Source organism: Buteo buteo, chromosome 19, assembly GCF_964188355.1.
Source record: "Buteo buteo chromosome 19, bButBut1.hap1.1, whole genome shotgun sequence".
NCBI lineage: Eukaryota > Metazoa > Chordata > Aves > Accipitriformes > Accipitridae > Buteo > Buteo buteo.
In genome coordinates this window covers 3,744,978-3,817,066 of record NC_134189.1, presented here as the reverse complement: position 1 = coordinate 3,817,066, position 72,089 = coordinate 3,744,978, and the positions used below count along the sequence as shown (strand labels likewise).

General features: G+C 43.9%; 1 protein-coding gene across 1 annotated transcript; it reads left to right on the top strand.

The window, feature by feature from the left end:
• Window positions 1-43,967: 43,967 nt before the first annotated feature.
• ISX (intestine specific homeobox) lies at window positions 43,968-69,398 on the top strand. Its single transcript, XM_075051857.1, has 5 exons — window positions 43,968-44,139; window positions 51,304-51,546; window positions 64,056-64,207; window positions 68,364-68,480; window positions 69,165-69,398. Exons 1-5 carry the CDS (start codon window positions 43,968-43,970, stop codon window positions 69,396-69,398), a joined length of 918 nt encoding a protein of 305 aa, XP_074907958.1.
• Window positions 69,399-72,089: the final 2,691 nt, after the last annotated feature.

The window sequence follows — 72,089 nt, the reverse complement described above, 5'->3', positions numbered from 1 at the left end:
GAACCGAATCATAGAATCATAGAATGCTTTGGGTTGAAAGGGACCTTTAAAGATCATCTAGTCCAAGCCCCCTGCCATGGGCAGGGACACCTTCCCCTAGACCAGGTTGCTCAAAGCCCCATCCAACCTGGCCTTGAACACTGCCAGGGATGGGGCAGCCACAGCTTTGCTGAGATGGCATGGTATGAAATTCAGTTTTAGGTGCAGAAGCCCAAGTCTACTTACTGGGAATAGAGCCTCCTTTGGCCAATAGCCTGCACATAATTGTCGGGAGAGGGGAAAACAAAGGCAGCTGCTGGTTATAATGAAGATTATTTGAAAGAATCATACTAGATATTTCCCTTTATATTGGAGGACTAATAAGAGGAACTAACAGGCCATTTCAGGAGTCAGGATGGGCTAGGGTGGAGATCTGATTCCCACCCCAGCACTAGCCCAGAGCTCTAACTCAGGCAAGATGCTCTTGAGTAGCCAAGTCTCCTCAAGCACCATGAAGGAGCGTGCCATCACAGCGCTGAGTACCTTGTTTAAGGAATCAGCTCCACAGCATCTGTAGGAACACAGTGGGACTGGAAACCTTTGTTCCTTGTGCTGTGACAGAAAAAGGATCTTACAAAAATTCAGAGTGCAGCTGATTTGTGACTTTTTGAGACCATGAAATGGCTTCCTTACATAGGAACAGTGAGATGGGAGGCTTTCAGCAGTGCTGGGGAGACTGCTGTTGCATGAGTGGGAGGGAAAAATTAGTTTAGTCAGGCAGATCCTGTGGTTTTAGGACGTAGGGGAAAATATTTCCCCCAAGCTCTGCTCTTTGACCAAGGAGAAGATTCTGCAGTGTCTGCTTGAAATATTCTCCAGCCTGGGGTGCACTCTCTCCTGGGTGAGAGAGAAGATGGGGTCTCTGTCAGACACTGCTACCAGCCTGTCCCAGGAAAGGGAACACAGGGAAGACTGTGAAGAAGCTAATATCTCATTTATTTAAAAGGAAAACAAAACAAAAAAAACCCCAAAAGTAAGGATATTGTAAATTTACAGGCAAAGTGCCCCCTTGTGAGTCTTCCAAAGACCAAAGCTGGCATATGAGGTCTGCTCACATTGCTCACCTGTCCTTGGGCTCAGGATCCAACCGGGCTTGTTCAAATATCCATTCCTCTCCTTCTCCTTTTAAATCATTATATTGTCAGTTTGGCATGTAGAGGCTTTCTTTCTTGTATCAAGAAGCACCACAACATTTTTTTTTTTTTAAATCTTTGGCATTTTCCAGCACAGACAAGATGGGGTCTCAGTTTCTTGAGACATGATGTGCTCCTGCTGCTTATTCCCTACTTAATCCTCCAAGTGTGACATCAGTCATCTCCATGCAACTTACTGAGACTTCTCAGGCACAGGATTATCAGTGATACGGACTCCAATGGGGAATGCACAGCAGGAGCAGATGCATGGTAGAGAAAGAGAGAGAGGAGCCTGTTTTCATGCAAACATGACTCATAATAAAGTGTTTTTTTGAAAGATACAAAGTGGAAGCAGCAAATACGCAAAATATAGAAAATGTACCTGATTTCCTAAAAAAGGAATTGTCAGTGATCCTAGCAATTACAGTTCCATTAATTTAAATTCTATCCTTGGGGTGAAAATGAAGCAAATATGAGAGACAGGAGGAGGAAAGAGAATCACTAAACAGCTGGAGATAAAATTTTAGTAATAAACATGACAATGGGTCCTCAGCCCAGTTGGATCCTTCAGGCGCTACTAAAGTACAAATAATAAAAGAATAAATCTTCACAAACAGATATAAAAGGTTTTAAAGGAATTAAAGTAGTAGTGCCTACTGGAAATTCAGTTGCTGTACTGCATTTTGGTTTTCCATAAAGTATTTGATATTGCATCTCCCATGAATATACTTGAATAATTAAGTGAGATCGGCTTCAGTAGGAGTACTGCCACAGGGTCTACAAATTGGCAGAAAGAACATTAGCAAATGGTAATGATAAATGGCAGTGTTTTAATTTGGGGGAGGTAGCTACTGGGGTGCCACAGGGATTGGTGTTATGTCCTATCTCATTTATCACCCTCATTAATTGGTCTGGAAGAAAAATAAACAGCGCATTAATGAAATTCACATTCAATGCTGAATGGGGGTGGGGTGGGGTGTCAAATCCTAGTAGGAATGAATAAAAAGGAAAAACAAAAACATTCAGAGAAAAGTGAGGTGTAAGGGCAGATAATTATTTTTTTTTAAAGGAGTAATGAAACTACTAGATCTTGCTTGGAATATTTTGGGGGAAAATATTGAGAAGCAATAACTGTTCTGGATCTTAAGGCCAGAAGATGCCATATTGTCCATTTAATTTCATTCTTTTTGCAATACAGGCCAAAAAAAAAAAAAAATTCCTCCAAGAAGGCAGGTATTCTAAGTTGTGTGAGAACGTATCTCTCAGAAATGCATCCAGTCTTAATTACAGATCTCAGGTGATGAATGCTGTTTGTAACAGTTTGAATGAAAACCTGAAAAAAGCAAATTGACCCAGCAGAATTGGTTTATTGACTATAACTACAGCAGTATGTAATCAGTCATTAGGCAAAGTATTATATTACCCAAGTGGTGGCAACTGTCTGCTTCTGGTGGTTTCAGCACTGTGAAGACAGAGAACTCTGAACCCAGTTTGAAACATTGCCTGTGCTGCTTCTGAGACAGCGGAATACCTCTGTGCCTCAGGTTTCATACATTTTCTTCTATCTATCTCCTCCTTTATGCATGTTCAAACCTTAGCAACCTGAAGGCTCTTTTCATATTTTTCCTTTGGTCACTCTCACTTTTTTTTTTCTTCTTTTTGTCTTTTGCCCATGACTTCTGTTTGTGATTCCCTTTTTCTGATGTGATCTGCAATTAGTGACAGAGAATTCACTTCTTGGGCAGACCAATTACTTGATAGATTGCAATGCTTGCAGAAGCCAAAGGCATCTGTTGTTCTCTCAGCCCTAATATAAAACTGCTTGCTAAATAGTGGTAGAAGTATAATAATGCATTTTTGTATGTTCTCTTCGGTAGCTCTTTCTATAATACCAAACACATTTTGATGCTAAACTGGGCACGTGCTTGGGTTTTCAGGAATTTGTCTTCATAATTGAATGCTTTGGCTTAAGTATGAATCACAAACTTATTTCATACTAGATTAAGTAGTAAATAAGTAAATCAGAAAAGATTTCATAATGTGGCATACAGCTTTAAAAAAAAGTCAAAACAATTTTTGTTTTCAGCACAGAGACTTCGCAACCTTGCCTGTTCAGGGCTCTGATGGTGCTGCCACAGAAAGTTTGACCAAAGCAGAGAAGCAACAACTAATCCATATTCAGAATGATGTTGTCAGTACCCTCCCAGAAGGGTGTGCTCCTTGAAGGGTATAGTACCAGTTCTTAGGGGGAATCATGGTATAACATGTCCAGAGGAAATTTCCACCGGTTTGACAGCTCTCCAGCGCTGCATTCTGCTTTCCCTTGGCTCTTGGAAGTGTTGCAATGAAAGGCGGTAGGACAGGTGGGCAATCCAGTTTAAGATGCTCTGCAGCAGAGCAGATGAACGAAGCACCTTCTCTACACAGCTGTAAATGCAGCTGGCATCTCCTGCGCTGTGCTGAGCATCATGTCACTGGGAAGATATTGAAAAGTTGGAGGGAGTTCAGAGAGGAGGCACAATTATTATTAGGTAGCAGGAAGGCTTGATTGATATGGAAAGATTAAAAGAGCAAGCTATGTACATCTTGGCAAAGCAACAACTGAGAGGAGATATGATAATCACCTCCAAATAAATTCAAGGAAAATCCCAAGAGGGAGAGACTTTGTGCAGGCTTAGTACAATGGGGCATTGCATAATAGGATGAACTTTAGAGAAGGAAAACTTGTGAAGTTTGACTGTTAAGAAAAACTTCTCCCTTTCTAGTAAGATGTGGAAGAAGATCCCTGGGGAAGCATTGCTGCAGGACTGCTTAAACTATACTGGTCCCATTACAAGAAAACAGTTAAGGAACCATTCCACATTGATCAAAAGAGGGAACAGACTGCTGAGGTCAGGTGGCCTCTCGCTAAAGCCAGAGACCATGGGCTGCTCTGTATTTGCTGAATTCTCCCTAAATAGCTTGTTTTTGTGAGAGAGGCATCATCTTGTCTTTAAAGCTGTTGTGGTGTGTGTCATTCAGTGAGATTATCACCGGTGCTGTATGCACCAGCCTGCTAATTGTTTCAGGGGGAGGCTGTATTCTAAGAGAAATGCTGTCTGCAGCATGTATTCAGAAAGGTTTTCTTTATTAAAGAGTTGAGATACACGGACATGTAATAAGGAATGAAGGAAATGGAGGTGGCATTGCCTAGCGTGTTACAGTAAAACTATTGAATTAGTTGCCGAAGGGGGACCTTGAGTGAAATATTGCAGCAAGGAATTTTGAAAAGCATCTGCTGGTGTCACAGCCATTATCAGTGCTGAATTAGTTGCCATGCAGAGTATACTGCTGCTTACCAAAGGTGCTGATTTGCCAGCAGGGGCCAGGAGGGACGTTTTTTTCATTTATGCAGAACGCTTCAGACTTGACTGCATACAGAATTGTAAGGTATCACCCATCATGTCAGGTGCTGAGCTCTACAGAAGGAGAAGAACTTGAAGAGCAGGAAATAGCTTTTCAATAAAAGAATCTAAGCTACATTAAATAAGACATTACTCACTTGGTCATACGTCCATTTCCTTAGATGTAATAGCAGTAACAGGGAACACTCTAAGCTGCTCTGCAGCAACTCTCTTAATTATACTTTTACCTAGTGATGCATGTGAGGTAATTTACTTAGAGGTGGCCCTTACATGGGAATGGAGGTGTCTGTAGCCAACTCTGCTAGATCCTGGCACAGCTGAACTCAGCAGCCTGGGCAGCCCGATCTCCCTCTGTGCCTGAGCTCTCTCAGATTACCTCACATTTATTCAGGGATGACTGCGGAGGTAACTGGTTACCTCTCTGTCACTTATTCAGGTGTCTGTAACCCAACTAAACACCATATGTTACTGGAGGAGCCAGACATTTCCATTATCTTTTTATTCATTTCTTTATCTGAATATTGACTCCCTGATTGTATTCCTTCACCTTCCCTGGGCTTGTAGAATAGCTGTAGTGTTGGCAATTATTTATGGGAGAGCTGCTGATGCATGTGACAAGAAATAGTGCTAATAGCGATGTCTGTTAGCCTGTAAAATAGCTCCCCCAAGTAAACTGGTGGAAGTCTCATCACTTGGATGTTTTAAAACCAGCCTGGACAAAGTACTGTAAAATATACTGCAGGGAACAATCTTGGAGTGGCAGCAAGATTAAGTCATGGACTGCTTTCTTGTTCAGCCTAGCAAAAAGCCATGTGAGATTATTCAGGGTACTCCAGGGATGTGCTGGCTTGGCTTGTCCTTTCGGGGGTCTCTGCTGGCAGTGCTCCTACGCAAACACAAGGATAGATTTGTCTTTGGGAAGATAGAGAGGGACAGGGAAGGGGGAAAGAGTGAGTGTGAGAGCATGGCATGTTGCATATATGGCCCTGACCACTCTGTCTTTAGGACAATCCCCTTCACTGCTCCTGTGCTAGCTATCGTTCTCATGTTGCAAACCTTTCTACTTATTAAAACCTTTCTTGGCTCCGATCAGCATCACATCCACCCAACAGTTCTGAGAATCCTGTGTTTTTTCTTTTTTTAGCTTCATTTCCCTATATATTGCTGCTGGAGTCACTGGTAAACCAATGGTTGGCTACTGAGCAAAGACTGGCATGCTCAACCCCAGTTAATAACCATGGGGGTTTTGTACAGATTTGGCAAAAAATACATACCATGAAGAGATTAACAGTTTATAGGCCTACACCACAGTGCAAAGAGCTTACTTTAAACTAAGGAGCAGGGAACATGAGTGTCATGGTGATTAGTCTCTGCTAACCTGACAGGGAATGAGAGACTTGATAAGTGACACTATTTTTCCAGTCTCTGTTATATTACACAACTTTAAATCAGGTTAAGGTTAGCTGGACTGGAGCAATCATCATAAACCATGTTTGGTTAGGCAGTGCCCTGCACTAAAATAGCATTCTGAGACAAAAGGGGGGTTTAATTTCATTTCTACACCTACTTCTGAATAGCTGGTACTTGAGCTTGAAGTAGTTTTCCCCTCCAATTTTGCCTGAATGCTTTCTTTTGAAAACATCTAGAGCAATGCAGCGTCTGCTGCTGCCTTTGCAACTCTATTCTGCATATTATAATGCTACATTCTGTATAAGGACTCCTCTCCTGGGCACCTTCTTAGAAATCAGACCCTTTTTCTTTTTCCTGGCACCCTGTTCACCCACCCAAGCCCTTGTTAAGGGACACTCCAGCCCCCTTCTGTACATTCAACAGCCCTTCCTCAGTAGGTCCAGGGAAGTGGTTATTCCCCTCTACTCAACTCTCTTGAGGCTGCATCTGGAGTACTATGTCCAGCCTGGGGCCAGAAAGATACAGACAAACTGGAGAGAGCACTGGAGGACCACCTAGATGGCCGGGGCTTGCACAAGGAGAGGCTGAAGGAGCTGGATTTTTCAGCCCAGAGAAGGTAAGGCTGAGAGGATCTAACTCCTCTCTATTACTACTACTAAGGTGGGTATATAGCAAAAGGACAAGAGGCAAAGGTCACGATTTGCAACAACAGAAATTTCAATTTAATATAAGGAAAAATTTTCACCATAAGTGTGGTGAAACACTGCAAGAGTGGCCCAGAGGGGCTGTGCAACCTGGGAGATTTTCAAAGCTCAGGTAGATAAGGTCCTGAGCAACCTCATCTAATTTGGTAGTTGGCCCCACTTGGAGCAGGGAGTTGGACAAGGCGACCCAGAAGTGTCCCTTCTGATCTAAATTAATCTATGATTTTATGATTTTGCATTTTAAGGTGTGGCTGGCTCTTTTGGTGGTCAGGTAAAAGCTCACAAACTCTTCTGAAAATGTGGGTCAGGCTCAGCAGCCAGTGTCACTTGGGAAATTCTGGCTTGCAGTCCCTTCTGTGTCTCAGTTCTTCACTTGTTGCACCATACACAAAGCTCAGTGCTGTAGTGCTCCCTAAATACTTGGAAGGGAGGAATTAAATACAAATGCTTCCCGTAGAAGTGAAATTCTAGGTAGGAATCCCACACAAATACAGTCTTTAGAAAAGTTAAAACAGAATTTATTATTTTATTGTTTGGCTTGCTGACTTTCTGCCTGTCAAAATGGCTCTTGTTGATTCCGCTGCCTCCCTGAAGACAGAAAACAAAGTTGACAAACGCCTGCCAGGCGGACAGCTCTAGAGCTGTAATTTGCATTTTCTCGGTGGAAAATTGGAATTTGTTGTCAAACTCGAAATTTCTCATGGCAAAATTTCAGTTATGCAAAAACTGGTTTTAGGCAGGACATTGCTTAGCTAGCTCCTAATAAGAATGCATCCCTCTTCCTTTTTTCCGTCTCATCCACTTAGCCCTAAAATGTCATAAACTTACCAGACAACATAACAGAATAGATCTGCTGTCACAGCCAGGGCATCTAGCTTTTCCCTTAATAGTATATTTAATAATAATGGTTAAAGTGTGCAGTTAAAGGTGAGTGAAAGCTACTGCTTATTTCAGCTGTGGCCAGAGTTTGTTCCGTGACTTAAGGAAAGCTATTTAAAATTATCATTTGCAAAATGAGAATACCCTTTTCTACCCAGAAGGGGCAGTGACATCAGCCTGGAAGGTCTGAGTTGGGCGCAGTTTGCAGCCCTGGCTGCTTCTGCCCTCCTCCTGCCCTCATCTGATGGGAAGGCATCACTCAGCTAGGAAAGATAATGCAGATCGGAAGGTAAGGTCAGCTGATGAAAATTTGTTTTGCTGATATTGCTGCTGCCACCCACCAGCTTGTTGCCTGAGGGTCCTTCCCTTTGCTCTGCGGGGTCACTTGAATCCTGCTGAAAAAAATGCTTCTTTTCTCTTAGACTCCGTGAAACCCAGCTTGTTTCCCAACATCCCGGTCTCTGCTGCTTCTTGCTTGATGTTGGTATAGCTGACAATCACTTTCCTGCCTGTTGGGAAATTGCTGAGGCAATGGTCTCCCTCCTGCCACCACGCTCCGGCAGAAGCAGTATTAATGACAATCTTCCCCCTGCTATGAGGTAGCTTGTGCTGGCCAAATCTGACTCAGTTTCCAGGAATCCACCTCGGTGACGACCTCCTTTAGAGCCCAAGAAAGCTGATGATGCTCAGCCATGGGCTTTGGAGGGGACCCTGAAAACTCAACCTTGCTTCTCATCTACTAGAATAAAGCATGGAAATGCTCCCCATGTTAGAGGGAGGTGGTTGGGGAGGTAGGGGTGGGTGTGCTCCCCTTCCAAAGCCATTCTGCAGAAACCTTGCAGCATTTGTACTTCCCTCCCCAAATCTGCTTCCTATAGGAGCAATGAATTTGCCGCAGGACGGGAGTGGGTCCTGGCACAGCCTGCTTAGACCCACAGACAGAGCAAAAGGCTTTGCCTGGAAGATGAGCATAGCTAGTGGAATCACAGAGTTGCCTGATATTTCAGAGACAAACCTGAGACTCTAATTGAAATGCGTTTGATGGCTGGAGTTCAGCCCCTATTAGGCAAGAATCCACATTGTAAAGTGAACCAGCTTTGCACCTGTTTCGTCCCAGCTGGCATCTCCTGCCTGAGAAAGGTCCACCGCTGTGGTAAAAGGTATTAGAATAATAATAATAAATCTTATCCATAGAAGGCTTTGATCAAAGAGCTTTCTCATTTCCTTTCTTTACCTTGTTTTCTTCTTTCTCTTTCTTTCCCTGTCCCCTTTATTGTCTGATTATTCTAGACAACTGTGTTTGACAGCCTAGGGGAGTTGATTGTGGTCATAAAAGCGTTCATGAGGCTGGTGGGTAAGAGCATACGAGTCTTTCATACCCTGGTGTTGGCTCGCAGCAAAGGGAGCATCTAAACTGATTAAGTACAGCATAGCTGTGGTCTGTGTGTCCTCAGTCCCTTCCGACTGCTGACTTTGTTTTGTCTCCTGGGGTCACTTCAAGACCTTCACCTGCTCCTGACAGTCCTCTCTCCCCAGTCCCACCACCCCACTCCCACCCCTCCAGCAGCCCCTGCGTGGGACTTGGAAGACCCACGTTCAAGACCCTGCTTGACCATAAATATTTCGTATGCCGTTGTTTGGGGTTTTTTGGCCACGGCCATCTGTGTGTCAGCTCGCCATCTGTACAGTGGGGGAGTAATTCTGCTCCTCCGTCTTCCTGCAGGCGCCTCTTAGCACAAGGTCCTACCTCCAGCCCTCACCTGCCTTCCCCTGGCTCGCACCCTGCACCTTGCAGCAGGCTCCCATCTCCCTGTGCCCCCTCTGTGGAGACGTGCCCTGAGTGACTGGTCGTCACATCATTAACACAAACAAGCCCAGCTCCTGACAGGCTTTATGGCACATACAGAATAAGTGGGGTACAGCACAGGATGGCTTTATATTTATTTTTTTTTCCCCTTAGTGCAGAAGTGTCTCCCCTGCCCTGTCTCAAAACTGTTCATCTCGTCGTCCTTCAGAAGCCTGCTCTGTGATCAAGGGAGCTTTGTGTCACATTTCACTGATGCCCAGTTGAGACACCCAGACTGGGATCACTGAAGAGAAAAACCTCCATTTGTTCTAAAGGCATCCCTCCAAATCTCGTCACAAGCAATCAGACAAGCTTGGCAGAAAGAGCCCTTCCTTTTGTGTTATAAACAGAAAGAAATAATATACCATCTAAGCTCCTAACCATGCTTAAATCTGTTTATTCTGATGTTTCCCTCAGTGCATGTCATCAACAAAAGATCTGTTAGTCAGAATGTTTTTCTCTCCCTGACTATCTTCCTGTCTGTCTATTTTTAATTATATCAGAATTAGGTGATTGCTGCTGTAGATTAGGTTTACCTGCAGAACATCCACTGTGATGACTGTATTTTCATACCTTAGCATAAGCCTTTTGGCTTAGTGCAACATTAAAGTATTGAAATCCAGTACTCCAAAGGCAAGATATTCTGAAAAATAATGATGTGTCTGCAACAGCAACTCATCTGCACCTAGGCACCCTCTATATTTGAAGGTAATGTATTAACAAAAGCTGTAAGATGGTCTTATGTATAACAAATGAATCTGGAATAGAAAACACTTAATGTGTTCAAACTACTCTGGTGAATACTGTGGAGTGAACTTATTTTTTTGTCTGATGCTTTAGCAGTTCCGTATCACAACCTGAAGACTAGATTATTGACACACACACAAAAAAAAGAAATAGCCCTGGTTTTTCTGTGAAGCTGTGGTGGGTTGACCCTGGCTGGACGCCAGGTGCCCACCAAAGCTACTCTATCACTCCTCTCCTCAGCTGGGCAGGGGAGAGAAAATACAACAAAGGGCTCTTGGGTCGAGATACAGACATGGAGAGATCACTCGGCAGTTACCATCAAAGGCAAACCAGATGCAGCTCGGGAAAATTTATTTAATTTATTACCAATCAAAATCAGAGTAGGGTAATGAGAAATAACACCAAACCTTAGAACAACTTCCCTCCACCCCTCCCTCCTTCCCGGGCTCAACTCCATTCCAAATTTTCTCCATCTCCTTCCTGCCAGTGGCACAGGGGGACGGGGAATGGGGATTGGGGTTAGTTCATCACATGTTGTCAAAGCCGCTCCCTCCTTCTCACACTCTTCCCCTGCTCCAGTGTGGGGTCCCTCCCACAGGAGACAGTCCTCCATGAACTTCTCCAACGTGGGTCCTTCCCACAGGCTGCAGTTCTTCATGAACTGCTCCAGCATGGGTCCCTTCCATGGGCTGCAGTCCTTCATGCACAGCCTGCTCCAGCGTGGGTCCCCTGTGGGGTCACAAGTCCTGCCAAGAAAACCTGCTCCAGTGCAGGCTCCCCACAGGGTCACAGCCTCCTTCGGGCATCCCCCTGCTCCAGCATGGAGTCCTCTCCGGGCTGCAGGTAGATATGTGCTCCACCGTGGACCTCCCTGGGCTGCAGGGGGACAGCCTGCCTCACCATGGTTTTCCCCATGGGCTGCAGGGGAATCTCTGCTCCGGTGCCTGGAGCATCTCCTCCCCCTCCTCCTTCACTGCCCTGGGGGTCTGCAGGGTTGCTCCTCTCACATGTTCTCACTCCTATCTCCGGCTGCAGTTTCTGTGTTGCAGCAACTTTTCCCCCTTCTTAAATCTGTTCTCCCAGAGGCACTACCACCGTCACTGATGGGCTCAGCCTTGGCCGGCAACGGGTCCGTCTTGGAACCAGCTGGCATTGGCTCTGTTGGACACAGGGGAAGGTTCTAGCAGCTTCTCACAGAAGCCAACCTTGTAGCCCCCCTGCTACCAAAACCTTGCCATGCAAAAGCCAATACAGAAGCTTATAAAGTCTGTGTCAGACATAGAACAAACCCTGAAAAGTCGTAATATTCATAAAGACCAAGAGCTGAACATGAGCTGTTTGGGGCCAGCAGAGCTAAAGCAGCTTTGGTATCTAACTGTGAAGGAACAGTGAACCATGCATGGAAAAGACTTCATCTCCTGTGCATGGGTAGTAAGCTAGGAGGCTTGAAGCAGAAGTATGTTTTGAATGTGGAAGCCCCTGCCTCTCCGTGGGGAGAAACACAGAGCTCAGACCCTCTCCAGGGGAGGCGGGCAGCCCCACGCTCCTCGCCGAGTCCTTGAGGCACCGAGGAGCAGAGTGCCCTACGCTGCGGCAAATCCTTGCCTGCTGGTGTGGCAGCAGCTTTCAAGTCAGCAATGCCCTACGCCAACAAGAGCTCAGAAGAAACCAGAGCCCAGCCTGGAGCAGCTAAAAGGTGATATCTGAGTATCTGCAGGAGTTCAGGGTCCAGAGGGTTGTTTGGTGTCTTGTTTTGGGGATTTTATTGGTTTGGGGTTTTTTTTTTTCAATATGATAGCATTCTGTTTACTATACAAATACTAACACTAAATGTTCTGGCATGGTTGATGACCCACTATGAGCATCGCTGACAGAAGAACACTGAATCATGTTCTACCACTTGTTGGTTAGAAAGGTACCACAAAACTGGACAGGTTGGAGAGAAGAGTCACAAAATGTAATTCAAAGACTGGGCGTGGAGAAAAAACAGAAGAGCCTACTGCCTTTCAGGGAAAGACTTAAGGAGCTCAATCTGGTTTAGTTAATCAAAAATAAGATTGAGAAGCGGTGTGGCTACAGGGTATAATTACCCACATGGGGAGAAAATACTGGCTACAAAAGGGATCTTTAATCTAGCAGAGAGAGACATAAAAAGAACTAATTACCAGAAGGTGAAGCCCAGCAAATCCAACATAGTAATGGGGCACAACTTCTCAGGAGCACAGATGATTAATCACTGGAACAAAATACCCAGGGAAACAGTGGGTTCTCCGTCTTTATAGTCATGTTGAATGCCTCTCTGTAAGACCTGCTTTCAGCATGAGATGCCAGATTCTGTAAGGACACTCCCAGTGAAAACCCATGGCCTGTGTAGCACCTGACCAGTTTTGGACTCTTCTTTCATCTCATATGCACTTTCTCTCAGCATCTCTTCTGTACAAAGACCCTCAACCCCACACCAATAATGCCACTTTCTCACCTTAACTTTGCCACTTTTTCTGCTGCTTCTTCCATGGCCGGTGCTGGGAAAAATGCTTGGATGCCCAGCCTTTTGCTGCTCCTGATCTCCATCCTTTTCTTGGCCTGGACATCTGCCCTTATTTTCCTCACAACTTACTGGGACATCTCTCCACTTTGCTCCTTACAGCCTGCTCTGTTACATGCATCCCTACAAAAGCTGTCTGATCTACCAAACAGCAAAAAGAACCAGGGCAAGGAGCTCCAGGATGAAATCTGTCACTCTTTGCTCCCATTCACAGTCTACCTATGCTTCCCCCAGGAGACTGTCCTTCCTGCAGTGGCAGCTACCCTCTGAGGGACACGCAAATCCAAAAAGAGCTTCCCAGACAGGATTCCCCTTGTACTACCACACACCTTACAGCATTTGGCCCTGGGGAATTGGCTGCTCTGCCTCTGCTCTGTCTCTCCCTTCCCACCCCAGTCTGACCCAAGGCACGGGACTCATTCTCGCCACCATTCCCACTCTCTATTTACCAAAGTAGTTCTTCCCATTTTTATATCCAACCCCTACACACTGCTTCTCTGGTAATATATTCACTGCCACAGTCAGAGCATTTGTAACCTGCACGGTCCGTGCCACTCTGGAGACAGAAGGTTTCACTGAATTGATACAGCTGGGTAATAAAATGACCAGCCTGCTGGCATTTCAGGGCAAACGTGCAGTGAGGGTGGTTCTGTTGGCGAAGCCCATTTGTCAAGGCTGGTGCAAAGCTCCAGAGTCCCACAAGAATCCTCACTAAGCCTGGGCACTGAACTCATGTTAATTTCTAAAAATGCTTTTTTTCATCTTCAGCTTGCAAGGCAACTTTTGCTCTTCCTCCCAGGAGTGGGACATGGCTGACACAATCTATGCATTTATCAGCATCGGCATGGATTATTAGAAGCACCCACATCTGGACCTCAGTTTAAGGTTGCCACTCAATTCCCGCTGGTACAATATGTTGCCTTCCTTATGGTTGAAGCCACAGCAGGCACGCAGAGCTTCTGTTGTAGTCCCTTCCCTAGCTTGTAGATAGCCTCTGACATCAATTCAAAGTCTCATTTTTTTCAAAGAAGCTGAAGGATTGAATCCCTGCTCCATGAAGGACCACATTTCAGTCTGTGACCCCTGTTGACAGCTGGGCTCCTCTGAGCCAATGCCTCTGAGAGCTGACAATAAAATAGCTCTGATTAAAGGGAAGTCTCTGTGGAAATTATTCAAGGGGGGAGCAAGTGCAGTCCCAAACCTGGGGGTCTCTAAGGGATGTCACTAGGCTTCCCTTGGAGACAACTTTACTGCTATCACTGACACTAACAATACAAAAAAACCTTTATTCTCCCCACCTCGTGCCCTCATTCCCTCGTTCCCTCCGAAGAGAACAGCCATCCATGCAGAGCACTGACCCCAAAAAAGGAAACTGCTTGAGGCCCCATGAACTCCATATGGGATTTAGTGACTTTTTTTACATGAAAAAGTGCTTGGAGGCTGCGGTAATGGATGCAATATAAAACTCTACAAAGAAGCAGGAGAACTTGACCCTGAGTTTCTAGGTCAGCTGTCAAAGAAATAACCCTAATTTCTTGCACTCTGGAAATGAGTGCTGAATAAAGGAATTGCACAGAGGAGGAGTGCAGCTTGTATATGCAGATGAAGTCTAACCCACCCAACTCCAATTTAATCCTAACATCAAATACAGTTCCAGAGCTCACTCCAAAAACACTGTCACTATACCTGCATCATTTCCATTGCCCAAGAAGAACTATGTAAGATGTTGCAACTGAAGAGTTTAAGTGCAAGCCTGGGATTCTCCTGTGGCTTTCCTAACATCAAGATGCCTGAGCTTACACCTTTTTTTTCCCCCCCTGCTGCTGGAAGGGGAAGGGGGAGCCATGAAGGAGCAATAATGCAGTACATTAAATATACATGCATGTACATATATATTTATAAAGAGAGGGCAAAAAAAGAGAGTTAAAAAACTGGAAAATCCATAAGCCAATTACAACTGACTTTTTTCCCCTTCCATCTTTTTCCATTTATAGTGTAAATTGGGCCTTAAGCTCCAATTCCAAAATATTCATTGCAGTAATTCCCTCTAGCAGAGAATTATTATTTACTGCTTGCATTCTCACTTCAAATAGGAAATATCAAGCTGCAGACATAGTAGGACTGCGGTTAAAGAAAGTTACTCCCATTTTGCTCAGAATGGCATTCCTAGAAGCATTTATTACCATGTAAAAGCTGTGAATCGTATTTGAAATTTTCACTGAATTTTCAGTGAAAAAAATATATTATTTCTGGAGTCTTCGTAGGTGGAATTTATCTCTTGACCCCAGTTATACGGCATGGAGTAAGGCCACAAAACCAAACACTCTATCACAAAATCAGTGAGTGTTGATGGGGAGCAAGGGGAAGCTGCGGTGATGAAAACCTGAGAGATACCAAAAAAGAACCATCTGGGTAACAGGTGTGACCTCACTTGTGATGTCATCAGCCAAATATTGGTGATAATCTACTGAAAGTTACTAGAAATCAAGCATCAAAAGGTATAAAATTACATTAGGATCACGCTTGCAGCTGCATTTAGGATAACACACTGATGTTTTTGCCACTCTAACAACGTTAGTCAATTAACAAACCTTCCAGGCCAGACTAGCAACTGAAAAAAGAGATGCTAATCCAGTCTCTGAAGTGTTGCAGTGTATGAAGCGTGGGCTCACTCCATATGTTCTCTCCCTCCTTGCAGAGTAAACCTCAGTGTTGCTTTTGCATGTTTAATGACAGTTTTCTACAACCCACTGAGCCTAGGAAATATTAGAGGAGCTATGAGTGATTAAATTCAACTGGAGTGAGGCCAATTCATCTTGCCATTCTTCAAAGTTGGTGGAAAACGTACACCAGTAAGAGGTGCAGGTAGTAAGCTCCCCAGCACTAAATAAAACTGCCACCCTGCTTAAAGTTTGCCCCAAAGAGGCAGACCCACACGTGTTCATGCCTGAGCCCCTGCCAGTCCACCATCTCAAGCCTTAAGGCTCGTTGGCAGCCCCTGCACTACACCCAACCTCACCCTGATCTCTCTACATGGGATTAAGTAATTTATAGAGCACATAAATAACAGGAGGCTATGAATCATGAGGCTATTATTCCTTCAAGGGTTCCTGTTCCAATTCAGAGCAGAAACCTTCTAATGATGCCATCAGCTGCAAGAAAGGAAGCTTGAGTCATCAGAGCTCCTGGATAAAATGACATGTGTGCAGTATACAATTGCCTCTTTGTTTAGATAAGCTGGCTTTGTTACCCGTGAGCCCTCTGACTGCCTGTAATAAGGAGGAATCGGTTTGATACTTGCCCCCACTGCAAGCTGAGAGCCAACATATTGTAATGCACCCGCTCCTTTCCTTCCACTTAAGTGCTGAGAGATGGATCACAAATGGCCGTTTGCAAATCATGAAAAATGGGCCTTATTTGTGCCCAGCACAGTCCTATCATGCACCCACTCCACGTCCACAGACCCCAGCCCATCTCCCTCCCTCCCTAGGAGCTGTTAGGGGAGTCAGGAGTGGGTTAGCTCACACAGGGCTCTCCAGGCTCAGCTCTGCCAGGTAGCTCTGCTGACCCTGCAGGCCAGAACCGGGAGAGGTCAGAGCAGCTGTAGCACCAAACTTTTGGGCTGGCATCCCCAGACTGGCATCCAAAACCTGTGCTAAGGGCCCATGAACCCTGTGGCTTGTGGGAAGAGGCAGTCGGGATGTCAGAGCAGTCTGGATACGGATGGCACTGAGCAATGTCCTGAGCATGTGGCTGAGCAGGGCTTAGCACTTGGGGTTTCTTGTCTTTTGGGAGAGTAGGAGTGTTCTCCCCAGTACTACAGGGAGGTGTTCCCATTCCCTCTTTCCAAGGATGGAGAGTAGAAGGTTTGCCTGTATCCAGTGGTGGGTTTGGGGCATTCTCTTCCTAGTGGAAAACCCAAGTTTTCTTCCCTGCCTAGTAAAGACAGAATTATATTTATCTTTCTCAACATTCACTTGAGTTGCATAAAAACCTACCCATCTTTTAGGCTTTCCCAACCCTTATCCAACATGGGCCATGAGACAGATGGGAATGGTCAATCATCAGGTCAGACAGCAAGAAAGTACAAGGGACTGTTGCTCTCTGCTCCACTGATCAGAGCATTTGCCTGGGCGGGGAGAATATCTGGGTTTGGCATTTTACCCTAAACAGTTGTTGAACCGTTAGGTAACAGTTTCCCGAGGCAGAGCTTATTAGCTTGGCCACGTTAATATGACTTGAATGCCTTCAAACTGGAGCTTGCATCTCAATACGCTGCTGCATTGTGGAGATACCCAGATGGCAAACAGCTGGCTCCGATGCCTCTAGGCAAGTCCATCGCTGTTACGGAAAGTGCCGTACAACAGCAGAGGACAGAGCAGTATGGAAACCATACATGCTTTTCCTTTGCTCAGATTCCCTGAGTGAGTGGGAGTGCTCTGGTAGACCCTCTGATATGCGCTTCTAGAGCTCTTCTAAAAAAACCCTGTACTAATGTAAATTATAAGCTCTTCAACTGTGCTCCGTTAAGCAAATCCTTGCTTACTACCTACCTTTCAATGTCTGTTGTTAACATATTGTCTCTTGCCTCCACCTCCTTTTGCAGATGCCTGCAAGAGTTGCTCAGAGACTGGAAGGCAATGCCCAGTAGAAAGAGTTTCCCAGCACGTTTCCTGCAACAGGGAGCTTCCCTATCACTTTTAATAGCTGTGGGATTGGACCCCTTTTTGTTAGTGTTTTAACCAGCCTTGCCAAAAGCTCGCTGTTCCAGCTTCAGCATAGAAATTGCAAATGTTCATCTTTTGATCAACTGCCAAGTGCTTCTTCAGGAACAAGGAGAGGGATGGCTGCTTAGTGAAGCAAGCCTGCATCCTGAACTACAGCTTTCCAGCTCCCGCATTTTAGATTGCACCCTTGTTCAGAGAGTAGCAAACAGAGGCCATAAATTACAGAAAGCTATAAAGTCCAATCACAAAAAAAGATCAGAATAAAATTCAGGAGTATTTTTCTTCCCTGCCCTGTGTATGTTTCCTATAGATCACAGCAGTAGGAGAAAAGTATGTACACCCTAAGCTGGGAGTCTGAGTCCTTCAAACTTGTTTTAAGTTGTTAAACCATTTGAAATGTAGCCAGGTCATTAAGCATTGAGATTGGTTACAGGGTATGTCAGTAATAAAAAAAATAACTTTTAGAAAGACCTGCTCCCCACACAGGCTGTATGCATTGTGGTCATTCTGTTGGAGCCAAAAGAACTGCTCAGAGCATACAAAGTTAAGCATTTGTGTAAGATCAGGGTTGTAAGGCAAATTTAGGAAAAAAAAAAAAAAAAGAAGAAAAAGCCTTTACAGTGCGTGGTATGGGATTTTCAAACGTTCATATCTCAGTTAACTAAAAATCAATTTCCTTCACAATAAGGCTGGGCATTGCGACTTAGGCATAGCTATTTCCATGGCAAATCACAGTTTTCAACTGTCAGCCATTTTGCCCATAAGAGTTATTGAAAAAGGTCACAAGATACAATTGGAGAAATATATTCTTCTTCTCATTCTCACTTGAAAGTAGTCTGAGTACTTTATATGTAAACTTTTCAAAACTATTCACCAAGCATGGCAAATTTTAGCCTAGAAGGCAGGTATTTCACAAGCTACAACTATTGGAAAATACACCTTTATAATAAAAAAACATTTTGCCATCTTAAATATAGAGCTAGTTGTCACTTACTTTAATACCTGGTAATATAGTTTTATAAATATACAAATAACATATCTGTTTGCATCTAGTACTTTGATTCTAGGCTTTCAAGACTTCTAGGGAGAAAAAAGTAACCAAATATGAAGAAATACAATAAAAATTCAGGGCTTTTTTCCATTCACTTTTGAAGGACAAGAAGCTTTGTATGTCAAGAGAGAAATGCTTCCGCCTTTGTTGAGATGTGTAACTCCACCTGAAGTGCCAGAGATTCTCACTGTTGATTTTTGATTCCCTGTTCTCTCAGCATAAATGCATTTTGGAATGTCAAAGAAGGATGTACTTCTTGGCCATTAGCATAGCATATGCACTGGCCTGAACTGGAATTTCATACAGAAAATACAGTGACATACAAGAGCTGACGCAGTAGAGCTGCAGTCTGCCTAGTCCGCTGTCCTACCCCCGACAGCCATGGATGCTCAGTTCCATCTAAAGAGGCAGCCCCAGTCCCAGCCTCACCTCAGAACCGTTGCACCTTTCTTCTTCCAACACTGCCTCAAAGCTTTTTTGGGCATGGGTGAGAGCTGTACCCCTCACTTATGTTACACAAATCTTGGCCTCCCGCAATCACTGCCGGGTGACAGGATGGCAGGGAAAATACCTCTTCAGAACGGAGGTTCACAACTTAAAGAAAAAATGTCACACTGTACCACCTTAGGCAGAATCCGCGGTAGCAGCTGTAAGAGTACAGCTGTCAGTAGCATTTTCTTCCTCCCTGCTAGACCTTGTACTGCTTTGGAGGGGCTAAGGTGATACTGACGGTGCCTCTGTTGCCATTTGGGAGTACGAGGACTTTAGGATGCGGCAGACTTTGCAAGGATGCAAAGCAACATTCAAGTCAGATCTAGCCCTAGGGTAGAGAAGCAGAAAGTCAATTCAGGCAAATATTATTGAGTGATTTTAATACATTTGTTGTTCTTAGTCTTTTTTTTTTTTTTTTTACTTTCTTGTTGGTATAATAATTGATCCTTTGGAAATTAAAAAAGAAAGATTCAGCAAATTCATTTTAGGTTATAATGAATAACAGCTTTTGGGACAATTGCAAAATGCCTGAATTAGGACAAAATATAAATTTGTAGATGCACACAGAGAAAAAGGATAAGGAGAAATGGAAATTATAAAGTAGTATTTATGATTTATGAAAAATTCTTCATTTTACTGCTAATCATAATGGACTCCTGCTGCTTATAACCTTATTGTAATCAAAGGGGTATATTCATTTCTTGCATAGTTATGTGCACATAACTCCTATTGAAGCTAATAAGTGTTATGTGCTTGCTGTGAGGGGCAAAGAGGTGCCACACAATTAAATAATTTACTATAGCTGCATTGTAAATGATAAAAACAGCCTAGAATGTTATAATTATAGATAACATTGCCCATTTTTAATTTTAAAAAGGATGTAGAGCATTGGCCTTTTAGCCTTGTGCTTGGGGGAAGACAGAAAAGGTCACAGACAGTGGGAGGATACGTTTTTTTTGTGCATGGTCAGGCTCTCTACAGGCCTCCAGAAAGTCTTGCTACATGCTGTAAGGAGACTGCTTAACCACTTTCCGATAAAGCTTCCCCTGGGTGCCTGCAGGGCTGGGTAGATGTTACCCACTTCATCATGCCTGAAGCTGTGGAAGAACTGGATCTTGGTGGGACCAGACACCATGCTGAAAATATCATAGATAGCAACTTTGAAGAAAAAGCAGAGATATCTGCATTGACCAGCAGGAAATTAATATCCCCTTTTCAAGGGTATTAAAGAACCTGCAAGCAATTGTCTTGTGTATCTGGTTCGGCAGATTTTAGATGTGATCCATTGGTCAGGGTCTGACATCAGAGTTCAAACCAGTGCAGGATGTTCAGCCGGTACAGTTATTTTATGTGTTCCCTTCTGGGAAAAGTGTGTCCAGATCCACCTTGGACAGTGTAACCACAGCTGCAGGTAAACTGGCAGAGGATAATCTTTATATACAAGTAGTGCCATTTTGGCCATATCATTTCAATTTTGTATGGCAGGCTGAGATGAACTTTCAATATTAAAAGCCAAAATGGTGTAGCTTAGCTATTAGACTAAAGCTGAAATTTCTTTTGATAATGCTTAAGGAAAACATTTCCATCGTGCTGACTGGGATAATTTCACACGAGGTGATGTAGATTAAATTGATACATCCTAAAAAAAAATTTGATTTTGGTAAATTATTAACTTCTAAAAGTCAACTGAAGTAACATTCTCCAGTCCTAAGCAGTATCTTCCAAACTTTTGCATTTCCCTAACAGAAATAATATAAAAAGAAATAGTTCACAAGCCTGGATAAGGGACTATGCACTTTGGTATCATAGATAGTGAACAATTCATCATAGTACAGTTCAATATGTACAGAAGTGTTTGAAGGACCACTATCTTAGGCTGTTGGTTTCACATGGTCCCAGGATGCCCTGACATGAGTATTCTTGAATGCAGCCATCACAGGGCACCTTAGGAAAGCAAAGGTAATGCAGAAACCAGAAAAAAAGCAGGTTCCAAAGCTGAGCTCTTGTGAAATTTTGTGTCATTTTGAGTTTAGACAGCCTGATTTGGAACAAAAGACACCTTGTGGATTGATGGAAGTTGCAGCAGAACTACCCTTCCCCCTATTTCACCTTAGAAATCAGCATCAGCATCTTCTCATGTGATACACAGCATGTCTTGGAGGAGCTGCTACCAGTAATTAAAGCAGCCAGATCTTCAATGCTTACACACCACACACAAGCCTGTGAATGTTACAATCTAGAAATAAGGACAAATATCCAAATCCCCATTTAGTTAACGAAATAAGTAGCACTTATTGTCAGATGTGCCAGACCACCCAAGGCTCCAGTTTAATTGCTTTCAGAGGCTGTGGACAAACACCCTTCTTCAGACCCAGCTGTGCTGCTGGATGTTACCCCCACAGCTGCTCATCTGTTGTGTCCCCCGTCCTCCTCTTCCCTCCCCTGGTGTTAAACACCCTTTTGAACCTGCCCACACAGCAGTTTGTGTCAGCACTCCTTCATTTGTGCCAAGTAAATTCATCCAGGTTAGTGTAATCGGTTTAAATAGGAGGTGGCAGCAGTAACTGTAGCCCTGAGAGGCAGCAGTCTTTGGGCAGCAAGGCAGGGATGAATGGCCAGCCGGCAGCAGCCTGGGAGCCGATGAAGAGAACTAAGAAGCTCAGGTGGAGAACAAAGGTAAAGTACCAGTTCAGACCTAATTAATACTTTTGTGGTGCTGGGAAAAAGAAAAGCAGGACTATCTGCACTGGTCGCTCCCATAGGTCGGACCTGCTGATCTCATGCCATCCTGTATATCTGGTTTTCCAGTTTCTCCCACGTTCTGAGATGTCCTACCTGCCATGAATGGAAATACACTGTTCAAGTACAGCTGCCATCCATCCACAGTCCCTGGAGCACATCCTTTATTCCTCTGCCTGTAAATGCCGTGACCTTTGAGATCCTTGTTTATTTGTTATTTTTCAGGGATTCAGCCAAACGTTGCTAGTCAAGTATCATTGCTTAGCACAATCGGTGCAGAAAGAAGTGATGTCCAGAAGCTGTGATGGAACCAGGGAGTGTCTAGCTCCTCCTGTGCGGTGTGTTCCTGTCCAGGAAATCCCAGTCAGAAACATGGCAGCATTACCTGGATGGCAGACATAACCCAGAAAGCTTGACTGGTCCCAGAAGCACTGGTTTTACTATATTTGGGGATGCAGCCTTTGCACCTGCAACGTGTTCTCGTTTGGTCAGTGGCTCTGAACAGCAAATCTTGTAGCCCTTCTCATTTAGGAAATGATGCAGGCCATCTCCTCTCTCCTTTTTGCCCAGCCCCAGCTGTTTGAAGATGCTGCCATGCAGTATTTGCTAATAATACTAACGTGTCAAAATGACAAAATAGTAGCACTCATATGAGAGACAGCCTGATGTCCTCATCCCCATCTTTGGGGAGCTGTGCCCCCAGAGTGATGCAAGAAGCATACCAGCAACTTTCTCATCAAGTGAAGCTCAGCTGCAGAGAAGTTGGGAATCCCCATCCAAATCAGCAGACCAGGCTGGAGAGCTGGGCATGTGGGAGGGAGTGCAGTCCGTGACAAACCGAATCAAGAAAGTATTAATTAAAGTCACCTTGCTCTCAGTGAGGACAGGTCATAATCCTCCCTGAGTCCCAGGGGGAACATAAGAGCTTAAATAATGAATCTCAAAGTTTCCTTTGTGAGGTACAGTAATGTGACCCCTCTTTCTCCTCCACAGGTTGTCCTCTGCAGCTGTTTGATTCCCAAGGAATTGCAGTGAATTTACAGATTCTTCCCTAGTACACAGAGGAGGAGGGAGCATCCACCAAGGAGCTATTCTTACATTTTTCAGTCACCTCCTGTCCTGCCCCAGCCAATTATGCAGTTGTGACAGAGATTGTTAAAAACTGACTGTGTTCTGCCCCAGAGCTAGCTGTATTCATGGAGGTGAGCAGAATCTGGGCTTCTCTCAATTTCACTGTCCTCTGGATTAAAAATTAAAGAGGAGATATTTGTGTTAACTTTTCTCATAACCTGGGGAAGGATTTAAATAATTTGAAACCTCAGACATCTTCAGAGAGAGATTTAGCAATTTTGCTACCAGGCACAGTTATTGCTCGTAACCCTGAGGAAGACAGGGCAAAGGCTTATAGTAACAAGTAGCACTTTCATACATAGAGACGCCAATTCTTACTTCCACTAACCTTACAATGGCATGGGACCTTAAGGTGAAAGTAAATATTATTTCTGCACAATTTTTCCTTGCTGTTACATCAGGGATAGACTTATAGGGAGAAGGGTTGATGGGGCTATAGCTCTGTTTACAGCATGTACTGGATTCCATGTATACTCTTAACTGCAAGTTGGGGAGCAGCTGCTCCTCTTTCCCCACTTTCTTAGATTGTGGTCACATCCCACTCAACTCTCCATTACCAGAATTTGTAAAAAGACCTTTCTGTAAATGAGAACAAAAGGCCATATAAACTTTTTTAGATCAGTTCCTCTTTTGTTTTGTTTTGCAACTGGTAGTGAAAAAAATTATTTCTATAGTCACAGTTGTGTTAGAGCTCATCTTGGAAACTTTCTAGAGAGGGATTAGAGAGTAGAAATTATCTTCTTGTGGTTGATAGAACCTGTACATTCCAGGGTGCCTTGAAGGCTTCTGTCCCCATCACACGAATTAATGAGTAGTTCTTTAAGAAGCTCCAGTAAATTACATGCTCAAATGAAGATCTGCTGTCTGTGTACAATGTTACTAATTTCCTTTGTACAAGAAGCAAAAACATTAAGCAGAAGTATGAAGGACACCTACGGTATCCGTCTTTCATGACTCACGTCTGCCCATCTTCACAAGCTTTTTTTCTGGACTCACTGTTTGAAGTCTTTTTTGCTCTTCCCTTTCCAGAAAATATTCACACTCTGAATGGCCTGATTTGCTAGGACAAATTCATCTAATTCACTGTAATTAGGAACATGGTAAACTTCTACTCATGTACAAAAGATGAAAGGTAACAGCTAGCAAGTGATTATTTCTATCAGTAGGTTTCTCTATAGCATTTCAGGCAAAACATTCCTGCTCTTAATAGCTTGAATGTCTCAAAAGAAATCCATGGTAACTTGATCAACAGTGTCTGAATCTTTTCACAGGCTGGATGCTTTTCAAGAAATAATGATATTTGAATCATCTTTCTTAATGAAGAAAATAGCATCAATACAATGCGCCAGTTCTGTTGCTTAGCCACTCAAAGTTGGCACTGGCTTCACATTAAGGTTGTTCACTTGGTGACTGCAGGGTGCTAAGGCCCTGATCCAAGAAAGTAATGAAGCACGTGTGCCTAAACATAAGCCTGAAGGTATTCTTCAGCCTATCTCATGCTCAGTGCCATGCTCCTGCTCCAAGTACCTTGCAGAAACAGGATGGGAAAGGCAGCAGGGAAGGGAGATGGGTGTTATTTGCAAACGCTTTTGACAAAGAGATCCCAGTGTGGAAGAGCTGACATTAGGCAGCACCTGGAGTGGTGGGCTCCTGAGCAGATCCAGGGTATGCGAATCATTCGCATCAGTGTCCTTAATTGTCTGGAGGATCAGGAGGCACAAAGCCTTTGTGCTGAACTGCACTCCATTGGACTGCAGTAACTGGCACCCCTAAGCAAGATAAATCCACTGGAGCAGGGATCCTGTTACTAGTTCTGCTTTTCTTCCTGTGAGATCTATGACAATCAGCCTAAAATTACTCAGTTAAGATGATCCCTGCATCCATTGAGAGGTGTGAAGTGGGAATTACAGACAGATGTGGAGCCTAGGAACTATCTAAGCCCAAATTCACCTTCTGCCAGGGTCTGGCGGGTTGTTCAGGCACCCATATACATGCCCCAGGCACGATGGCATACGTAGCTGATCGGTGGGCAGAGAGGGGATTTGGCTCTCTCCAGCTTCTCAGGATCAACGACCAACAGAATCTGATTTGCCCTGTCTGCAAGCCTTCTGGTGTGAGAAAATAAGAAACTTTGGCCTGAAGCAATGGGGTCTAGCCACAGAAAGCACATGCCTCAATGCTCCCAGATTGAGGAAAATCTGTGATAAGAGTTGGGAGTTTATGGCTCTGAAGAGACCCAGTAAAGCAGGAGTATGCACATTAGTCTCACAAGAGGGAGGATGCAAATGGTTTGGATGCAGTAAGCTAGGCACACCTCAGTTTGTGGGGACAGTCTTGAAGGAAAAAATTGTTGCATTTTATTTCAAATTAATTGTGTGCATATTTCTCATCAGTATCCCATGGTCACACTAGAATATTGGAAACCTCTCTCTCTTTTTTTTTTTTTCTCCCCTCAGCTGCATTCCTATTCTTTGCAGAGGCAAAATCACTCATGAATCTTAAACAGCTTTTGCACAGAATCAGCTCAACTAATGAAAAAACAGAGAAGATTGCCATAATCTCTTGAATCTAAGGAGTAATATAGAGCACTGATTCCATCAGGATGAGGAAGAAAGAAAGACATGAGAAGGATGGCCAGGTGCTTTATGAATTTTTTGCAATATATATCTTTAAAAAATGTGGAGGAGGGAGAGGTGACAGGATTTTAACAATACCATTATTTTACATCATCCTTCTCCTCATTACTTATGGACAGGCTGATGCTGAGATTTAGCACAGGAAACAGTTTTAAGAATCTATATATTCTTGGCTACAGTTCATGCCCTCAGACTGTGCCAGAACTCCAACTGAATGTTAAATATCTAATCTACCTATGCATTTTTAATGCACGCATTACCATCATATTGAAATAACACTAAACACTAATGGCAACTCTTTTTTTTTTTTAAACAAATAAAAAGCAGTACCCTGAAACTATATTGAAACAGTAAGTGTAGCCAAAAGTGACGTACACTGCAAAAATATATGATTTTTTTCCCAGAGATGATGTGCCATGCACAGTACAGTAAAAAGCATGGAATTAGATGTGGCCACGCTTGTGGATAAGGTTTGCTGGACTGGGAGCTCTTCATTTGGAAGATTTAGGCAGTTCTGCAATTTATTCTAGGGCTGCCCCTCTGTGTGCCCTCAGCTAAGCCACTTCGGGTGCGTTTGCCACTGAAGGCAAGATGAGTGATGGCTCTTCTGCCAATGCTCCACAGACTTGCTGTGGAGGTGGAAGCCACACCAGGCTGTCAGGTCTCCTACACCAACCTGGGTCAGAGGAGGGACTCCAGTACAGGCACTGAACCCCATCTGTGAAGCTTTTCTGGATCCGGGGCTTGTTCTAGGGTCTCAGCACAGCACTGCCCTGGGACATTTCAAGTCTCTAGGTTGGTCAGGGATCTCTAACCAAGCACTGCTTTGGGTGAATGTTCCTTTAGAAATTATGAGGCTAGTCAGAGAAATTAAACAGCGGAGACGTCTGCTTTTTCTTGCCATGGCTTCTCTTGTCTAGTTAAGCACTGATGGCTTCAAGGCTGGGACTCTTCCTCAGTGTTTGTGCAGATACAGCACAAGGGAGCTTCAATTTCAGTGGCAGCTGCTAAGCACCACTGCGATCCATGATAATTAATATGAATTAATTGTGTATACCAAAGAAACGAGCTGATTGGCAGGCCCTATGTACCCACTTCTGAAAAGATGATTAGCCCTTAACTTTTCTCTCTGCTTATAAATACATACATAAGTGTATATACATATTTGTTCTCCACAGAAAAATTTCAGAGATTGACCATTTAAAAAATAAGTTATATAAGGCTTGAGATCTGGAGACAAGGAGACGAATGTTCCTAAGCCATGAAATTTTCAGGATTTTAAAATGGTGTCCTCAATTTTTTTAATTATTTCTGGAACAAACATACTAGGTTTTCATTACTGCTCAAGTCTCTGATCCATTAAGCTTTTATCTTGAATATAGAAAAAGACTCAGTGCAAGGGGAAGAACTGGAGATCAGCTGCTACATAAGCAACTAAAAAAAAAAAGAGAGAGATAATCTATATCCCTGGAGCAGACTCCCCCAAACACAGTCCCCTCCTTCCTGCATTCCTGAAACATACAGCTTAAAGTATTCTTTCATTTGTATCTCCTTCTGCAGTATTCTGCTTTGGTTTTGCTTACTATTAATCTAAAACATGCTTGCTTCAGTAATCAGGACCCAGTTCTGAGGAGTGATGCTTCCTCACCGGCAGAAGGTCTTTCTCCGATAGAAGGGGATGAAACCCTGGTTAGACAAAGCAGTTACAGCTCTGCAGCAGTTCGCTAATGACCTAAAGTGGGATGCCTATTCAATAATCCTGCACCAAACAGAAATATTTATGCTTCTAATGCAAATACCATTTTTGGGTTTTACTCACTCATACTGTCACTGAAACACCCAAGAAGTGTGGGTTCTCTGTCACACCCCAGAGGCAAAGAGTATCACATTCATTTTCCTCAAGGAAATTAAGTTCTCAGCTCATGTCTTTACCGCAAGCTGTCCAAACACCATCCTCTTCATTTCCTATTTCAGGTGCTGAAGAGCAAGCAAGGTGACTTATGCTCCTGATGGTTTAGTTGCTTTTTTTTCTGGGAACATGATATGTATTTTGTCCTTGTTTCCTCTGGCAAACCTGGTACCGTGGAAACACTGTGACAGGAAGAAGTACCTCAGTTGCCTAAAGAATAAGCACCTAGTTCTCAACACCAGCTAAAGTTAGCTGAAATGAATCCCACTCATAGTCACTGCTACTTTCTGCGTAGCTCAAAGCTACCTGTTACAAGCTGCTCATGCTGTGCCAGCAGTCTCGCTTCAATCAATGCAACACCTCACACAGTGAGACATGACCCAGCTAGAGGCAGAACCGATTTCCCTGTTCTTTAAATCAATGAATTCTGCCATTGATTTTCCTTAGGACCAAAATATTTCTTTATCTTTAGCGTAATGATATAAGTATGGCCTTCCTGGTTAAAAGCAAAGGTCTGTGCAGCCCAACAGATTAAAAAAAGAGTGTTAGAAGCAAGGCTGGGATAGAGTGATTATCCCCATATGACTTTCCAGCAGCTAGAAACTGTTATTTCCTGAGCTTGTCGTTTTGTCTACATCACTCAAAAAATACCTCCTTTGTTTGGCCTAATGCCAACAGCCTTATTTAATTGTTGTTTTTTTAATTTAATTACATTTGGGCTTTCAAAATTTCCTGTGGCGATGAGTTCCACAGTGCTGTTGTCTCTTGAATATTTACAGTGCTTCTTTTAAACCTGATGTCTAATAAACTGTTCCCTCCCTCCAGTGAACCTTGTCATCTTCTTCATGAAGTTTCTAATTCTATGTTTTCCACACCTACCTCATACTTTTTTTTTATTCTGCCAGGAGACCAGAACTGCAGATAGCATTCAAGATATGAGCGCAGCATAGGTTTGCATGGTAACAAAAAGTATGTCTTTTATCATGTTCTCTATTTCTTTCCTAATAATTTCTAATATTCCATTTGTCTTTCTGACCACTGCTAGCTTTGAGCTGATGTTTTTAAAGAATTATTTGTAATGATTCCCAAATCTGTCTTCTGAGTGGTAACAGCTCATTTAGAGTCCATCACTGGGTATGTATAGTTAAGGTTGTTTTCCTCCATGTGCATTACTTTGCATTTATTGACACTGAATTTCATCTGCCATTTTATTACCCAATCACTCAGTTTCTCGAGCTCCTTCTGCAAGCCTTCACAAACAGTTTAACTTTGACTGCTGTAAATAATGTGATGTCAGCAACCGGCTATGCCAATTCACTATTTACCTCTTTTCCAAAGAGAGTACTTAGAGTGCCTGTGGGACCACACCAACAGCCTCCCTCTTCCGTGAAACTGCCCCTCCCTACTAAGGTCTCCAAACTGCCCTGTATCTCAGGGGTACCCAGGCCATGTGGCTTTCCCTTGCTCCTTCTAGAGACCCATGCTAGCCCACAACTTTTCCCCACACTAAAACTCCCTTTGTCCATTCCCAGAGCCAGACCTCCTAGTCCCAGCCTAACGTGGGGAGGGGGGGCGAGGAGCACATCGTTTGCTTCCCTCCCCGACCCTCCGAAGAAGCTCCTCCCGCCCTGGCAGGGGCGCAGCCCGCCGCGCCCGCCGAGCCCCCGGTGCCCTTTGTCGGCGCGGCTGGGCGCGGACCAGCCCATGGGCAAAGCGCCGGCGCGGCCGTGGGCACAGCTCCCTCTGGCGGCGGCCGGCCGGTATAGCTGCCCGGCGGGACCCTCAGCCGTGGGCACGGCCCGGGTGGGTCTCGGTGGTACTTAGGGAGCGAGGGGGAAACAGGCTACTGGGCAGGGAGGCTGCCAGGCTTGTGGCTGAGAGGTGGCTGCATGATAAACCTTCAAGATTGCACGGTCAGTGCAGGAAGAGCTCTGGAGCTTGAAGTTTGAAGCTTTTGCAGGGGAGTTTGTTAATGCTGTGGTCCCAGATCGCTGCTAGCAGCGTCAGTCGTTTCCTGCTGCGCTCGCTGCCATAGTCCTTCCCAAGCCATGGGACAGGACTTTAAAATTTATGTGGGTCCCAGCAAGAGTGGGAGATGAATGCTTTTACAGGGGAAAAAAAAAATAAAAATCCTGTTTTCTGTTCTGTTCACATCTTCCCCAAAGGGAGGTGGGAGAAGAAAATTAAACTAAAGCTCTTGAAGAGGAATAGCTAGTGAACAGGGAGCCCAGTATCCTGTCAGGGTAGTGCTTGTCACCTGGGAACTTATCTACCATAACTCGGAGCTCAGTGCTTCTGTTAGTGTGCTGCTAACTGCTGGCAGACTAGCTGTCTGTGCTGTGCAGTGCAAACTGAGAAAAGCTGAGAAAGAAGTAGCTTTCTAGTCAGTTCTTCACTTGCTCAGAGAGAGGGCACTGAGAACAGAGGGTTCATCTCTGTTGTTCTGGACAGCATTGTGTTTTGATGCAAAAGCCAATGCTGTAAAAGATAACTACTTCATCAGGCTCACGCCATGGAACAGGACTAAGTAGCCTGTTTGGGACTGTGTTGACTGAGATAGTTCCATAGCTCTTAGAAGCAGTATCTCAGTACAGCAATGTTCAGCACAATCCTACCTGGAGGAACCAGAATGTTTGAAACTAGCCCATATATCTCTGCATTGCATGGTGCTGACATCCCTGATCCACCTAGAAGGAAGTTCAGATACAAATGCTTAAACTACAGCCATGGTTCATCTCATCTCAGTACAGCCCATTCCACTAAGGGCAGCATGAAGACATAACAAGATTTTTGTAACATTTTTGTTTTCACTGCATTAATTGGGCACCTCTCATTTTACACACAGAAGTGTCTCCTTGTTCTATAGTTATACAGCACGTAGCACAAGGAGGTTCTTAGGTACTAAAGAAGAGGTAAGCTGTAAACTCAGCCTAGTGCCTTGAGAAGTCCAGGTGGAAGCTACCTTTTGGAGAATTAAACAAACACAGTCTGCAAACTCAGTGAATAGCATGACTACAGTCCCCACATTAGTAGAAAATTGCATCAGTTTGGAGCGTGTTTCCAAGCCCGCAGCTTCCAACCTTTATTTGTGACTGTAGGCTATTGGTCTGAAGGCTAGATGCTTGGACTCTGCACGGCGAGGACCCACTGCAAGGTTGAATGCAGCCATGACATGGAGGGCCTGTGAAGACACAGAGCCATTCCCTTTTCCTTTGATCTAGTACGTGTGCTCTTTGGCCTGGGTGAAACTTCAGGTGCCAAATGAGGCATTAAATCATCCTCAGTCAGAAAGCTTTGTAACACTTGTAATTGTAAGCCCAAAAGCAAAACCTCACCTGATCAATATTCCAGGCCAGCCAACACATGAATCAGGTACATTGCACAAACTGCAAATGGCTTCACTCCTTTTGTCTGCCTTCCTCCATATGCTCCCACCGCACCATATTAGTGAGAGCCAAACCCCAGTGCTTTTCTCAGCCATGAACTAAGTCTATACAAGCAATGCAGAAAGGGCATTAACCTTATTTCTTTCATGCGTATATGTCTCTAGTGCACTAGAAGTCTAGTACTTTAGCTGTGGTCCAGGGATACTCAGCCAGCACCCCAGGCAGGAATCTTGACTGCATGGATCATAAAAAGTACACAGATCATTTGTTCGTCATGTTTTGTCATGCAGAAAGTGGCTAAGCAAATGCTTGTTGTCATTCTCTTTCTCTCTCAGGAAGCAAATAAAAATACTCTCAAGCTGCACTCATCACAGCTTCCTCATCACAGACACAAGCCTGTGCAAACTCTCTCTCTCTGTCTCTCTCTCTCTGTCTTTAAACCACTCTCTATGTATTTGGTCTTCTAAAAGGTCACCAGGAAGATTTGTCAACAATTCACTGTGGAGACAAAAGGGGAAGGAGAAGCTGACCATTAGCACTAAGGAGCAACTGCAAACTGGGCAGGCACAAGTCAGGTTAAGCAACCAGCTTGTACATGAGGTTTAAGATGTTGTTTTCCCTGATGATCTTTCTCCCTGCTCCAGCTGCAAATAGAAGAGATATGGAAGCTAGATTATTATTTGTTATGAAAAAGTGGAGTCTGGCAGGGTCCCCAGAGTAAGGACCCTTGCACTCTCTTTGGACTGAATTATCCTGGATTTGACCAGCTCAGTTACACGTGGTAAAAAGTTTTTAATGGAAAGGTTTTTGTGGAAGGCAGAGACTGTCTTTTTTCTGAGGGTGAAGCAGGAAATAAAAAGATTATGTTGCAGCTTTCCTTGATTCTCTGTATGCCCATTATCCAGGCTGGATATTAACTGTGTGGAGTCACCTGTGGATGCTCCACATGAAGAGCTACGCTATTTCCACATCCAGAGGGGACATGCTGCATGGTGCTGCACTGTCCCAAGTGGGACATTGTCTCTGCTGGACATTGGCTTGAACATGTCTGCACTGATAGGGTCTCTCACCGCATCCTCTTCTCTATTGCATCCTCCCTGTATGCTCTCTACCCTATTTCAAATGCATTCAGTGCCAGCTGTCTTACTGCTTTTTGCGAATTGTGTTATACCATCTGTATCGCTATTACCTTGCATTAGCAAGAGAAAACAGTCCTTGGCTATGTGTGACTCTGTGTTTATGTGTGCGTGTGCAATTTTTTTACTGCTGTGTAGCTGTGATGTATTAAGGTGGAGCCAACTGAAAATTTAGCCATTTAGCTTGTTATGCCTGAGGTGGATTTTTATTGGAATGTGATATTTCTATTATAAACTATAATCCCCAAGTCCAAAATGTGCATCTTCAAAACTCTTGAATTCAAAATACAGACTCAGAAAATCAATATTTCAGATGCATTTGGTAGTTCTAACACTTGGTATTAATGAAAAAGCACAGACATGCTGCAAGCTTGATCCAGCCACCATTTCAATAAAAGGAACTTTTTAATTGACTTTTATGGGAGCCAAGTTGGACCTTGAATACATGATGTTTCAACTTTTTTTAAAAGTTTAAGTGAAACTATAGGTCTTCAGGTATAAGCAGGAGGATGCTTGAATGCGGCATTCCAATTCCTTGGTGGTAGACTTTTGTTTATTTAGTACAATTTCTAAATAACTAATGCCAGAATATGAAATGGGATCTAGACGTACTTCCTGTGTCACTATTGTTAGTCAAGTGACAGATTACATGTATTGTTATCCGAGCACTGATTTAAAGGTGACAGATTTGGAGAGGTAAAAATGTGAGTTTGCACTCCGTATTCTTCATAGTTCCTCAAAGGAGTAGAAGAAACTTATTATTTAAAATAGAAAGTGATGGGTAGTTATAAACTGATTCTTAACCTCATCTCACCTCTACCACTAGCGTACTAGCATGTAAACAAAATTTAGAAAAGTATTTACCAAAAAACCCACCAAAGCTGACAGTGACTGTCTTGTGTATTCACCCAGTCATGTCAACAGTATAGGGATGGCAATTAGTGTGTGGTGTCTGCAGGGAAGTTCCTGTGGATAAAGCACATACAAGGCTGTACCTGCCTCTGCAGAGCCAGAGGAACAGAGCTACGTGATGGCCAGGACAGATTAATACACAGGCATGTGCCTGGGGCTCCAGCTCTCCTTCGATGACAACAACATCTCTGTTTTCATTATTAAGAAATGCTTTTAGCTCTCCTGGCCATGAAGGAAAGCTGGAAATGGCAACCTGCATGTCACGGATAGAGCAACATCTGCTTGAATCTGCTGTCAGCGTCCAGCAGAGGGAAGGGCTGTACCTAAAGCTAAAGGGAAATTACAGAGACTTTTTTTTTTTCCTTTCCTGAATAAATAAAGACGATAAAAAAGATTTTTCATTTTTAAAAATGCTGTTTTCATGAATTTCATAAAAAGAGCACTGACAATCTGAAAATGTTTTCATTTTTCAAAACTTACTTCCATAATAACACAACTAAACGGAACATTTCAGCCAATTAGTTTTATTTTTGGCAACCTAAACTGTGAATAAGCTTCAGTATTCAGTCAGAAAGGAAACTCACTGCCCTGTTACATTACCACTAGTGTAGGCAAGGGTGGGGGGAGAGGGAGAGACCCTGCACCAGCTGCCCCTGACAGCCCTCACCCATCCTTGACCAGATTTCTCTTTGGCTATGGAATGGGGGGGGGGAGGGGGGGTAAATTTTCATTTTCTCCTCAGAGTGGGCCATGGAAACTTTTACTGGATCAGAAAAAAGCTCTACTTCTGTAGCCCTTTTCAGTGCCTCGCCAGTGACGGACAGCTCATCACCAAAGGAGGCTTGAACAAGCCAGGAACAAACTACAGAGAGGGGTGATCTACCTAGCAGCTCCTGTCTCTTGCTTCTGGGCTAAAAGAAAATGCTGTTCCGTCCCCCCCAGGGGTTGTCTGAACCAGGCAATCCTCATCTGCCACCTCCTCCTCCATCTGCGGCAGAGTGCCGTGGCGTGTGCCGCAGCCACCCTGGTTTTAGAACCTACTGGGAGCTGTGGGGGTCACAATGGACCAAAATGAGCAGAGGGAAGGGGGTTGGGGGGGCAAGGCTGAGGAGGAAAGAGTTCATGGAAATGAGTCACTTTTCAGATAATTTATCAGTCCTGCCTGTGAGACAGATCCTCCCACCTTCCGCAGGAGTCTGGCCATCGACAAAAGCTTTTAGTATGTCCTAATGCATCTGTCTCTTAATGTATGAGTAGAAGCAATCTCAAGTCTGGCATTGCCTTAGCTTTCCAGTACTTGACTCTGCAGCCTCAGCTAATAATGTTCTTTAGACGGACTTTCCGGTATGTGATTTCATGGATAAAAAGCAGACAGTGCACTTGAAAAGAGGCCAGGTTGGCACACAACTGCAGAAAGGTTGCTTTCCTACTACAAACTGCAAGGGAAAAAAGAAAAAAACAAGCTATATAGCCCAAACGATTTTCATAGCCTGCAGCAGCAGCACATCAGAAAATACAGAAATATGTTTAAAATGTCTGTGGTTATAAAAACATGGGATGGCTTCTTGCAGGAAATTTATTTGAAATGCATGAAAGAGGCTATGTTAAGTGTCACCCAGGGGAACCAAACTAGGGCTTTTCTGCCCCAAAGGCATAGGCAGCTATAGCAGCTGGAGCTAAACTTTGGCTCAAGTGTGTGTAGTTTGTGGGCCAGAACACAAAACAACCTGCAGTCAGCTGCAGGTCAGAAATGTCCATTTTCCTGAAGTCTGAGTTCTCGTGCCACTACATGAGTGGAAATACCATGACTCAGAGAGCAAGTTAAGAAGGAAAAAAACCCAAACCATACTTTTGCCCTGTAATCGGACAATTTATTCCAGTATGCAACTCAACCCCCCCAGCAGACCCTCACGCGCCTGTGTAGCTTTGGAGATGTCCTGCCCTTACCCAAACCCTCATGGTGACTTGCTGCTCTGCTCCAAAGATCCCGTAATTCCCTGAGCCACAAGAGCCTCTCTCTTCCCCTGCCTCTACCACTTCAGCACTTGGCCTTTCTCTGGAGGGCTGCAGCAAGGAAGATCTTAATGGGCCCCTGTGGGACATCACAGGAAAGTCCAGAAGTGAGGAAGAACATCAGGGACATAATTCATGACCTGCCTCAGGCAGAAGGGGGCAAACAACAACAGCAGCAACAACAACAAAAAAAGCTCTTCTCTCTAGAGTGGATTAATAAGAGCTCCCACTGGAGCCCATTAAACAAAACAAAATGCTGAAAGCCTAGGAATATTGTGCGCTTCATCATTTTCTCAGGATCCCCAGGGAGAGGACAGGGAGGTTGCAATGCTACCGAAGTGGAGGGAAGAGCCTGGGAGAGGGCTGGCTCAGGAGGGGAGAGGGGCTCGTATCTCCTCAGTAAGTGGAAGAACATCTCCTTTGTGTGCCTGCAGGTGATATTTTTCCTTCTGTAGTCTGTACACAGATATCTTGTGCTCTCCCAAGATTTTCCAGGGCCTCGATGGACTGTTTGCTTGTTTTGCCATTCTGCCATCTGGCCAGCCTGACACGACTGTCCCTGGCAGAGGTTGAAATTTTGATGTATTGTCTAAATTTGGAGGTGACATTTTCCCCAGGTTTTGTAAGCAGAACTAATGAATCACTACAGTGTGATCTCTTTTACTCTCTCTTCATGGAGTTTGACCTGAATTTTAGCACTGATGAAGGTGATGTGTTGACAGGACACGTTGCAAGGATAATGTCTCCCAGTCTGCCCTGCTGATATGTCTTGCTCCTACGCAGTAGCCTCTCCTGCTACCGAGATTTTTTGTCTACTACTCTCACTTCCCTTTCAACACAGAATTTATTCTCCTTTTGGGACTCCCTTTCTATGGCTCTGAGGACACATCTGCATGCCCTCCTGCTATTCTTTTTCAGGACCTACAGAGAAATTCAATAATACAAACCATCCCAGTTCCCAGCTCATCCTGAAATAATACTTAAAGTCTCACCAGGCAAGAGGCTGTTTGGCCCAGTAAGGCCTGGATCAGGATCAGTTATAAGTAGGGTTTGGGGTATTTGACAGGAAAAACCATGAATGATTGTCACTTTTCCCATTATTGATTTCTTTAAAACTGCATGACTAGGTGCTGGGAAATCTGAAGTTGAAAGAAGACAGGACAACTCTCAGCTTCTCTTGTGCTTTCTAGAATAAGTCACCTGAAAAAAAAGGCTTTAGTGACTAGCCTTTCACTGATTTTAGTGTACTGGCTTTCTTTATAGATATTGTATGCTCTCTACAGCTTCCCGAGGAGGGGAAGCAGAGAGGGAGGTGCTGATCTCTTCTCCCCTGTATCCAGTAATAGGATGCGTGGGAATGGTTCAAAGCTGCACCAGGGGAGGTTTAGACTGGACGTTAGGAACCATTTCTTTACTGAGAGGGTGGTCAAACACTGGAACAGGCTTCCTAGAGAGGTGGTCAGTGTCCAAAGCCTTTAAGAGGCATTCGGACAATGCCCTTAACAGCCTGCTTTAACTTGGTCAGCCCTGAATTGGTCAGGCAGTTGCACTACATGACCACTGTAGGTCTTTTCCAACTGAAATAGTCCTCTTCTTCTCTTCTCTTCTCTTCTCTTCTCTTCTCTTCTCTTCTCTTCTCTTCTCTTCTCTTCTCTTCTCTTCTCTTCTCTTCTATTCCCTTCTCTTCCCTTCTCTTCCCTTCTCCTTTCTCTTTCTGTAATTCTTTCCCACCCTGCAAAGCTGCAGAAGCCCATATATGCAAAAAATTCAAGGTTGTTCTTGGCTTGTAAATCATGGGGTTTACTGTGTCAAGTAACTGCAGGAGAATCTTTGCATGGAAATCAGGTGGATAAGAGTATCACTTTGCATTCTGTGGCATCTTTTCACCGTGGGGATGACTCGACTTAAAGTGGAAGACAAGGACGTAAGACAATTTTCACTTCCCCACCTAGGCTGTTGCAGCCGGGGTGTGCTGTCCACAGGACATGCTGCCCTCTCCTGCGTGGCTTTGAGAGGCAGAAATGGTTCAAGAAGCGATCACCCAATACTGGCTCTGTCAGCCTTAACATTGAATTATTTACTGGTAACTAAACTATTGTTTCACAATACTGTTTGCAAAGCCTATCATGTGAAAGGTGTTGACTGATTAAAATTCATGCAGGGTGTCAGAGGCAGTTGGGAACTTTATGACACAGTAATGGTTTTTTCTTGTGGAAATCAAAGCAATTTTAGAGAAAGGTAAGGTTGGCAAACTTGTACACACTGAAATCTGTGACCATCCCAGACAGATAAAAGCCCTGTTATGCATGTAATATAGAATTTCCTTATTCCCACATAAATTATCTATACAATAACTGCTTTCCAGGATACCTCACAGACTGAACTGCTAGATTTGAGAAAAATAGCTATGGAAATAGAGGAAAAGCCTTTGAAAAAAGTGGGTTTAACAATATAATATGACTAGGTATTTAACTATGCCTCCTGTTAATCACAGCCTACAGCAGCCTTTGGAAAAGCATACAGAATATAACTTTTCCTGAATGTTTTTTGGCAAACAGCTGATTTTCCAATTGCATCTAGAAGACCAGGAAACTGGGTCAGCAGCAAACACATGGATTTGCTCTGCACACACAGAGCAGTACACCATCAGGCTGGTGTTGTTTGGATTCACTATTCATTTAAAAAAACAAAAAAAAAAGATAATGAAAGTTCTTGAAATTTTTGAAACGTGTTGTTCCAATAGTTTTTAAAAGGTTGGTTTTCCATGTTTGAGATTACTTCTTTATTTAAAAATAAATTAATTATGGTGAAAAAATAATTGAAAGTTCAACAGCAAGACAAAACATTTTATTATGACCAAAATGAAATGTTTTTATTGATCCAAGGGTAATGAACTGGAAAAAAGGTCTTTTTTTTGAGTCCTTGAGAGTTTGACTTTTTGTTCTGATTTCGTGTAGGAGCATCTCATGAAATCCCAAAATACTCCCAGCACAAGGTTACTTCCCATAAAACCGTACCCAGGAGGTGAATGACTCTAGACCAGCCTTCTCAGGAATGAGGCAATAGCTGGCAGCTCCACCCCATTAGTGTAGCGTAAACATTTCCCATACAGCCAAGACGCTGATGGTCAGCTCAACCTCACTGACTTCTGCCTACTGCTCCGCTCACTTTGTTTGTGTGTGCTTTTTTTTCACACGAGCATATTGAAAAAAGCTGCCTACCAAAACAAAACAGTCCCGTGCACACATCGTTAAGAACACAGGACAAAAAAAGGTCAGTCTCACACTCCCAGTCTGTGCATTGCATGGTCGATTTGAAGCGGGGGGGGGGGGAGTTACCATAGTCTAGGCACCTAACTTCTAGATAATTAGTCTAAGTTACTTCTTGAGGCTTTCTCTCTTGAAAATATAGAGAGACAAGTGCCTCCTGAGGGAGGTTAGGAACATTTCTCAGGCACTTACCTGAGGATAGCTTGAATTGCCCATTTGGAAGTGCCAGTCTCCTCCCCATTGGCAGATGAGACAGCTTGCCGTGGCACTGTTTAAAAGATTATCTTCCACTGGGCATCTCCAGAACGGAAAATGCAGTGAAGGCCTAATTCTTTAATTGCAGATGCCGCTACAAAACAACAGCAGTCCAGCATAGTGCTAGTGATTCATGGGAGGATTCAGCTCCTTCTCCACATGTAGGTGATGAAGAACCATTCTGGGACACGGGAAGTTCATTTTCATGCATTACTACGGACATTTATTCACTACCAAACTACAACCAATTTGAAATAATGAGCTAGAGGTCATGGACTTTGTGTTTTACTCTGTTATCGATTCCTGGAGCTTGGTTGGTTTTTTTTCCAGGAGAATTGCTTTTATTTCTGTACCTGTAGCCTCTGTAGCCTTCTTCAGTAGGTGGGGAGGGAATTGTTGATGTTCCCATGTTTGCAAGGATGGGCTACTTTAAGCACATTCCTTCTTTATTTTTAACTTTCCGTCAGCCAAACAGCAGACGGATCAAAGCCAGTTTATAGCATAGCCATGCCGGACAGTTCTCCATGGCAATTGCTGCTCAGAGGCCTGAATTGCTATGAAAAGGACAACCTTTGATCTCTCCAGCCCTTCCCACATATAACAGCTCCTGCTCTGTTTGAAGCAAAGAGGCAGGCTCCCCATCATGGATTAACTAAAGATTTTTGCTAGAAAAACCTCTACAAAGGGCTTGAGGGGCCTGGCAGGGGAGAAGCAGCATTACGAAATACAAGAATGGACTAAACAGAGGGTGAAGTTGCTAAAAATCACCTCCAAACTATGTAATCAGTGACCTGGACTCAAACTGTTTGTGTGCTTCCTCTCTTGCAATCCTGCTGCTGCTGTTTTTATTATTTTTGGCCTGGGAGAAATATCTTTCTGAGTCCATTTCACCTTGATGGATTATGATGCCATTTTAAATGTCAATTGCTAATAATTGTGCCATTAAAAAGCCATAATAAATGTTATCAGTTTAAACCTACAGTGTCCCTTTTATTAATATTTCCAATTCATGAGCTTGTTGAGAAATCTACAGAGACACACAGCTAATAAATCTGAGGTTAAAAGGACTCCAGAAGGCAGGCTGCATGGGCTTTCTGCTAGATCATTGCCAGCTGTTGAACTTTGAGAAGATCAGAGCAGTTCAGCTGTCACCGGGGAGACTGTCAGAGTCCAGTAAGGCGTAAAGGATGGAAGACAACCTACAAGGACATGAGGATCCAAGAGGTGATGCGGGCAATTTGCAGCTGCACCATCGCTGGCAACCGCCGATGCACCTACGCACGGGTGCCTCTGACCTCCTGAGCTCGTAGCCTTGCTCTAAACAGCTGGCTGAGCACGAGCCCTCGGAGATGAGGTGTTGCGAGCTGCAGCATCCATACGGTGCATAAACACTGGACAGCTCTGGCTCTGAGTCACACACAAAAGTGGGAGCTTAAAGGAGATTTTTCAGAGGCGTCGGGTGGAAAATTGTCCCCTTATTGTCTTTATCCAGAGGAAGAGACCAGTGGGGCAGGAACGGTCATGCCTCCTGACTGACAGCATAAATACAATCTTCTTCCTCTTCGAGACAGGCAATATAGGACAAAAAAACTCCCAAGTATTGATCCCAAGTTGATTTCGAGTCCGCGCATCCAGGATTTTTCACTTTCTGAAAGCACACCGTATTTTAAAAACCTCACAGGCTTTGTGGACCTCTAGATTTGCCTGGCACAGGCAGGACGAGTTGAGAAAATTAACACGGCGTGATTTTGTTCTAGAGAGCTGCCTTCTGGTGTAAAGAGTTGCCTTCAGAGCTCAGCAGCCCCAAGGGAAGATGTGTTTCCTGCCTCAAGGAATTTATAGACTAAATTAGACAGGTAGCACAATAATTGTAACAAATGAGAGTCATCTGCATTTCCAGGTCAAGCAGAAATGTAAAAATATCCCCAAACTACCCTACAAAAGCCATCATATTAGGACTTTGCAGAAAAATAACTTCTTCATTCTTTAGTAATTTAAAAGTAAATCATTTCTTGTTTTGAACATAAATAATTGGTTACATTTGAAAAAGGGGGGCAACTGAACTATTTTAATTTGCAAAATGTTCATTTGCATTTCAAGCTTCTATTTTTTGCCACTCATTTTTATTTTAACATCATACAAAGCAAAGAAATGCCAAACTAGCAGTCATTCCAAAGAAAGTATTTCATTTTTTTAGTTAATGAAATAGTATTTATCACTATTTTTCCATTTTTTGTATTAAAAAAATTAAAATGTTCAAGTCTTTTGATATTACTTAAACATTTTGATATCAAATCTGTATTTTTTTTCTGAAGAAACTTTTGTATGCAAAACATGGGATTTATGCATCATTACACTGCTGCTGTCTAATCCCCTTTCAAGAGTTGTCACTTACTCATCCTATTTCCTACTTTAGTGCTTGTTGTGTTTTTCTGTATAGAAGAACAAAAATATATTTTTCAGTTGTCATTGCCTTCAGTTTTAATAAAAAGAACAATACAATAAGACAGAAAAAAAATAAAGCCTTCACAAGGAAGCTTTCAAGTTGTAAATTTGCATGTGCGCATCTCATTTAAACGCACACAGAAAATCAGCTTGTCCCTGCGAGCAGCAGGGAGGTTTAAAGCCGCAGACTGAGACAGAACAGTTATACAAACATGCAGGGTTTGATTTTTGACATGGGACTACAGCGTTGTCTCAGCAGGTTCCTACCCAGAGCAAGTTGGTGGCGGTGGAGACAGGCAGCGCATACTCTCTGAATAGGGAAATGCTCTGGTTTCACTTGGTACGTGTTGTCAGTGGGATCATTGAATAAAGGTATTTCACTGAGATGAAAACTTGGAGTGTGCCTGTCTCAGCTCTCTTTTCTTCAGAAAATTTTTAACGGGGAAACACGTGTATTTCTTTGGGAGCCGGTGTGTGCGTTCATAGAGACATAACTGCCAGAAGGCTATGTTTCTTCCTTTCAAAACGGTGTGTATTTAACTCAGCAGAAATGGAGCTGGAGCAAAGATGAGGGATAGGAGGCGTATTTTTCATCCTGAGAGCCTCTAGGCTAATTTACCCAGCTAGTGACCTCCAAAGATAGGAGTCCTCTCATAAGGACTGTTGGGACCTATCAGACTTTCCCATGAAATGTTCCTTCTTCTCCCCTCTAAGAAATGAGCCCCTTGATCACAAAGGGGCTTTAATAACAAACCAAAGCCAAAGCTTTCCACAGCAAAGCAAAATGTGTCCTTTCTTGGGCTTCACTTGGCAACTGAAGCAAACAAATCCATGGGCTTCACTCCTGCACCTACGTAGAGCTTTTGGAAAAATGGACAGCAGGGGAGGCTTAAAAAACAGAGGCTCCTTGTCCCTAGAGCTGGTTACCCTGTTCCTGAAAGCTTTCAGATAAAAGGTAGCACAGTAAACATCAGAGAGTCCAGACACTGTCATATATGCTAAATTAATACACTGAAGGCTGGGTCAAGGACGTTCAACTCATGACATCTGGGAAGTGAGTAAGATCTGAAGCCATTGCTCTATAGGAAGCCAGTAAAAGCAAGAAGAGTGGCTGCTTTTTTAGTGCCTTAGGCAAGCTGAGTAGGGTAAGGAAGGCATTTGTGAAAGACTGCACCAGGTTTCTCCTTGTGCTTTTTCATGGGTTTTGAATCAGGAATCACAAGGAAAAAGGGGAACCCTGTTATTAAACGGGCAGTTTTCATCCAGGGTGTAGATTCAGAGCATCTTTCTTTCCCTTGCCTCTGCATACAGATGACGTGCTCACCTCTTCTCAGCCCATAAATTACCCACCCTGTCATTCTGCCGGAGCAGAGGAGGGGAAGACATCCCTCTTTGTGCGCACAGCCGGAATCACAGGCACCAGCAGCAAGGCAGGAGAGGATGGCTTGGCCAAAGCGGCGTCCCCCTGCATGCGTCGACTGAAACGGCAAGGTGTCCTCTGCTTACGGGGAGGGCCACAAGACCTTTCGCACCCACGCAACAGCTGCCACCTCGTCACACAAGCAGGAAGACAAGAGATCCTCCTTCACACACGCAGCTCCATTGAGCCACTGGGCAGAGGGATGCAAAGGGAACAAAGAAAAGCACTTCCCACTCTCCACCCCATGCGTTTCATCAGTGTGAAAGACACTTTCTTGTCTACCCCGTCGCCTGGGGAGAAGCTTGATTAATAAAATCAGATAATTAAATATTCTTCATCACAACTGGCTGCACCATTTTTTTTACCTCTTTCATTGTTCTTTTCCCCACCACCCCCACTGCTTTTCCAGTATCTCGAATCTGGAAAAAGCCGAAAGCCTTTCATCTTATCAGATGTGGTTTATTGCCCCCTGGTTACACAGTAATTTTGGTCTCCGCTCCATGAAGAGGTCGTATAATGGGATATCAGCTCAAGAATTGTCAGTTCATTGGACAAATAAGGCAGGGCCTGCCAATACAATTATAAGAGCCCGATAAGGAAGGCACAGAGGAGAACCTGCAGGAGAGGGAGACACAACCATAGCAATTTAAAAGGTGAGGGGCAAACCTAGAAGGTGGCAAGAAATGCCAGTGGGGACAGGGAGAGGGAAGGAACAGGAGTGTATCTAACCACATATCCTTCCCAAAATAAAAATTAACGAGAAGATAGAAGTGGCTCAGGAGAGGAATCACTGGCATTCATCCGCATTACCTGGGAAATCTTCTCCCCCTGCGGTGGATGCCTGACTGGGAGGCACAAGTGACTGGTGGGATGATTACCAAGCTAGCTTGCCTCATAGCTCAGGAAAGAAAGAAAATAATGTTTTATCTTTAGCAGTATGGGTGGGGGGTAGAGGGCACTAATTCCTATTCCTAAGCATGTTGCAAGGGCTATCTCTTTTTCTCTTGTGACTGATAAGATGGGATGATGTTGAAAAGCACCTGTTTGGAAAGTTCAAAGGGTTTCCGAAGTAGAAGAAAAGAGAATCTGAGCCAAAGCTGGTGGCTGGGGGGGGGGATGGCTGAAGGATAACCTGGGAATTGCTGGTGAGGGAGGTTTCCATGCATGACACCTCCTTGTATGCAAGATAAGTTTACAGGGTATATCTCTCTTGCTAGTAAATGGCACGAGGAACAACTCTTCATCCCACCAATTATTTTCTGAACTCCATAATAGTACAAATCCAGTGGGCTTGTCACAAATTGCAGCCTGAAAGCAGAAAAGGAGGGGAACTGCCCCACAAACAGGATTTACCAACAAGAAGCAATCCTTCCCAGGGCGTTTATCACCCGGGTCTGTGAGGAACGTACCTCCTCCTGGGATGGCCATGCGATTGCTCTGCGTGGGCTGGGGGACGTTCGGCAGTGGGTGGGGTTGGTAAGACTTTTCACCCCCAGTTCCAATCCCGTCTTCCCCAGACACGGGAGCTCAGGTCTTGGTCCCAAGCTGATCAGCAGAGAGGAGCAGGCACGTGTGTTGACTTGTGGGTCGCTTCTGTTTCTCCTCCCGGCGCTCCGGCAGGTCGGCGGGGGACGGCCGGGGAGGGACACGAACCTTCCCAGCTGCATGTTTCTTGGGGTGCACCAAGAGCCAGGAGAGCAGGAGAGGACTCTCTGCCCCGTGGCCGCTCTGGCAGGAAGATGACAGACCCCCGGGTGCGTGCCAGCGAGGGGAAGCCCAGCCTGTCCTTCTCCATCGAGGAAATCTTAAAGAAACCTTCTGCCAGCACAGCCCTAAGCAGTGGAACCAGGAACAGAAGTAACTACGCTGAGAGACCTCCAGCCCTAAAAACAGGGTCACCACTGGCCTTTCGTAAGTACCAGCTATAACACTTAATGAAAGTGTTCCTTTCTTTTTAACCCCTAAAGCTATCCTGTATGATTATGTAGAATTTTTATTCTTTAGCTTTTGTAGGAATCTGGGATTTCTGTAATCGAGTACAAATCATTCATTATATATACAGAAAAAATCTTCAAAAAATAATTTGTTTCAACCTCGCAGTGGACTGGCCCCTGCTGCCAGCCTTTGGTGGGATTTTGTACATTATGAAGGCCCAGTGTCATTGGAGAGGTGGGTATGCAACCTGAACGGATGTTGCAGGTAACTCTCTTCAGTAACAGTGAGAAGTGCTTATTGTAAACAAATACAATGTCCTGGTGTCTTTCCCTTTAAAAAACAATACTCTTGTTACTAAAAAAAAAAAAAAGAAAAGAATCGCCTGTCATAAGGAAGGACAGGCATTCAAACTCAGGAAGCTAACTTAAAACTGCTGCAACTTAATGAAGTTGTTGGAGTTTCACTTCTATCAAGAGCTGACAGTTGTCTGGAATTACAGCCAAATCTCATATCAGTACCATTTTCTGATAAATTCGACCACTCATCCTCAAGCAGGAGAAATGGTCTGTAAGGGCGATGGTAGCTAAGGAGTGTTAGAACTCAAATGCTGGAACAAGAAAAGAGAAAGCATTTGTGTTTAATCATTTCTCCTTATCATCATGGACACTAGGTCCTTTCATGAACTCAATAAAAACAGCTAGTAGAAAACCAGCATGTCTTCGATCTTAGCAAACCAGCAAGTGTATTAGCCTTCTTGACTTCAGTTTCCTCAGTTTAGTTATTTTGGCCTTGAGTGAGCTTTTACCCCCACAGAAATGGTCTCTTTTTTTCCTTAAAAGAAGACCAATGGCCTACATTTTCTGGATTTAGTATTTCTTCTTCTTTTTTAATCTACATCTTCCATGAAAAGGAGATGGTTTATGTATACAAACACATCCACTTAACTGAAAAATGATCTGTAGTTTTGACAGAAAATTTTCACTCACCTCCCGCTCAACTGCTTTCAACAAAGCTTAATGCTCCATTTCATTTTTTGTAACACAGAGAGATCCTCTCATGGATCAGGACCGCATTTCCCAGGACACTGTTGCTTGGCTGTTTCACCACTGGTGCTGCTGGAGGGCTGCAGCATTCAGAGGTTTCCTGAATAGTGAACAGCAGCGGACCCAGATCACGTTTTAAATGTGGTCCTGCAACGAGGGAGAGCTTGGTAGTTTGTAGGGGTGGACAAGGACATAGCTGATGTTGGTACAAGCGTAATGGGGCCATGTGCTGAAGGAGCCCAGGTGCCAGGTTGTGAAGGGGGGAAATGCTGGTGTGAGCTCTGTGGGAGTGAGTTTTTGTGAGCTGGAATCCCTTTCCAGAGGGTCCGTGGCAGTCGCTTTGTGCCACTGGATCCAAAGTGAGACAGATAACACCACTGAAAATGAAGTGCTGTTCATAACATGGACCATAGAACTGCATTTTAACAACATGAGACTCTTCTCCGGGAACAGAGAAGCGTGGCAGAGACAGGACCTTTTTATATTAAGTCTTTATATTAAGTTTCACGATCAATATGTTGAAGCCCTGTTCCACTGCGTGTCTCAGCTAAGCGTGCCGCTCCAAGTACAAGATCTGAAAAATCTGTATGCAGGACGTGGTGAGCTCCTAGGCTTGCATTACTGCACTGCCAGTACTGTCTCATCCCAAATTGCTCCACCTGAGAGTACAGTCAGTTTTTGAAAGCAATGCAGGCAGAACAGCCAGGCCTTGCCTTTGACTTTGCTTCATCACCCTGCCAGAGAGAGACTATAGATGTAGCAAGAGAATATAGTGACTCTTCTCTCCCTGGCTAGAAAGCAAGGTTGGATTAATATACTTAAGGCAATGTAAAATGTTAGCTAATGAAAATAGTATATACACATGAAGATTCACTTAACTGTCACTGGAGCTGGGAAAACAGGAAAGCTGTAGAGGTATTCCAAAATGTTGTCGTATATTGCTTTCGCAATTCATCGAGGACATTTAAAGAAGAGAATGAAAATGAAGCTTTTTCACTGTTGGTTTCTTCCTAACACCAAAAAGATACCTAAGCTTATTACCGGTTGTTTTCCCAGCAGAACTGCCAATTTTTGCAGATAGGTTTGTTTATTTATTTCAGAAGTGTAATACCCTATGCTGTACATCTTGGGATAATTGCTGTATTTCATCAAAGTCATTCAAATTCATGCCATATAACACTGGCATTAAACAAGTTGTGTAAATAGTCAGCCATATCTAATTTGGCTCAGTGCTGGCAAGGTCAGGGAACTGAAATGATTTAGGGAACTTGTTGGCAATTCCAGGATGGGATACAAATCCAGCTGCTTTCCCAGAACAGTTCAGCAGCAGCAAAAAAAGGAAGTACTACAGGTCAGGGCTGAGTTATATCTTACTATGGATTTTAAGAACATTTCCCACATCCCATATGGTATGTATCTGAGCCAAGTCATGATCCATATGAGAGCAAGAACTGGCACCACACACATACGCATGGCTACCATAAGGTAAATACCCAGGCCAGAAATTACCATCCAGCTCGTCTGCTGATCAAGGCTGTCTAGGTACCAAGATCGCACTTGTCCTGAAGTCTAAATCTGGCCATTAAGAGCCGAGGAGATGGGTAGGGCCAGAGGACCAGAAGATGCAGAATGTCAGAAATGAGGGACATATATAGACAAAGCTTATCCTGGAGCCCTTTCCCAAGAAAACCCAGGGGTGCTGGACCAGGTGACTTCTAGAAGTTGCTTCTAACCTAAATTATTCTATGATTCTTTGACAAAAAGGGTGTTGTGGTGTACAGTGCCAGCCTCTCATGGAAAGCTGGGGCAGGACTTGATCATGTATGGGAAGAGCTCTGGGCCTGACTCCTAAGTTCACGGGGTTTTGTGAGTGTAATTCCAGTGGGACTTGGAATAAGGAGCGTGCAGTCTCCCCAGGAGTGTGCAGCTTCCCAGTTCCATGTGACTTCCCTGTTCCAGTATCAGCCATTTGTGAGTTTACTGCACAACCACAACTACTAGATGACCTGGAACTGGAGCTGTTGATCCGAAGTCTAATGGAATTTTTTAAAGACTCTTACCAAGTTAAAAAAGGAATAGTGAACAAGTAGACATTTTAGTATTCAGTCTATGCTTTCTCTCTTCTTTTTGTCACACTGCCTAGAAAGGGTAACCATGGCCTTTGCAAGGGATGCAAATAAACACCCAGCAAGTGCTGATCTCCTCCCTAGTGCCAACTCTTTCATTTTAAACAGAGAAGACTAGCAGGCCTATTTCAGAAGAAATTCTTCTTCTGAAATCCCTGGGAACTTGATTTCATTGTTCTTGAAAGCACATCTGAAATAATTGTTCATTACTCCCCCATTTTCTGCCAGTGAGGTTCTACCAACAGGAGGTCCTTTATCAAGTCAAGGAGAGCTTGGGATGAGGACGTTACACCTGGGAAGTAACAGATACAGTAATTTTGTCATTCTGCCTGTGTTATGCCCCATTATGTTAAGGATATGCAAATTAATAGGAGTACAACTGCCACTTCATACACGAATGTCAATACGGTGATTGTTTACTTCACCCTTAGCAACACTCCACCCAGCTTTATTGCAAAAGAGGAAACAGCTGAAGGATAACAACTGAACAGATACCACCTGGCCAATATCATCAATTTACCCCACCTATTACAAGGGAAATCAATCCACCTAAAAAAAAGAAAGAAAGAAAAAAAAAGGTATAGAAGCAAGACAAAAACAGCACAATAAAAAGCTGCTTGCACTTCTCAGTAATGGACTCTTCCCTGTTCACAACCTTAGTAAGACCCTAAAATCATAAGCCTTATGCCTACAACAGGTCTGTCTCTCTCCAGTGATTACATAAAAAGACTCACTAAATGGAACTTAGGCCATCTGAAATAAACTCCTGCTTCCAAAAGGAAATCTTACTACCTTGCCTGAAATTTCCCATCCTTTCCTATGCAATTGAAAGTCAAGCCAAAAAGACCATTTTGAGCCACAAGTCAAAGTCATTCCTGTGCATAACAGTAACAAATATCTCATGTTGTGCCAGGCTGAAATATCATTGCCATCCCTGGGGGGAAAAAAAAAACCAACTGCATTCCCTGGAGTAAATTTTACCCCATGCCGGTTTGTAGGTATTTTTCAGAGCGCTCTGCTGGAGTCACATGAATATGCACTGAAAAATACTGGGTGGCCTAAAGAGCTACCACTTCAGACAGTCTCCTTGTTTGTTCAGGACAACAAGCACCAGAGGAGGTTGCAATGCAAACACGACTAGACCTTGGGGCTCCCAACTTTCAGATACGTGCTTTAAATTCAGTATCATCTACCTTCAATCTTACTCTCCAGAAAGCTTCCTTGATTTTTCCAGCCTCTCTTTAAGGTTCATGCCACTCTAATTTGCTTCTTTGATCTCAAACAACTGATCCTCCCACTCCTTTTCACCAGTTCACAGAGACATTGGTATTTTCCCATCTGCCTAGGACAGTCTTCCATTCCCTCCCTGTTTTCTCATCTTCAGCCTATAATTATTCTATCCATGCTCATACATAAGTTGTGCTCATCACCGGGGTATGTGAGCATCTCAGAGAAAAATGGGGGGGGGGGGAAGTTGTGTATGAAGGATGAAGACATGTGAAAAGTCTTCTATAATTTAGAAAATGCCAGTGTCATTCTTAGAAAGCTTTAATCACTGCACTTAAGAACACCTTGCTCAGGTCCCCTTATGTTCTTCATTACTGTAGGATATAAGCACCATCAATTCTGTAACATACTGATTTTTGCAGCATCACATCTAGCAAGGGAGTGCAAGTAGTCCTTAATTTAGGGATGGGAGACTGAGATAGATAGAAATCCTGGGCTAAGAACGTATGCTGACACTGATACCCTCTGAGCTCTTGAGCAAATCATTTAGCCCCAGCCCCATGCTAGTGACCACTCCCAGGTTTATCCTCCTCCTTTATCCCACAAATATTGTTCAAACCCTCACTGTTTTCTCATCAGAAAACTCAAATCTACTTGATCCCAAAGGAATTAAATGAGTCTTATTTTGCACAATATGCCTCAAACACAGAGGTGGACCTCATAACAGGTTTTTAAGGTCAGCGTGGCTGGACACATGCAATTGTGTTTAGAAGTTTACCCAAAGATTGGTGATAGTTTCAAAAGATAACATTTGAACAATCATCCTTTGTTGACATGAGGCTTTGGCTAATTTCCAGGGCTCTTGTAACTGCATTTTCTTCATGTCAGGGTCAGCCCTCTGTATAATTCCTGTTGTGTGGGCTTTTACTGAGGGCAGAGTTAGGCACTTTGTCTCTGGATGCTATAATTATTATTGCTCCAAGGCTGGTTACAAATAGAACTTGTTATTTGTTCAGAAAATAAAACTCTGACAAGTCTAAAAAGTTAGATGTTTTACCAATGCTAGATACTGCACCAGAAGTAAAATATGTATTTTAAAATGGAGTTTCTTCCAGTACACCCTGGTGGGGTTCACACCTGCTGCTATTTAAATATGAGAGGGGACTGGGGAACAGCCACGGGTACTGCAAACCCCAGAGCCTAGATTTGGGTGACTGCTCAGGAGTGCAGTCCATTATTGCATTAATATTTTAATGTTCTTTGGTGGTAACAGCAGACAAACCTGTGCTGTCACGTTTGCTTCAGGGTCATGCTAACCATGGAACCTAAATTCCCCAATGGGTCCATCATGCTTATGTGTTGCCTCTCTCTCTGCTTTTCCAAGCAAAGAAATCCAGGCATGAAGGAAAACTAGATAAAATTCTAGGTTTGCCATTAAAGCAGCACAGAACCAGTTATCTTGTGTCTGAAGAGTCAAGCCTGACCCTTGATTGCATCTACCAAAGGCAGCGCATAAAGCACTCAGAACTGGGGCTTATGGCTAGACTTTAATGTAGAAAAGAGCAGGTAAGAGAATGGGAGTATTTCATATTCCTTTCTTAGGGTGCCAACAGCCACAGACAGCCCATTGCCTTGAGCCACGGGGCTTCCCAGCACGTTGTATTTCAGTGCATGGCTTTGCAAGGTCCACTTATTTTTGTAAGGAAGAGTAAGGGCTCATACTACATTCATAAGGACAGAAAACTAATCTGAAAGATCTTTGCAGTGCCCCTGCTACACACAGACATGACGGTGTTAGTAATAAGGCAACACCATGACCAATTTCATCACCACTCAGGGTGAAGTCTCCTAGCGTGCGTCACCACTGGTTGCTGCTGAGGTTACCATCAGCTCCCACTGAGATTGTTTATAACACCCATGCTCAAATCTAAGCTAACCTTATGACTGTACTTCATCGAAATGGGCCAATATGCACTTCACTTATGTTTGTTCTGTCAACAAAAGCCTGCGGGTGATATCATGAAGATGAGTTGGCTGTCAGTACCTTCCTAGATATCACCAGTGTCACCTGTCACAAAGGCAGATGGGAAATGTTGACAGTCTGCGCAAAGGCTGCCTTTAGAAATCTCCAATGCCTAAATCTGCGGGGCAGACAGCCCAGATGTAGAAGAAAGGACAAATGGACCTGAACTGGGGAAGACACTGACCTTTAGCCTATCCTATGGCGCATCTTCCTATAGGGTAGATGTACCTACAGGGACATTTAAGAAAGGACCAGATTTTTGAAAGCATTTGGCATCTAGCAAATTCCACGGCAATCCTGCTGTCAGGTTTTCAGAGCAGCTCCACACCTACTGTACTTCCGAGTTCTTCAGAAAAGGCAGCCACCAATTTGGGTGCTGACAGGGAAGCTGAGCTTTCTTGATCATTTTGTTGTGTCTCCCTACTTCTACAGTCCTTTTTTGAAAATCTCCCACAAGGACCATTGAAAGTTTTAAGGTGGAAGAAAACAGAGAACAGGCTAGATTTTGGAGTCAAATCCACCGGGATCATGGCCCTGCAACATGGGGTCATCTTGGCATTGATGTACAGCACAGAAGGATTAAGGCCATTTTAAATATGATCAGGTTTGAATGGTAAAGTATCTATACTACACTCATGCTGCTTTTTTTTCACACAAACCGGAAGGTGCGGTGAACGACAGTTGCTTTATTCAAAGCTGTCTTGTGCTGTGTCCTTCACAGATTCCAGCAGCAGAAGTCAGTTAGACTGCGATGTACCTTCAGCCAAAATGCTTCTCCCTGCCATGTGTGCTACACCCACGGCCAGGGCAAAGAAAGTGCAGGCAGCTCACTGCAGGAGACCTGCTGGCAGCCCAGCTTCTCCCCTGGGTGAGGACACAGGACGTGAACACCGGGAAGGCAAAAGAAAACACGAGGAAGAAGAAGATCAGCTATGCGATTTCCCGGTGGACCATTCACTTCATGGTGAGTGCCTCTATACCCAAACTTTCTCCCAGAGTACCCCAAAACATAGCTGTTATCTTACAATGATGTATATGGCAATACCTAGGAACAGGCATCACAAGTATTTCTACTGCTAAGCTCCTGGCTAAGTCACAGGATGGTTCTTCAGTCTCACCACCGAAAACATGGAGACCCATCCTTTGAGCTAAAGACCTGGCTCAGGGCTGCCAACCCTACCAGTTTTAGTGATAGGCACTGCTTTGGGTGTTTATCGCCCTCCTTCTTGGGGTGGCAATCCACAGAGTTACCATGTGCAGCAGCCTCGGTCCCCGGGTTGTGCAACACCCATTTCCTCGTAAAGGGGCATTGCACAACGCGGGGAGCGAGGCTGCTGAACGCGCTGAGTCAGCCCGATGTGTTCTGTACACCTTGGACCCATTGTACAGGTGATGAGGAGGTCATCGGCACGCACACAGACAAACTGTTGATGGGCGATAGGTCTGGCATGCAGGATGCGTTAGGCACAATTTTCAAGCCTGGCCATGTTGGTAGGTCTCCTAATTTCATTAGTTGTGAGCACTGGTAAGCAGCAGTCTATCTCTCAGCCAAAGCAAAGGACACTACAAATATACTTTGTCAATATATTGTGCACAGACTTTAAGCTAAGCAGGATACATGGTACCTGAACAAAACAGGTTCCTAACAGACAGACTGCAATTTATTAGCAGCACGTGACAAAAACTGCTTTGAGTTCTCTGAGTTTTAGGACAGGTTAATAGAGATGATCATGCTACACTCCAGAAAACAGGTTCTCAGCAGCAGCAGTAAGGTGTTTCCTGAATAGTTTGTTACTATTGACTCCTTTCTGAAAGAAAAAAAAAGGCAATTTTAATTAAGTCCATATAAGATTCTGAATGGGCTTGTGTGATGGCAGATGCAGGGTTACTCAGCTGGCTTCACTGGGATCCACGCATCTTCCTCAGCCCATACTGCGCAAGCTGGCAGAGGAAACATTTCTTTTTGTGAAATACATTTGAAAGAAAAGCCTTGTTCCTGCTGCTGCTGCTATGGTATACATGAGTCTTGTGACAAGCTGCTGTCACCTCCTCCTCCTGCACGAGACGACGGCATCTGTCTCGATGCAGAGAGCAGCCTTGTAAGATAACCAGATATTTTAGCCTACCTCCGCCCCGTGAGCTGCAAGCAGCCGATGGTAGCAGGGTAAATCCCATTGCCTTCTCGCAGAAGAGCCAGGGCTGTGTCTGGCACTCGGAGTTACCTGTGAGTGCTAAAAAGCAGTATATTTCACGCGGGAGGGAGTTCCCAGCCATGGGGATCGCACTGGAGCTGGGAGGTGGCTTTCCCAGGGTGACAGAGGCGGGAGGTGGCTGTCCCGGCTCAGTACTCGTTGACCAGCACCGTGGTCGGTACCAGCCTCATCAGCAAAGCGGGGAGGAAGCATGTAATTACCTGCACAAAACTGAGCCAAGCTGAGCAGGCCCTTTCAACGGCAACTTATATTTTAAAGGCATTTTAAACAAAACCCCTCTGTTCCCCGGTGGCAGTGGGGTTTTGAAACCAAGCAGAGGTTTAATGATCTGCCATTTTCTAGGCTCCTGGTTCCCGCAGTTGCTGAGCCTTTGACAGAAACTGGCTGAAGGAGGGGGGAGGATCCTAAAGCACTGGATTGGCATTTTCCCCGCGGTGCACAAACAATGATGTTTCGGATCCTGTTCACGCACTGTGTCATTCTTAGCAGAGAGCTGGAGCCCTGGGTTTAAAATCCTTTCCAGCATCATAAGCTTCAGCCTCCTTCCTCCACTGTATGTTAGGGGGGGGAAGAGCTGGCAGTTCTGTTTTTCCTGCCTCTGGCTGTGGCTGGAGTCACCTTTCCCAGACGATGTCAGCAGCAGCACCTGCAGGAGAGGTAGACTGCACCATCCCTGGAAGCAGTCTGTAATCCTTAGAGCTCAAGCTGATAGCAGATTTAATTCTGTTTCCATGCTTATCGACTCTGCAGTGCTTCAGACGCGCTTTTGGCATGGTAGCTCCAGGCCGGTTACGGGTCCTCTAACAAGGCACCCAGGCAGTGCCAAATTCCCGTAGCATGTGCCATGGAGGTCTCCCCAAGACCTCCCTCACACCCACGCCGAGGATGCCTACAAGCTCCCAGGGGAACGGCACTAACCCCAGCAGCGGGAAAGCTTTCTGATGTGAAAAACATCAGAAATCCTTGGCTGGGCATTCCTTCACCTCTTTCTCGCAGCCCGCCTCTATCTATATAAAACACCTGCATAATTTGGGAGGCAGGGCACTAGGCTCTGACTAAGCATACACATCTCTATAGTTGTCAGGGAGCAGAAGAAATCAAGCGTGCTGTACAATCACCTTGGAGGCGGGAGGGCTGGGGTTTGTCTGGCGCTTTTTTGGATAGGAGGAGAAAGATGATGATGAGGCTGTGACATTATGTCCTTCATGGGCAGGCGGTCTGAGATAGCAAGAGCACCCTGGCTGTGACCCTGAGTGTGAATTTGAAGCGTATTTTCAGGAAACGCTGTAACACTGTCATGTTCCTAAAAATTTTCTTTTCCCACAAAATGGCTTCTGCGACTAAGCGGTTTAGAAATGCAGTGTCATTAAACTAAATAGATTTATGCCCTTATCACAAACCATTTACAGGAAGCAATGCCTCTTGCACTTTGAACTTAGAGGCTGCGTTGTAAGCAAAAAAAAGAGAAAAGCCCTCATATGCTAGAGACGTGCTGACAGTGGCATTTAGTTTTGCTAAGCCCCCACTTGAATTTGGAAGCCTTCATTCTGAATGTTGAGTGCTTTCACCTGTGGCCTTCTGCACAAAAAGCTCAGCAGAACTTATTTGGAAAACCTGGTTCTTGGGAAGCAGCGGTGTTAAAATCCATTTTAGGAGAAGAGCGTTCTGAGAGAGGCCTTACTTTGGAGCAGTTGGGACAGATTCTGCTTCGGCCAGCTCTCTGTGAAATGATTAATTGCTGCCATCTTGCTATGTGCAACCACCATCGCTGCCAGGGTCTTCAAAACTTACGAACAAGCAGGGCAAACTCTCGTGACTGTCGGTCAGCATCACAGCGACGTGTCCTGAGCTCCCGCTTTCCTTTTCATCCCTTCTCTCTGCTCTGTGTGACACCCTTGGGGCTTGACCAGTTCACAACAGCCGAGCGCTGGAGCCCGAGGATGACACGTCCCCACGCCTGCTCCCACTGCAGACTGCCACGTACAAGGTCCCTGCCTAGTTCAAATCCTCATGGGCAATTCCTTTGCAAAAGCTTTTATGCACACTGAGTCCGATTGTATACATTTGTGTGTGCGCGCTGTAAATATTTACATTCAAAGGCAGTGCATGAGTGTGCCCAGTGTTGCACGTGGGTAATGGTTCCAGTCCTCCAGTCCAGCGAGGGAGCAGTCAGTGCCTTGGAGAAGCCAGACAGCAGCATCTCCTTAAAAAACTGGCGAATGCCTGGTCTTGCGGGATTTCTTCTCGGGGCAATAATTCAAGTACAAGGTAGATCAGGCTTCAGTAAATGGAGCTGGCTACTAACTCCACCAGAAACTGGGGGGCTTAGGCCATGGGAAAAACTGGACTTTATTTCCTGAAGCTCATGTCTTCATTATTCACTGTAGAGGAGGCTGCCATAATGAGACAACATCACTCAAATATTTCCATAGCAGAAGTCCTCTGCACACTGCTGACTGGGAGCTCAGGGATCTTTTTATTAATCTAATTGTTTTATTATTATGAGAGCAACTTTGATCCCGAAGCATAATGACAAATTCTGGTGGCAATCATCATAAAGACAACAGGAAATAGAGAGATGATCTCAGTTCTGGAGAACTTCCAGTATAAGTCATGCCCCCTCTGTACTGATGCCAATTGCAGGCATCTTTAGCTTAGCATTTATGTTTTCTCTGAAGCCATAAATTCATTTGTACTGTTCATTTGTGGACAAGATGGTCAAATCCATGTACCCCTGTGAAACAGCATGGTTTATCTCTCGCAGAACAGTCTTTTCCCCAATATGCTGACTTATCTTAATGCATTTATGAATCACCCAAGAGACAACGAAGCACTGTATAATCACAATCCTAGATAAATATCGGCTGCCCAGAATACGCCAGTGGGACTGCAAGAAAGGGCACAAGCATCCCATTGTCCTGCAGAACAAAAGGAAGCAATTCTAAATGAAAAGGAAAAGCAGGAGGAAGAAATAAATGCCTATGTATATAATTTGGCTGCCATTAGCTGTCTTACCAGTCTTCTGTTTATCAGTGTGAATAGTCCCTGCAGCCCTGTGTCTCTGAAGTGCAATATTCCTATATACATTTAGAAATGCAGCAGACCATTGACCTTGTTTTGGTGGGTTTACCTGAGGCATTGTTGAAGGCTGGTTCTTTGTTTTTTCCCTCGTTGAAGCCTGACTGTTTATAATCACACCCTGGATATTAAATGAAAGGCATGAAACCTGAATCCTTTACTCCCACCCTTCAAACTCCTCACATAGAAATCTCACTGGTACAAGTAAGCACTGAAGAAAGCAAAGCTGTCAGCAGTTGGGGGACTTTCATAAATTCTGTTTATGTTGTTTCATTGTGCTTTTTGGGTTTTTTTAGTTAAAGCAAATGTTAGCATTCAATGCTTTCCTCGAGCAGTCCCTTCTTTCCTGGGAATTTTGGATCCAAAGGGTACATTACACAGGACCCAGAGGTTAATTTGTTCCTGCTAGTCAAATCTGTGTAATGTGACCACTTGTAAAGTTGATGGCACATCTTGATAAGTTTATTTCAAAGGTCTTACGAGTACTTACTGGCTTCTCCTAAATTGTCCGAGAACTTCTCATTGCATCCCCGGTATTTGGTACTTTTAATTACTGTTCTTTGAAATTGAGGGCAGGCTTTTACCTACTGTATTAGCAAGTGCTTTATGCTGAAATGGGAAACGGCAGAGACTACATACTAAAATAATGATGGAATTGTGCTTTCTTGGAGGGAGCACAGACTCTGAGGCAGGGATGTCAACAAGCATGCCTGATTGATGTCTAGAGGTTTGCAGGTACAAATAACCACAAAGAGCATGAATAAAGTAGAAAACCGTCTGTCTGTGCAACCTGCAATAAGCTCAGCTTTCTCTGTGGGCAAATGACTGGTTTCTGACAAAGGTGATTGACCAGAGAGTGTGGGGAGAGTGGTGGAGAACCTGTTTTCCCTGGTGAGAACCGTTTTTGGATTAGGCTGGCCACTGCTTTTAAGGTGAAGTTTGACAACAGCTGAACATTCGCAGAAAGCATGTTTCAAGCTTGAGATTTAGCTGAATGGGGAAACTACACATGTACCTACCCCAAGTCCACTTTGACCTGAAGGAGTTTGTGAAGGTGCAGGCCATTTAACCTAGGTACAGAACTGATATCAGGTGATGGAAAGTAACACACACCCCTGGCAGTGGGGGTCCCTCAAACCATGGTCTGCACGCTTCTCCCTCCAGCTATTTGGCTGACCACTGGCTGTGCCAGAGTTACGCACAACACCATTTCAGGGCAGCAGCACGTGTCAACACTGTCATCATTTTGCTGGCAGATGGGAAGGGTTAAATTCACCAGGGGCTCCGGTTGATGGTGAGCACCATCCTCCGCAACAAACTCTCCACATGAATGGTTTCATACGTACCGTCTACTCCTTGCCAACTCCTCTGACAAGCAGACTAAGAAACTCCCCTGGCCACCACTGTACAGCTTGCTCAAACAGGTTTCTAGCCTGGTATTTTTAGCATTCCTGTTCACGCCGTCTGAAGTCTGTACCTCTCTGCATTTCAGCCTCGCTGTCAGGTGATTAGGCACTGTACTCTGCACCGGGGTGGAAGCAACGCTCCGTCAAGGAGTTGTGGAGTGAAGGGAGGAAGTCAAGCCTTTAAAAGTTCAAGTCCTGCTGCTCTGTCTTAACTTTGGCAATGCCTGAACGGCCAGCAGTTGGATGCTAAATGCTGCGTTTCGCTAGCAGGAGGCTCTATCCGGAGCATATTGTACCCATCCAATTAGGATAAGTCTCGCTGGCTACGCCAGTCCTTCTTAAAAAAGGCTGAAAAATCACTTTAATAAAGATTAGCCACACTGCCATACTCTCACCTAAATACTGCAGCGCAAGCTCTTTTGAAAGCCTTGAGTCACCTCTTTAACTAGGAGAGGGACTGCCATGGGCACATCTCTGTACGCAGACAAGCATGTTTTGTCCTGATGCCATCAGCACTCTGTAATAACTCTTTGATATAGTTGCAATTGGGGTTTTTTTGCTATGGGCTTGGCTGCCATAAGCAGAATGTCACCACAAGAGAACAACATTCAGAAAAGCCACAAGAAGGAACCAGCTGGGAGGCCCACATATCTGTAATTGGTTGAATTAAAAAGGAGAGAGGAACTTCTTTTAAAGAGGCTAAAAGGGAAAACCAGAACTTAACCGGATATAATGAGGCTCTTTTTCAATGCTCCCAACTTTCTGAGAAACAAATGATACAGTCAACTTTGTTACACAGAGAAAAATATATTTCTGAGGATACATAGCTAAAGCCACTTGCTTGCTCATGTAATTGCTTTCACTCTTCTTGTCAAAGCAGCAGCAAAATCTTTGGATCTGGTTATCGCATACAATGAGAGGGTGTCTGTCCAGAAATGACAAAGAGGATTGCGGCACGATAAACTGATCACACCAGTTTTCGTCTACCTAGATTACATACTCCAAAGCAAATACGTGCCAGCACTGGCTTCCAGCCCTTCTCTTGGGTTTTTAGTTCCTTATCCCTCCAGTGTATGCACCCTTGTAATAAGACCGAGTAGGCTTGATACAGTCTTAGCCCGCTAATGGGCTAAGTGCAAATGGGAGATTAATTGCAGAGATCTCCCTGAGGTAGCATTTATCTAGCTGGTTCAGGTATGGCGGGCAGCTGAGAAACAGCAGTGCAAGCTGTACCATAGGCTATTTGCCTCCTACAGACTATATTCCAGAATGAATTTGCCCAAGTATGGCATTGCTGCAGCTGCACATCTTTTACTTAGCAAACAGGTACAAGCAGTAGTCTTTGGTATCGATTCGCTCACACCTTTAATATCTTGTAACTGTGTTATACTGGATAGTGGAAATAAGCCATGATACGCTAAGCTGAAACTGTGTAAATAAGCAATTGCAAATCAGACTCCTTGAGCTGTGCATAGTATTAAAGCCTTAAATTCCCTTACTTTTTAGGAAAGGAATGATGGGGAGGCTTCAGTCCATGTGGATATCTGGAGGTCAGAGTTCACATAATAAAGTAAGTTGGGAGGGACCTCTGGACACCATCTTGTCCAACCCCAACTTTAAGCAGGGCCAGCTCAAATCAGGTTGTTTAGGCTGTTGTCCAGTCAATTTTAGAATAACTCCAAGGATTGAGACTTCTCAGCCTCTCCAGGCCCATGTCAGACTACCTTCATGGTGAAAACATTTTTTCGTATTATGTAATCAGAATTTTCCTTGCTGCAACTTGTACCCATTGATCTCATCCTTTCACTGCTCAGCTTCAAGAAGAATCTGTATTTCTACAAAGTTCAAATGTTCCAACTTGCTCCAAGTCTGACCTAGTAATAACGCCAGATCTGCAGAGGACAAGTGGAGCCTGTTACTGAATTTAAAGGAGCTATACTGCTTTATCAGCGTGGAGAATCTGGCCCTTCCAATGTCAATAGTAAGGCAATGTATAGACAGCTGTATCTCTAAGCATCTGCAAATGCTGACATATTTAGCTGCCTGGTATTTTCAGACTTGGTTTCAGCAGTCAGCTAACCTGCAAATAACTTTCACAGAGCATAAAAGCACACTTGAATATCCCCAGCTTTTACATAGAAAATAGCTCAGGAAACTCAGACAGTCTTATTTCCCCAGAGACTCTAGAGCCACGTTTGTAAAGCCAATGTTACACTTCCAACACTTTCTAGTCTTATATCTTCCACCCAGATTCTTTATTAGACTGTAATTCTGAATGCTGTTGTTTGCTATGGGATCTCTAAGCTAAGGTCTCAAGGCAAAGGGAAGTATCAAAACTACAGTCAGAGAAAGTTTCATCTTGCAAGAGAAAATGTTAACACAGTCCCAGATTTTTTGTATTTTTATAGGTTTTTTTTTAAAAAAAAAAAAAAAACAACAACAAAACCAGAATGACTGATTACTTAGAGAAAAAAAATGCACTCTTCTAGATTTCCTACTGGCAAAAGCCTTGATTAGTTCACAGGACTCTATTTTGTTAGCAATTTAATTTCATTTCCACTTGAAATCAAAGCCAGTCCTTCAGACTCTACTGGCCCATAGCTGACCCCATATTATTGTACTTTGTTTAATCTGATGAGTTTCAGATTTGAAAAATCTGGTTTCAGTAGGACTGACACTTCTGAGCGCTGTGTAGACCCTTCCTTTACATGAGTCTCATCTGTAAAACAGTTCACCTTTCAAGAAGGAAATATGCGGAGGATGCAAGAGTCAATTGATAGGGAGTTTCTTTTGCCCATCACCATGTTATTTGGGTCATTTTCATACCGAAGAAGCCGATATGAGACACCAGAAACTCACTAGCCTATTCTCTCTGAAGCCATGCTCTCTAGTCCTGGACACTTCTTAGCTGTCAGTGGGACAGAATAGAGTAAGAGATGATCTGACAGATCCATTCCCCATCCCATCTCCAGCACAGTTTAAAATACATTCAAGGCAATGGATCCAGCTCTTGGGTACCATAAGATGTCCCAGCTCAACTAAAGGTTTCTTCCCAAACCTACACCAGCTGCGCACAGCCTTTGTCTTCTCATTCTCATATATTCTTTGTAGGGCAGGCTTTGCAGCTCCTTCTAGAGTCATGATCTTCACTACTGAGTTTGTTCCACACCTTGGCCCTGTAGAAATGGTATTGCATTGCTTGAAACAGCTGATTTCTTGAGTCTATCTAGGTTGATTAGTCCAGAGAAATCTGTATCAAGTGTCCTGCCAGCACCCACAACTTCTTAAGCTGGTAGCCAAGGAAAGATATCCACATTTTTTATCATCTCTGTGTGTATGAACATACTCTGTGGAGAAGTCCTGCAGCTAGCATGGTCTAATAATGTAAACCATTCCTTTCTAGCACAGGTAGTAGTCCCTGGTTTGGGCACTAAAAGTCTTGCCTTAGCTTTGATTCCCCATTACAAAGAGGAGATGATAGCTGTCATCATATGTGCTTACAGGCAAGAACTAATGATTGCTGCTTGTACGGTGCCTGCTTCGATGAGGTCTGATCCAGCTGGTCTTTGGCATTCACTTCAATCCCATCATGGTCCAGTTCAGTCATCTCAATTCTGTAGAGTCTGGTTAATGTATGGGACAGAAGGGTTTATACTGGACTAAATCATTATTTGCTGTATTCTGATGGAATACTAAAACACACCTTTTTTATTATTTGATGTGACATCTTAGGTTTTAAATTGTAGACAGTTTCTTTCTTGCTTTGCATAGTCATGAAATTATATTTCAGTTCATTAATCTAATACTCTTTTTAAAAAAGTACATTGGGATTTTTTTGCTAATCCAGAAAGTTTCCAGGGGGTAGGCAGGTTTGTTCTCTTTCTCCTGAAGGCTTTCTGATTGCTAGAAGCTACATAGAGTGCCTGCGCATACAAAACCTGGCAGGACAACAACTCTGTCAGCTTCCCAGGTGTTTATTTACAGGTGGGACTGCAGGAACGAGGAGGTGGTCACAGTTTGAGCTTGGATCTCTTGCTCCACTCTGGAAATGATGGAGGTAGATTGCAGCTTCTCCCAGGTTTGTGGAGCCAGTCTTCTACCCTGGATAGAGGCAGGAGCTCAGCTCAGTGTTCAGGTGATGTACAGGACATCTCAGGGAGGCCTCAAGTTTCTGAGACCAGTGCAAACTTCACTTGTCGGGATCTGCTATGTGAATTGCCCAGTGCTACAGAAATATGAAGACCATACGTTGTAACGATACAAATACAGCAGAGAGATTCATTACTGTATGACAGAACGTGATGTGCTTGACAAAATATCAGGTTAGTATTCAATCTTACCTGTCTGCAGTATGTCCCAGGAGGATATGGAGGCCAACCCGCACAGAGAAGTGTGAGGTGAAAATCTTCCAGACAAGAGACACCATTATGAACTGTTAGCTCTATCATATCTACAGGGGACGTAGTGTCCTGAGATTCATAGTCTCAGCATTGATCTTTCCCTTTTAATCCATACAGCAATAAATCCCCCTTACAGCCATCTTTTGGGAAGGTTCAAGTAGACGCAACTTTGTAATCAGGGCTTCTTAGGAGAGGGTGCCCACTGCTATATTCAGCATAAACGCACAAAATTATTTCTCATTTCAGATCGCTGCCCCAGTAGTGCCAACAAGATTCAATGTAAATAACATTTTTCTCTTGGGGCTGAAGCCAGCGCTGCAGTCTAATGAGTAGGACTTTGATAGGCTGGTGAAAAGTCTAATGATATGGATTTAACTGTGTTGGACATCAGCTTTATTAGGCTGTTTCTGAGATATAGGAGTATCGACAGTGTTTATGATAAATGACACTCCTCAGTTACTTTTGCATGACTGGTTTCCTTTCAAAGTACCTGAAAGGTTTAGAAAAGATGAAATATTCACAATGGAATATATTCACTTACTGGTCCCCAGGTATCGTGTCTTAGGCACCTTCCTACCAAGTCAATGGACAGAATTTTTTATTCCTTATTTTCTGTGTCAACAGAGTCACAATAAAGTTTCAATTACAGAATGAAAAATGTCATTTTCTGGTTGGCACAGAGCCCAATTTATATTGGCCAAGGTTTTAGTTACCTTTTTCACTGCATTAGCCCCCAAAAGGAAAAGTTTATGCTAATGGTTGAACAAAATGGGGGGGGGGGGGGGAGTACAAAGTCTCTTTGAGGGACTAAGATAACCTTCTCTGGTTAACTGTTCCCATTAGGAAGTATATGCATCTACTTACATAGTATGAATTGGTAGATGTCATCAGACCATGGAAGACCAAAAGCAGTTCCTTAAAAAGGTCATTTTCTTGAGCAACATGGTGTCATTGCAAATTACTTAAGGTCATTGAGTAACAAGCTCGTCATAGTCACTAGTGATATTAGGATTTTTATGCTCCTATCAGGCTGCAGTTTTCCAAGCTCAGTAGAAAAAACCCTGTGACTCAATGCTTGGGACATGGCTTTTTGCACTGGTCACTCAATGTCAGCTGGAAGATACTCCATTTGTGCATCAGAGAGGATTCCAGCCTTGGGATGAGGCTGAACTCCACATTCTGCAGATCAGCTGCCTTAGAGCTCACTTCTGCTGCTCCTTTCTCCTCCTCCTTGCAAGACATCATCCCTTCAGCATCATTTCATAGCAACCTAGACCTTATTCTAACTTACACCAAGTGGCATACAGAGCTCGTGATGTAAATAAAATACTCTGGTGTGGGAGGGGATTTTCAAAACGGTGTAGGAGTTCTGATGGAAGTCTTTGGTGTGGACACACCACAGCAGGTGAAGGAATGGAGCAGTCCAAGAGTACCGTTAGGAATTAATAGCACCCAAAGTTCCCCGTATGCTGCTCCATGGGTTTTAAGGCCTTGTAGTTCTTATGGTTCAGCTTGTTTAGAAAGTCCCCACACCACAACACTGCAGTCAGGAGAATACCATGACTTTTCTTTGTAAGGTAACATTTTTAATGCAACTGTCACACTATAGTGAAAACTGCTGGATATCCCTAAATCTGCCGAAGGAATGCTATGGAAAGAGAGCAGTGGTCAGTTAGTCTGGAATGGTTGATTTCCCTTCCCAGCATTCACACATTTTGGGTACTCTCTGATCTTGCTGGCATACAGGAGGAGAAAATTCATCAAAATCAATAGAGTGGCACTGGAATAAAGTAATACCTCAGAGCTTGAAGAAAGCTTAGGAAGACCAGTATGACAGGAAAAGATAGGGATGGAAAAGCTATGAGCTGAAAGAAAGATGGTGCTTCATTACAGGCATGAGAACAGCACCAAGACAAAATGGAGTATCTCTCCACTTTTTCATTCAGTTTACATTAAAGGTTTCTTCACAAATAGTTGATAAGGGATTATAAATTAGCAACAGATGTGTGCATGTGACAGACAGGAGCAAAGAGGGGTCAAAGGCTGGTCCAGCACTAAAAGACTTTGATGACAAGCCATTGCAGGGCTAGTGTGGTTAAAATAGATAGGGTTTTGTAGCTGTTGACATGCAGTGGATCCATGGAGTTAGCACGGCAAATGGGCACTTTTGACTCACTCCTTGAATGATAAAGGAGTTCATTCGCACTCACTGCTGGGTCAGGAGACAGTCACCTATGGTAAGTACATCTCTGGAAGGTGTTGAAGGTGCCATTCCAGCTGCATAGCAATTTACAGAAATTCATGGATCTCTGAATCTTCTTGTGGCCCTGTGTCCTTTTCCTATAAAATGCAATACGCCTTTCCTTGTTTGCACAGTTGAGAGGAAAGGGAAACGGAGAATCCGGACAACGTTCACAGCTGAGCAGCTTCAGGAACTGGAGAAGATTTTCCAAGTGACTCACTACCCGGACATCCATATTCGAAACCAACTGGCAGCAAAGATAAACCTCCCAGAAGCCAGAGTTCAGGTACATTGTGTCTCCAAACGGCTATGCTCACTGCACCAACTCTTTATTCAGAGTACATTCTTAATGGTTTATGCCTGGGTGACAACGCTAATGAAATACGTGACCTCTCCGTTACCTTACAGAGGAGGCCAGTATCACCGTTCTCCTTTTGCAAAAAAAGTATTTGTCACCTAGCTGGGACTAATCAAATGGGATTAATCAAAGGGTTAACAGGAGTGCTAAGCATACTAAATGCATAGCAAATAGGAGTCACAGATGGTTATAAGCAACCTGTTGGACTCTGTAGTGACAGAGCGGCCATTTATGAAAATATTTATTAATCATTTATCAACCTTTTATAGACTAATGTACATCCAGCACAAACTGCCATCTACATCCATCTTCTACAGGGCCTCAAAAAAGTGAAAATAACTGCCCAAATGAAAATGCTTTCTTACTGCTCTGTATTTTGATATCACAGGCTTTAAATTCCCTGGCTGTAATTTCAGTGCACGGAAACTAATCCACTTCTCCCCATCTGTAATGTAGTCTTGCTGACTGAGCTCAAAATTGACCCCAAATGTTTACTGCATATGAAATCTGCTACATTAAAACATACATACCACTGTGTATTGGAATTTGGCATTGTTTACCAGGCACTGTTGTGATGATTTTTGCACGAGGCAGTTCCTGTACTCGCCATAATGCTAGAGTCATCAGGGTACTTCTATGCACATATCCCACTCTAACAACCAAAGTTCGACGCAGAGCAGTTCATTGACTATGACATGCCTGGGACTATCAACTAACCATGATGATATTACTTCATAGTTAGGTGACAGGGAGAATTGGAACAGCATAGGCATAATATGCCCATTAGCAATATCAGTGTACCCACAATGCATTTCCAATGGTATAAAGCACAAGCTGGGCTAGTAGTCAGTGTTCCCAGCAAATCACATGAAAGAACAGGACAATCTTCTGTTTAAAAAATTATTTATAATCGGGGGGGGGGGGGATAAAAAAGAGTTATCATAGGAAACATCAACCTGAGATGTACACAAAGGTAGTAAAAAGCGCCTCATGTATGAACTGCAGATGGCAAATTCCCAATTCAGACAGTGTTACACATGACACAGAAAATTCTGCATTTGACCTTATCGTGGCTGATAAAGGGAAACCGGCCACAGAACTAAAAATTAGCAGCAACTTAGGTACAAGTTACAAGTTGTTACAGTTTTGATTGATTGCATTTGTCACATATAAACAAAATAGAGTGCAGATAATTCGTATATGCTCTTGGTACTTTGAAATAATAGTTTGACAAAGTTAAAAGCAGTATAAGTCAAATCACCTCAGAGAGATAATTTAACTGGGAAAAAAAAGTGAGAAACCATTGGGTAACCAAGTGAAACATTGCATAACTGTGAAAAATCTTGTGTCCTCCAATCAAGAAACAAAGGTATGATTGCTGTGAAACAGTTAAAGTAGATAGATAGATGGAATTATATCCCTGTGTGTGTGTATGCCTACATGCAACACAAAATGAAGAATGCTGGATGAGTAAAGATTAGAAACAAGAAATTATAAAAAATGAATAAGCAAAGCAGAAGGATACAGGTCAAAGCTTTGGTCAGAAAAATTAAGGATCATCAGAAACTGGACAAAAGTCCATTAAGAACAAACAAACAAACAAAAGGGAACAATTACTTTGATCTGTTACTTTATAGAAACAATGGGACTGTCAAGGATAATGCAGAAATGGCAAAGATGTTCAGTCATAATTTCTGCTCTATCCTTGGAAATATGTCAGGTAAGGTGGTAGTATCACACCATGATGATGAAACACTTTCCATAAGGACGATGTTGAACAGCAGCTGGTACAGACAGATATTTTTAAATCCAGACATTTAGGTGACTTACCTCCAGTAGCTCTCAAAAAGCTGCTTGAGAAGCACTTTGGGTCATCAGTGTTGATATTTAATCAGTCCTGGAGCACAAGAGACATTCTAGGGGCCTTGAAGGAATCTAATGTTGTGTCAGTATTTAAAGGGTAAACAGGACAACCAGATAATGACTGGCCTGTCAGCCAAACATTGATTTTTGGCAAAACAGTGATAAAGCCGATAGGAGTCTCTGTTAATGAAGAATTAAAGAAAGGGTAATATATTTAATGCTTATCAACACAGGTTTATGGAAAATAGATGTTGTCAAACTCGTCTTTTTATGATGAGATTATTGGCAACAGTTTTAAAGAGGGTAGATTTAAATTGTATATAAGAAATTATTTACGATGAGGGTGGCAAGACACTGGAGCAGGCTGCCCAGAAAAGTTATGGATGTCCCATCACTGGAGGTGTTCAAAGTCAGGTTGAACAGCATTTTGAGCAACCTGATGTAGTGAATTTGAACTACATAATCAGTAAAATATTTAATAATAGTGCTATGAAGTGGTAAGAAGATTAAGGGACTGGAAAATAATGAAAGGGCTGATTCTTTAGTACAGCAAGCTCTGGATCATTGGTCATGTGTCTGCAAGAGAACAACAAATGGACAATCTTACAGAGCAACAAATGGAGGCCATTCCTACAACACGGGACACGTCACCCTCTCTCTGCACTCTGTTTTAGTCCTTGTTTCCTTGGACAACCTGCTGACCACTGAGAGGGTAAATGAGTCTTTTGTGAAATCTCAAGCAGGATTAAGGAGGCACTTGTCCCTGGCTTTAGCACTGTGTGACTTTCGTGAACACACATGGGAGTACTGTGCTCTGTCTCAGTGCCATAGCTCAGGAACACTGGAAAAATGAAAGTTAGTAGCGTGAAGAGAGTAAATTATATCAGTAGCTGTTGGAGGGCTGGTTGGGCAAAAAAAGAACAGTTCAGTCTGTGAACACATATTTGCACTTAAAAAAAAAAAAAAAATCCCTGAAGTGAGGACTTTATCCCATGTGCAGACTTTGGAAGAAGCATTTCAGAGGTTGAATTTTGGCTTCAGTCTCCCCTCTGCCTTCAATCGCTTTGTTGCTGTTAAAGTGGAGTCATTTTTGTGGTGCTGTTTCACCATATAACTCCTGCATGGTAGAAAGGGAATGGAGCAGTTCATATAGACTAAGCAATTCTCAAACACATGCAAGCCCAGATAAACCAGACTGTCCTTTCAGTAACCTCAGATACTGCTAACTACCAGCAATATAGCAGAGGGGTCCTGACATTCCCATTACTTCCTGGGCAAGAGATGCAGAAATAATTGAGCTTCTCATTATTTGGTTTAAAATGCATACATATTTACATCTAGTAACATCTGGTGTTGATCACTAACACCTTGTGCTCATGTGAACCACTTGCTTACATTCAAACAGCAGGTTCCTAAGCCAGCTAGAAACTACAATGGAAGGGGGATTCAACTTTTCACAGCAATGCAGCAAGATGCACTGCTGTGGCTGCACAATAAATACTTGTGTGCCTCAGCCAGAAGCCAGACTGGTCAAATCAGCTGATAGATGAAAGAAACTCCCCTGAGAAAATGAGTCATCTGTTTTCCAGTGAAAAAGAGATGGCAGATAACATACTCAGACTGCTGAATGATTTAGAAGGTTTCATCCCCTTGGGTCTTTTGCTTAGGTCCCTTATGTGAATTTCAAAATGTTACCAGCTAAATATAGGAAGAACCCTGCTACTACATCTCCACCGGTGACACATTTTTATTGCAGCCCAGCAAAACATCTAGGTGGGTCTTTTCCCAGGCTATTCACTTGGGAACAGGGTAGAAGAGCCCTGTCATGCAACAAATTGCACCTCCTAGGGAAAACAGAATGCCATGTGCCTTGAATGCTGCAAAGCTTTCACCACGAAAGGATCTGCTTTCCCAGGAGAGCCCTGGAAGACCTGTTGCACCCTGTGACAATGTCTTTCCTTAAACAGGGAGATCCTAGCTCTTCTGTGAGCTGCGAGAGAAAAGAGGCTGTCATGATAGTCCAGAGATCCCACATGCTATGCAAAATGTGAAAGGTGCTGTGCTGAACCCAATGTTTTCCTTTAGATTCAGCTCCTGGTTCTGCCAAGCTGGAGGTCAATGTTTTTTGATGCTCAGAGAGCAGGGAAAGTAGTCGGATGTGAGCAGTTCCTCTTCCATCTCCTGTTCATTTCTGTGCCTTTTCTTTCTTGCCTGTATCCAGATCTGGTTCCAGAACCAGCGAGCAAAGTGGAGGAAACATGAAAAGTTTGGCAACTTTGGTGGCCTTCAGCATCTGACAGAAGTTGATTTTATTCCTGCTGCCAAGTCAGATATCACAGTGAGTATCGGAAGCTATGTGTAAAGCCACTGAGGGAGGGAGAGATACCTTTCCTTCACCAGGTCACCTCTTCACATGGGACTATCCCAGAGGAGGAGGACTGGAAAAGACAAAAATGGCAATATGATGAAGAGAAATGCAGGCAAATATGGTCAAATAGCACATTTCTTTATTAAATTAAACCTGGTTTGTAAATATGCCGTGAGGTGTCTCTTGCAGGACGATCCTTCCCCATTTTACTTCTAAATCACTTCCCTGTAAATCGTACTTCAATTCAAAATATCTTTACCATCAGAAATTTCCTGAACAGGAAGAAATACGACATTTGCAGCCACAAAGCAATGTTTCTTTACAGACAGTATCTCTTTACAGCATCCAGCCTTGTTAGGCTGACCAGCGCTTTTTGTCCTTGACCCACGTCATTGCCCAGTCCAGGACAGTTAATATTACCTAGGCTGGCACAGAGGCTCTTTCCCTGTCAGGAGTTTTCCCATGGCTAGAACAAAGGGTATTTTGCCTTGCTCCCTGGGTGACAGCACACCACTGGGTTTTAGGGGAGTCTATTCTTCTAAAATTTTCTTCTTAATTACCGAGCACTGGGGAAACAAATAAGGTTGATCATAAATTGTATCTAACTAAAAGTCTGTATTGATTTACCTGAGACTGCATTTTTATTCTTGAAAGGCTCCTAGCTTGATGCCAAGAAAGCTCGCTGCTACCATCCCTGCCGTGGAATACTACTCACCGCTGCAAGGGCAGCTGACAACTGCCTGGCTGCCCAGCACGTTCTCCTTCGTCCCCCACCACCTGGAGCTGCTGCCCTTCCCCAAACCGTACTTGCTCTTCAATGTCCTCCCCCCTTACACGCCGCTACCCCAAAAGTTGGAAAGGAGCAGTATCTGCGCCAGCTCCACATAGAGGAGGGTACGGGGGGGAGTGGGGGACTTTGGGGGATGCTTTTCTCACCCATGACCATTTTGGGGGTGTGAGGTTCCTCTCCTTGAACAAGCCTGCCAGGACGATGGGTGGCCTTTGGTGCAAGCTCAACTTGCTGCGGGAGAGCCACCGCGAGTCGCCGCAGCCTTGCAAAGGCGGTCGAGAGCCACCATGGATGGGAAGGAGCTCCCCATCAGCCCAAGGAGCAGCACGCTCTCTACAAACCCAACGGCTCAACTGAGAGCCTCTGCCTGGGGGGACGGTGCACCAAGCGACCCTGGAAAAGGACTGGGGTTTTACTCAGCCCTGAGACAACGCTGGATGACCCTATTGTGCTGGTGGTTTAGGGCAGGCAAGACGCCCGCGATGAGGTGTGTGTAGCCCCAAGGTGCAGCCAAAAGGACTTTCCTCAGCAGGTTTAGGTCGCTTTCCTCATACATTCTGGTCCTCATGCGCTGGGGGGGTGCAAAGGACATGTTTAGGTCAAAAATCAAACTTTCTAGATACATTTTTTTTTCCCAAGTCAATGAGGGAGGGGGGTAGGTTTGATTTGCTGTCTGTGTTTTTGACTTGAATAAAGGGGCACAAACACATTTTGAGCTGAAATATGACAGTCTGAGAGGGATAGCAGTGCTGAGCTCTGGATTTGGTACTGTGAGTCTCTGGGGGCAAGAGAATTCTTCAGCTGATTAATTAAAATGCTTATGAGGAAGCCTCTCATTTTTTGACCTGAATTAAGAAAGCTCCAAAACTCCATCAGAAACAATAACAAAAAGAGACAGCCTGAGTTTAATCTGCTAGACATAATAGGATGGTATGATGCCCCCAGTTTGGTTTAATTGTAGATCGATAATGAGATCAGCCTGCCCACTTACAAAATGTCTGTAAGCCTTACTATTTACATAATATTCATCTTCCGACATATGGTGCTCTTTTCCCCCCTGCTTATTCAGGGTCCAATCCTGCTTCCACTAACATCTCCACTGACTTTCCCAGGAAGCACCTGCTGGAAAGCGCTGTTTAAAGGGTTGCACCATCTTCTGTCTTGCAGCCACAGCACATGTTGCACACTGACAGGGGAAGCTACTGAGCAAAGCCATTAAAATGTGGTCTCCCTCCCAGACATATCACTTGTAAGGGTGGCCATTCGTGACAGAGTCAAAAAGCAAAGCAAATTATGACCCAAAGGCTTGCTGGGAAGGCTGTCCTGCGCACATGGGAGTGCAGGTAGGTTAATGACTCTGAAGAGGTTGCTTACTTAAGAAATCCCTCCGGCCAGACTGCAGCTGCCAGGTCTTCAGCCTTCTTCTAGCCGCTAATTGTTAGTTACACAGTGGATCACAGTGAGTCATTAGCTTTCCTGTTGTCTGGCTGGTACCAGCTTTCCGTGTACTTCAGGTTTGGGAGACCTGTAAGCTAGGGAGTAGCTGATTGTTACAGGGGAAAAGATAAATCCTACCCTATATGGGTTTCATTTCTCCAGGCCACAACTATTCAGCAGAAGTCAGATATAATGTGTCCTTCCTCCTATAGGTCCTACACAAGACCTTTTTCCCACACCTGCTTGGATCTTTACTCTATATCCTCTTCATCCCTGCCACCTTACCTGTCATCTCAAGGACAGTCCAGTCAGATACAGGTCTAAACTTCAGCTCCAACAAAGGGGTTTAAGCACCTAACTAATTAAAATCAACAAGAATTAGCTATGGTGCTTACCTCATGCAACTTTAGGTGACTGCATTGCAGCCATACACACCTGAATTAAGCACCGTGGGCTTTAAAGAAGAAAAAGTGATCACACTAACTTTTCTAGGTTAGGTGAAGTCCATGCATTCGTGCAGTTTCCAGGGTGTGAATTGTCCCTACGCAATGATCAGCTTGAATATAGACACTGACATTGTAATCATCTAAAGCTAAGGGGGCATGACTCTTTGCACAAGTAGACCAGGGCCACAAGCCAGCACCTGCATTGGGACAGCTTATCCTGCGGGAATATTTGTGTAGCATAGAGGAGGATTCTGGGATGATCATAACGTGACAATTTTTCTTGGTTGGGATATGGAGTGTTTGAATTTCACCAGTCTTTTAATAGAAACCAAGCAGCTTTCCAGGATTATTGCTTACTTTCTGTCCACTCCACGTGTCTGTCTGATAACCCCAAGGCCAGGGTTCCTACACATCATGATGCCTGCCCAGAATCTGGAAGTTCTGCTTCGTGCCTCTGAGGTCCTCTAGAAGCTCTGTTTTGGACCAGAAAGGTGAGAAGCAGAGCTGCTGAGCAAACTTCATCAACTTCATCTCAAAAAATCAAAGCCTTAGAATTCCTTTTTTGCTAGCAGGTTCAATACTTGGAGGGGGTTTTTTTGATGTAGAACAATTTTGCTTGGGCTTTCTTGTTTATTTATGAAGTTTCAGAATTCCCCACTGAACAGCAGCTCTAGGCTGCAGGATATGTGTAGCATCTCCATCCATATGCAGCTGGTCAAATCCCAGAAGGACTTAATACTATTACCCTGTTTTTCACCAATTTCATAATGTTATTCTGAGGTGAAGCCAGAACAAATTAGCACTGAGTGGGGCAGTTTCCAGCATCTTGTTAAACCCCAACACCTCCTAGTCTTCCAGTTTTCATCCCATCTCATCTAACAGTGGGATCTTTTCCTTCCTCTGCAT

Bases quoted from the DNA above. Each gene is read 5' to 3' on its own strand.
- ISX (XM_075051857.1), top strand. From the start codon at position 43,968: ATGACAGACCCCCGGGTGCGTGCCAGCGAGGGGAAGCCCAGCCTGTCC. The intron at 44,140-51,303 runs GTAAGTACCAGC...TGTCCTTCACAG, and splicing joins AGGGTCACCACTGGCCTTTC to ATTCCAGCAGCAGAAGTCAG. The intron at 64,208-68,363 runs GTACATTGTGTC...GCCTGTATCCAG, and splicing joins TCCCAGAAGCCAGAGTTCAG to ATCTGGTTCCAGAACCAGCG.